Source organism: Protomyctophum bolini (genome assembly GCF_963924005.1).
Source record: "Protomyctophum bolini genome assembly, chromosome: 7".
Taxonomy (NCBI): Eukaryota; Metazoa; Chordata; class Actinopteri; order Myctophiformes; family Myctophidae; genus Protomyctophum; species Protomyctophum bolini.
In genome coordinates this window covers 19,863,705-19,935,793 of record NC_137868.1, presented here as the reverse complement: position 1 = coordinate 19,935,793, position 72,089 = coordinate 19,863,705, and the positions used below count along the sequence as shown (strand labels likewise).

Below are 72,089 nucleotides of genomic sequence, written 5' to 3'. Positions count from 1 at the left end.
TTTCTCATCATTTTGGACCATGGGCTATAGCCCATATCGTACGGCATACTATAGCGCGCCGTTTTTCATCATTTTTGACGATTTGAAAAAAATGACGAAATGACAAAAACGATGGGTTATAGCCCATGTTTTTTTAAATTTTGAAAAAAAAAGTTAGCCTCGTTTCTCATCATTTTGGACCGTGGGCTATAGCCCATATCGTACGGCATACTATGGCACGCCGTTTTTCATAATTTTTAAGGATTTGAAAAAAATGAAAAAATGAAAAAAACGATGGGTTATAGCCCATGTTTTTTGAAATTTTGAAAAAAAAAAGTTAGCCTCGTTTCTCATCATTTTGGACCGTGGGCTATAGCCCATATCGTACAGCATACTATAGCGCGCCGTTTTTCATCATTTTTGAGGATTTGAAAAAAATGACGAAATGACAAAAACGATGGGTTATAGCCCATGTTTTTTGAAATTTTGAAAAAAAAAGTTAGCCTCGTTTCTCATCATTTTGGACCATTGGCTATAGCCCATATCGTACGGCATACTATAGCGCGCCGTTTTTCATCATTTTTGACGATTTGAAAAAAAATGACGAAATGACAAAAACGATGGGTTATAGCCCATGTTTTTTGAAATTTTGAAAAAAAAAGTTAGCCTCGTTTCTCATCATTTTGGACCATGGGCTATAGCCCATATCGTACGGCATACTATAGCGCGCCGTTTTTCATCATTTTTGACGATTTGAAAATAATGACGAAATGACAAAAACGATGGGTTATAGCCCATGTTTTTTGAAATTTTGGAAAAAAAAGTTAGCCTCGTTTCTCATCATTTTGGACCATGGGCTATAGCCCATATCGTACGGCATACTATAGCGCGCCGTTTTTCATCATTTTTGAGGATTTGAAAAAAATGAAAAAATGAAAAAAACGATGGGTTATAGCCCATGTTTTTTGAAATTTTGAAAAAAAAAAGTTAGCCTCGTTTCTCATCATTTTGGACCATGGGCTATAGCCCATATCGTACGGCATACTATAGCGCGCCGTTTTTCATCATTTTTGACGATTTGAAAAAAATGACGAAATGACAAAAACTATGGGTTATAGCCCATGTTTTTTTAAATTTTGAAAAAAAAAGTTAGCCTCGTTTCTCATCATTTTGGACCGTGGGCTATAGCCCATATCGTACGGCATACTATAGCGCGCCGTTTTTCATCATTTTTGAGGATTTGAAAAAAATGAAAAAATGAAAAAAACGATGGGTTATAGCCCATGTTTTTTGAAATTTTGGAAAAAAAAGTTAGCCTCGTTTCTCATCATTTTGGACCGTGGGCTATAGCCCATATCGTACGGCATACTATAGAGCGCCGTTTTTCATCATTTTTGACGATTTGAAAAAAATGACGAAATGACAAAAACGATGGGTTATAGCCCATGTTTTTTGAAATTTTGAAAAAAAAAGTTAGCCTCGTTTCTCATCATTTTGGACCGTGGGCTATAGCCCATATCGTACGGCATACTATGGCACGCCGTTTTTCATCATTTTTAAGGATTTGAAAAAAATGAAAAAATGAAAAAAACGATGGGTTATAGCCCATGTTTTTTGAAATTTTGAAAAAAAAGTTAGCCTCGTTTCTCATCATTTTGGACCGTGGGCTATAGCCCATATCGTACGGCATACTATAGCGCGCCGTTTTTCATCATTTTTGAGGATTTGAAAAAAATGACGAAATGACAAAAACGATGGGTTATAGCCCATGTTTTTTGAAATTTAGAAAAAAAAAGTTAGCCTCGTTTCTCATCATTTTGGACCATGGGCTATAGCCCATATCGTAGGGCATACTATAGCGCGCCGTTTTTCATCATTTTTGACGATTTGAAAAAGAATGACGAAATGACAAAAACGATGGGTTATATCCCATGTTTTTTGAAATTTTGGAAAAAAAAGTTAGCCTCGTTTCTCATCATTTTGGACCGTGGGCTATAGCCCATATCGTACGGCATACTATAGCGCGCCGTTTTTCATCATTTTTGAGGATTTAAAAAAAATGACGAAATGACAAAAACGATGGGTTATAGCCCATGTTTTTTGAAATTTTGAAAAAAAAAGTTAGCCTCGTTTCTCATCATTTTGGACCGTGGGCTATAGCCCATATCGTACGGCATACTATGGCACGCCGTTTTTCATCATTTTTAAGGATTTGAAAAAAATGAAAAAATGAAAAAAACGATGGGTTATAGCCCATGTTTTTTGAAATTTTGAAAAAAAAGTTAGCCTCGTTTCTCATCATTTTGGACCGTGGGCTATAGCCCATATCGTACGGCATACTATAGCGCGCCGTTTTTCATCATTTTTGAGGATTTGAAAAAAATGACGAAATGACAAAAACGATGGGTTATAGCCCATGTTTTTTGAAATTTAGAAAAAAAAAGTTAGCCTCGTTTCTCATCATTTTGGACCATGGGCTATAGCCCATATCGTAGGGCATACTATAGCGCGCCGTTTTTCATCATTTTTGACGATTTGAAAAAGAATGACGAAATGACAAAAACGATGGGTTATATCCCATGTTTTTTGAAATTTTGGAAAAAAAAGTTAGCCTCGTTTCTCATCATTTTGGACCGTGGGCTATAGCCCATATCGTACGGCATACTATAGCGCGCCGTTTTTCATCATTTTTGAGGATTTTAAAAAAATGACGAAATGACAAAAACGATGGGTTATAGCCCATGTTTTTTGAAATTTTGAAAAAAAAAGTTAGCCTCGTTTCTTATCATTTTGGACCATGGGCTATAGCCCATATCGTACGGCATACTATAGCGCGCCGTTTTTCATCATTTTTGACGATTTGAAAAAATGACGAAATGACAAAAACGATGGGTTATAGCCCATGTTTTTTGAAATTTTGAAAAAAAAAGTTAGCCTCGTTTCTCATCATTTTGGACCGTGGGCTATAGCCCATATCGTACGGCATACTATAGCGCGCCGTTTTTCATCATTTTTGAGGATTTGAAAAAAATGACGAAATGACAAAAACGATGGGTTATAGCCCATGTTTTTTGAAATTTTGAAAAAAAAAGTTAGCCTCGTTTCTCATCATTTTGGACCATGGGCTATAGCCCATATCGTACGGCATACTATAGCGCGCCGTTTTTCATCATTTTTGACGATTTGAAAAAAATGACGAAATGACAAAAACGATGGGTTATAGCCCATGTTTTTTGAAATTTTGGAAAAAAAAATTAGCCTCGTTTCTCATCATTTTGGACCGTGGGCTATAGCCCATATCGTACGGCATACTATAGAGCGCCGTTTTTCATCATTTTTGAGGATTTGAAAAAAATGGCGAAATGACAAAAACGATGGGTTATAGCCCATGTTTTTTGAAATTTTGAAAAAAAAAGTTAGCCTCGTTTCTCATCATTTTGGACCATGGGCTATAGCCCATATCGTACGGCATACTATAGCGCGCCGTTTTTCATCATTTTTGAGGATTTGAAAAAAATGACGAAATGACAAAAACGATGGGTTATAGCCCATGTTTTTTGAAATTTTGAAAAAAAAAGTTAGCCTCGTTTCTCATCATTTTGGACCATGGGCTATAGCCCATATCGTACGGCATACTATAGCGCGCCGTTTTTCATCATTTTTGACGATTTGAAAAAAATGACAAAATGACAAAAACGATGGGTTATAGCCCATGTTTTTTGAAATTTTGGAAAAAAAAGTTAGCCTCGTTTCTCATCATTTTGGACCGTGGGCTATAGCCCATATCGTACGGCATACTATAGCGCGCCGTTTTTCATCATTTTTGACGATTTGAAAAAAATGACGAAATGACAAAAACGATGGGTTATAGCCCATGTTTTTTGAAATTTTGAAAAAAAAAATTAGCCTCGTTTCTCATCATTTTGGACCGTGGGCTATAGCCCATATCGTACGGCATACTATAGAGCGCCGTTTTTCATCATTTTTGAGGATTTGAAAAAAATGAAAAAATGAAAAAAACGATGGGTTATAGCCCATGTTTTTTGAAATTTTGGAAAAAAAAGTTAGCCTCGTTTCTCATCATTTTGGACCGTGGGCTATAGCCCATATCGTACGGCATACTATAGAGCGCCGTTTTTCATCATTTTTGACGATTTGAAAAAAATGACAAAATGACAAAAACGATGGGTTATAGCCCATGTTTTTTGAAATTTTGGAAAAAAAAGTTAGCCTCGTTTCTCATCATTTTGGACCGTGGGCTATAGCCCATATCGTACGGCATACTATAGCGCGCCGTTTTTCATCATTTTTGACGATTTGAAAAAAATGACGAAATGACAAAAACTATGGGTTATAGCCCATGTTTTTTTAAATTTTGAAAAAAAAAGTTAGCCTCGTTTCTCATCATTTTGGACCGTGGGCTATAGCCCATATCGTACGGCATACTATAGCGCGCCGTTTTTCATCATTTTTGAGGATTTGAAAAAAATGAAAAAATGAAAAAAACGATGGGTTATAGCCCATGTTTTTTGAAATTTTGGAAAAAGAAGTTAGCCTCGTTTCTCATCATTTTGGACCGTGGGCTATAGCCCATATCGTACGGCATACTATAGAGCGCCGTTTTTCATCATTTTTGACGATTTGAAAAAAATGACGAAATGACAAAAACGATGGGTTATAGCCCATGTTTTTTGAAATTTTGAAAAAAAAAGTTAGCCTCGTTTCTCATCATTTTGGACCGTGGGCTATAGCCCATATCGTACGGCATACTATGGCACGCCGTTTTTCATCATTTTTAAGGATTTGAAAAAAATGAAAAAATGAAAAAAACGATGGGTTATAGCCCATGTTTTTTGAAATTTTGAAAAAAAAGTTAGCCTCGTTTCTCATCATTTTGGACCGTGGGCTATAGCCCATATCGTACGGCATACTATAGCGCGCCGTTTTTCATCATTTTTGAGGATTTGAAAAAAATGACGAAATGACAAAAACGATGGGTTATAGCCCATGTTTTTTGAAATTTAGGAAAAAAAAGTTAGCCTCGTTTCTCATCATTTTGGACCATGGGCTATAGCCCATATCGTAGGGCATACTATAGCGCGCCGTTTTTCATCATTTTTGACGATTTGAAAAAGAATGACGAAATGACAAAAACGATGGGTTATATCCCATGTTTTTTGAAATTTTGAAAAAAAAAGTTAGCCTCGTTTCTCATCATTTTGGACCGTGGGCTATAGCCCATATCGTACGGCATACTATAGCGCGCCGTTTTTCATCATTTTTGAGGATTTAAAAAAAATGACGAAATGACAAAAACGATGGGTTATAGCCCATGTTTTTTGAAATTTTGAAAAAAAAAGTTAGCCTCGTTTCTTATCATTTTGGACCATGGGCTATAGCCCATATCGTACGGCATACTATAGCGCGCCGTTTTTCATCATTTTTGACGATTTGAAAAAATGACGAAATGACAAAAACGATGGGTTATAGCCCATGTTTTTTGAAATTTTGAAAAAAAAAGTTAGCCTCGTTTCTCATCATTTTGGACCGTGGGCTATAGCCCATATCGTACGGCATACTATAGCGCGCCGTTTTTCATCATTTTTGAGGATTTGAAAAAAATGACGAAATGACAAAAACGATGGGTTATAGCCCATGTTTTTTGAAATTTTGAAAAAAAAAGTTAGCCTCGTTTCTCATCATTTTGGACCATGGGCTATAGCCCATATCGTACGGCATACTATAGCGCGCCGTTTTTCATCATTTTTGACGATTTGAAAAAATGACGAAATGACAAAAACGATGGGTTATAGCCCATGTTTTTTGAAATTTTGGAAAAAAAAATTAGCCTCGTTTCTCATCATTTTGGACCGTGGGCTATAGCCCATATCGTACGGCATACTATAGAGCGCCGTTTTTCATCATTTTTGAGGATTTGAAAAAAATTGCGAAATGACGAAAACGATGGGTTATAGCCCATGTTTTTTGAAATTTTGAAAAAAAAAGTTAGCCTCGTTTCTCATCATTTTGGACCATGGGCTATAGCCCATATCGTACGGCATACTATAGCGCGCCGTTTTTCATCATTTTTGAGGATTTGAAAAAAATGACGAAATGACAAAAACGATGGGTTATAGCCCATGTTTTTTGAAATTTTGAAAAAAAAAGTTAGCCTCGTTTCTCATCATTTTGGACCATGGGCTATAGCCCATATCGTACGGCATACTATAGCGCGCCGTTTTTCATCATTTTTGACGATTTGAAAAAAATGACAAAATGACAAAAACGATGGGTTATAGCCCATGTTTTTTGAAATTTTGGAAAAAAAAGTTAGCCTCGTTTCTCATCATTTTGGACCGTGGGCTATAGCCCATATCGTACGGCATACTATAGCGCGCCGTTTTTCATCATTTTTGACGATTTGAAAAAAATGACGAAATGACAAAAACGATGGGTTATAGCCCATGTTTTTTGAAATTTTGAAAAAAAAAATTAGCCTCGTTTCTCATCATTTTGGACCGTGGGCTATAGCCCATATCGTACGGCATACTATAGAGCGCCGTTTTTCATCATTTTTGAGGATTTGAAAAAAATGGCGAAATGACAAAAACGATGGGTTATAGCCCATGTTTTTTGAAATGTTGAAAAAAGAAATTAGCCTCGTTTCTCATCATTTTGGACCATGGGCTATAGCCCATATCGTACGGCATACTATAGCGCGCCGTTTTTCATCATTTTTGAGGATTTGAAAAAAATGACGAAATGACAAAAACGATGGGTTATAGCCCATGTTTTTTGAAATTTTGAAAAAAAAAGTTAGCCTCGTTTCTCATCATTTTGGACCATGGGCTATAGCCCATATCGTACGGCATACTATAGCGCGCCGTTTTTCATCATTTTTGACGATTTGAAAAAAATGACAAAATGACAAAAACGATGGGTTATAGCCCATGTTTTTTGAAATTTTGGAAAAAAAAGTTAGCCTCGTTTCTCATCATTTTGGACCGTGGGCTATAGCCCATATCGTACGGCATACTATAGAGCGCCGTTTTTCATCATTTTTGAGGATTTGAAAAAAATGGCGAAATGACGAAAACGATGGGTTATAGCCCATGTTTTTTGAAATTTTGAAAAAAAAAGTTAGCCTCGTTTCTCATCATTTTGGACCATGGGCTATAGCCCATATCGTACGGCATACTATAGCGCGCCGTTTTTCATCATTTTTGACGATTTGAAAAAAATTACGAAATGACAAAAACGATGGGTTATAGCCCATGTTTTTTGAAATTTTGAAAAAAAAAGTTAGCCTCGTTTCTCATCATTTTGGACCGTGGGCTATAGCCCATATCGTACGGCATACTATAGCGCGCCGTTTTTCATCATTTTTGAGGATTTTGAAAAAAATGACGAAATGACAAAAACGATGGGTTATAGCCCATGTTTTTAGAAATTTTGGAAAAAAAAGTTAGCCTCGTTTCTCATCATTTTGGACCGTGGGCTATAGCCCATATCGTACGGCATACTATAGCGCGCCGTTTTTCATCATTTTTGAGGATTTGAAAAAAATGACGAAATGACAAAAACGATGGGTTATAGCCCATGTTTTTTGAAATTTTGAAAAAAAAAGTTAGCCTCGTTTCTCATCATTTTGGACCGTGGGCTATAGCCCATATCGTACGGCATACTATAGCGCGCCGTTTTTCATCATTTTTGAGGATTTGAAAAAAATGGCGAAATGACAAAAACGATGGGTTATAGCCCATGTTTTTAGAAATTTTGAAAAAAAAAGTTAGCCTTGTTTCTCATCATTTTGGACCATGGGCTATAGCCCATATCGTACGGCATACTATAGCGCGCCGTTTTTCATCATTTTTGAGGATTTGAAAAAAATGACGAAATGACAAAAACGATGGGTTATAGCCCATGTTTTTTGAAATTTTGAAAAAAAAAGTTAGCCTCGTTTCTCATCATTTTGGACCGTGGGCTATAGCCCATATCGTACGGCATACTATAGCGCGCCGTTTTTCATCATTTTTGAGGATTTGAAAAAAATGGCGAAATGACAAAAACGATGGGTTATAGCCCATGTTTTTTGAAATTTTGAAAAAAAAAGTTAGCCTTGTTTCTCATCATTTTGGACCATGGGCTATAGCCCATATCGTACGGCATACTATAGCGCGCCGTTTTTCATCATTTTTGACGATTTGAAAAAAATGACGAAATGACAAAAACGATGGGTTATAGCCCATGTTTTTTGAAATTTTGAAAAAAAAAGTTAGCCTCGTTTCTCATCATTTTGGACCGTGGGCTATAGCCCATATCGTACGGCATACTATAGAGCGCCGTTTTTCATCATTTTTGAGGATTTGAAAAAAATGACGAAATGACGAAAACGATGGGTTATAGCCCATGTTTTTTTAAATTTTGAAAAAAAAAAGTTAGCCTCGTTTCTCATCATTTTGGACCGTGGGCTATAGCCCATATCGTACGGCATACTATGGCACGCCATTTTTCATCATTTTTAAGGATTTGAAAAAAATGAAAAAATGAAAAAAACGATGGGTTATAGCCCATGTTTTTTGAAATTTTGAAAAAAAAGTTAGCCTCGTTTCTCATCATTTTGGACCGTGGGCTATAGCCCATATCGTACGGCATACTATAGCGCGCCGTTTTTCATCATTTTTGAGGATTTGAAAAAAATGACGAAATGACAAAAACGATGGGTTATAGCCCATGTTTTTTGAAATTTTGAAAAAAAAAGTTAGCCTCGTTTCTCATCATTTTGGACCGTGGGCTATAGCCCATATCGTACGGCATACTATAGCGCGCCGTTTTTCATCATTTTTGAGGATTTGAAAAAAATGGCGAAATGACAAAAACGATGGGTTATAGCCCATGTTTTTTGAAATTTTGAAAAAAAAAGTTAGCCTTGTTTCTCATCATTTTGGACCATGGGCTATAGCCCATATCGTACGGCATACTATAGCGCGCCGTTTTTCATCATTTTTGACGATTTGAAAAAAATGACGAAATGACAAAAACGATGGGTTATAGCCCATGTTTTTTGAAATTTTGAAAAAAAAAGTTAGCCTCGTTTCTCATCATTTTGGACCGTGGGCTATAGCCCATATCGTACGGCATACTATAGAGCGCCGTTTTTCATCATTTTTGAGGATTTGAAAAAAATGACGAAATGACGAAAACGATGGGTTATAGCCCATGTTTTTTTAAATTTTGAAAAAAGAAAGTTAGCCTCGTTTCTCATCATTTTGGACCGTGGGCTATAGCCCATATCGTACGGCATACTATGGCACGCCATTTTTCATCATTTTTAAGGATTTGAAAAAAATGAAAAAATGAAAAAAACGATGGGTTATAGCCCATGTTTTTTGAAATTTTGAAAAAAAAGTTAGCCTCGTTTCTCATCATTTTGGACCGTGGGCTATAGCCCATATCGTACGGCATACTATAGCGCGCCGTTTTTCATCATTTTTGAGGATTTGAAAAAAATGACGAAATGACAAAAACGATGGGTTATAGCCCATGTTTTTTGAAATTTTGGAAAAAAAAGTTAGCCTCGTTTCTCATCATTTTGGACCGTGGGCTATAGCCCATATCGTACGGCATACTGTAGCGCGCTGTTTTTCATCATTTTTGACGATTTGAAAAAAATGACGAAATGACAAAAACTATGGGTTATAGCCCATGTTTTTTTAAATTTTGAAAAAAAAAGTTAGCCTCGTTTCTCATCATTTTGGACCGTGGGCTATAGCCCATATCGTACGGCATACTATAGCGCGCCGTTTTTCATCATTTTTGAGGATTTGAAAAAAATGAAAAAATGAAAAAAACGATGGGTTATAGCCCATGTTTTTTGAAATTTTGGAAAAAAAAGTTAGCCTCGTTTCTCATCATTTTGGACCGTGGGCTATAGCCCATATCGTACGGCATACTATAGAGCGCCGTTTTTCATCATTTTTGACGATTTGAAAAAAATGACGAAATGACAAAAACGATGGGTTATAGCCCATGTTTTTTGAAATTTTGAAAAAAAAAGTTAGCCTCGTTTCTCATCATTTTGGACCGTGGGCTATAGCCCATATCGTACGGCATACTATGGCACGCCGTTTTTCATCATTTTTAAGGATTTGAAAAAAATGAAAAAATGAAAAAAACGATGGGTTATAGCCCATGTTTTTTGAAATTTTGAAAAAAAAGTTAGCCTCGTTTCTCATCATTTTGGACCGTGGGCTATAGCCCATATCGTACGGCATACTATAGCGCGCCGTTTTTCATCATTTTTGAGGATTTGAAAAAAATGACGAAATGACAAAAACGATGGGTTATAGCCCATGTTTTTTGAAATTTAGGAAAAAAAAGTTAGCCTCGTTTCTCATCATTTTGGACCATGGGCTATAGCCCATATCGTAGGGCATACTATAGCGCGCCGTTTTTCATCATTTTTGACGATTTGAAAAAGAATGACGAAATGACAAAAACGATGGGTTATATCCCATGTTTTTTGAAATTTTGAAAAAAAAAGTTAGCCTCGTTTCTCATCATTTTGGACCGTGGGCTATAGCCCATATCGTACGGCATACTATAGCGCGCCGTTTTTCATCATTTTTGAGGATTTAAAAAAAATGACGAAATGACAAAAACGATGGGTTATAGCCCATGTTTTTTGAAATTTTGAAAAAAAAAGTTAGCCTCGTTTCTTATCATTTTGGACCATGGGCTATAGCCCATATCGTACGGCATACTATAGCGCGCCGTTTTTCATCATTTTTGACGATTTGAAAAAATGACGAAATGACAAAAACGATGGGTTATAGCCCATGTTTTTTGAAATTTTGAAAAAAAAAGTTAGCCTCGTTTCTCATCATTTTGGACCGTGGGCTATAGCCCATATCGTACGGCATACTATAGCGCGCCGTTTTTCATCATTTTTGAGGATTTGAAAAAAATGACGAAATGACAAAAACGATGGGTTATAGCCCATGTTTTTTGAAATTTTGAAAAAAAAAGTTAGCCTCGTTTCTCATCATTTTGGACCATGGGCTGTAGCCCATATCGTACGGCATACTATAGCGCGCCGTTTTTCATCATTTTTGACGATTTGAAAAAAATGACGAAATGACAAAAACGATGGGTTATAGCCCATGTTTTTTGAAATTTTGGAAAAAAAAATTAGCCTCGTTTCTCATCATTTTGGACCGTGGGCTATAGCCCATATCGTACGGCATACTATAGAGCGCCGTTTTTCATCATTTTTGAGGATTTGAAAAAAATGGCGAAATGACGAAAACGATGGGTTATAGCCCATGTTTTTTGAAATTTTGAAAAAAAAAGTTAGCCTCGTTTCTCATCATTTTGGACCATGGGCTATAGCCCATATCGTACGGCATACTATAGCGCGCCGTTTTTCATCATTTTTGAGGATTTGAAAAAAATGACGAAATGACAAAAACGATGGGTTATAGCCCATGTTTTTTGAAATTTTGAAAAAAAAAGTTAGCCTCGTTTCTCATCATTTTGGACCATGGGCTATAGCCCATATCGTACGGCATACTATAGCGCGCCGTTTTTCATCATTTTTGACGATTTGAAAAAAATGACAAAATGACAAAAACGATGGGTTATAGCCCATGTTTTTTGAAATTTTGGAAAAAAAAGTTAGCCTCGTTTCTCATCATTTTGGACCGTGGGCTATAGCCCATATCGTACGGCATACTATAGCGCGCCGTTTTTCATCATTTTTGACGATTTGAAAAAAATGACGAAATGACAAAAACGATGGGTTATAGCCCATGTTTTTTGAAATTTTGAAAAAAAAAATTAGCCTCGTTTCTCATCATTTTGGACCGTGGGCTATAGCCCATATCGTACGGCATACTATAGAGCGCCGTTTTTCATCATTTTTGAGGATTTGAAAAAAATGGCGAAATGACAAAAACGATGGGTTATAGCCCATGTTTTTTGAAATGTTGAAAAAAGAAATTAGCCTCGTTTCTCATCATTTTGGACCATGGGCTATAGCCCATATCGTACGGCATACTATAGCGCGCCGTTTTTCATCATTTTTGAGGATTTGAAAAAAATGACGAAATGACAAAAACGATGGGTTATAGCCCATGTTTTTTGAAATTTTGAAAAAAAAAGTTAGCCTCGTTTCTCATCATTTTGGACCATGGGCTATAGCCCATATCGTACGGCATACTATAGCGCGCCGTTTTTCATCATTTTTGACGATTTGAAAAAAATGACAAAATGACAAAAACGATGGGTTATAGCCCATGTTTTTTGAAATTTTGGAAAAAAAAGTTAGCCTCGTTTCTCATCATTTTGGACCGTGGGCTATAGCCCATATCGTACGGCATACTATAGAGCGCCGTTTTTCATCATTTTTGAGGATTTGAAAAAAATGGCGAAATGACGAAAACGATGGGTTATAGCCCATGTTTTTTGAAATTTTGAAAAAAAAAGTTAGTCTCGTTTCTCATCATTTTGGACCATGGGCTATAGCCCATATCGTACGGCATACTATAGCGCGCCGTTTTTCATCATTTTTGACGATTTGAAAAAAATTACGAAATGACAAAAACGATGGGTTATAGCCCATGTTTTTTGAAATTTTGAAAAAAAAAGTTAGCCTCGTTTCTCATCATTTTGGACCGTGGGCTATAGCCCATATCGTACGGCATACTATAGCGCGCCGTTTTTCATCATTTTTGAGGATTTGAAAAAAATGACGAAATGACAAAAACGATGGGTTATAGCCCATGTTTTTAGAAATTTTGGAAAAAAAAGTTAGCCTCGTTTCTCATCATTTTGGACCGTGGGCTATAGCCCATATCGTACGGCATACTATAGCGCGCCGTTTTTCATCATTTTTGAGGATTTGAAAAAAATGACGAAATGACAAAAACGATGGGTTATAGCCCATGTTTTTTGAAATTTTGAAAAAAAAAGTTAGCCTCGTTTCTCATCATTTTGGACCGTGGGCTATAGCCCATATCGTACGGCATACTATAGCGCGCCGTTTTTCATCATTTTTGAGGATTTGAAAAAAATGGCGAAATGACAAAAACGATGGGTTATAGCCCATGTTTTTTGAAATTTTGAAAAAAAAAGTTAGCCTTGTTTCTCATCATTTTGGACCATGGGCTATAGCCCATATCGTACGGCATACTATAGCGCGCCGTTTTTCATCATTTTTGAGGATTTGAAAAAAATGACGAAATGACAAAAACGATGGGTTATAGCCCATGTTTTTTGAAATTTTGAAAAAAAAAGTTAGCCTCGTTTCTCATCATTTTGGACCGTGGGCTATAGCCCATATCGTACGGCATACTATAGCGCGCCGTTTTTCATCATTTTTGAGGATTTGAAAAAAATGGCGAAATGACAAAAACGATGGGTTATAGCCCATGTTTTTTGAAATTTTGAAAAAAAAAGTTAGCCTTGTTTCTCATCATTTTGGACCATGGGCTATAGCCCATATCGTACGGCATACTATAGCGCGCCGTTTTTCATCATTTTTGACGATTTGAAAAAAATGACGAAATGACAAAAACGATGGGTTATAGCCCATGTTTTTTGAAATTTTGAAAAAAAAAGTTAGCCTCGTTTCTCATCATTTTGGACCGTGGGCTATAGCCCATATCGTACGGCATACTATAGAGCGCCGTTTTTCATCATTTTTGAGGATTTGAAAAAAATGACGAAATGACGAAAACGATGGGTTATAGCCCATGTTTTTTTAAATTTTGAAAAAAAAAAGTTAGCCTCGTTTCTCATCATTTTGGACCGTGGGCTATAGCCCATATCGTACGGCATACTATGGCACGCCATTTTTCATCATTTTTAAGGATTTGAAAAAAATGAAAAAATGAAAAAAACGATGGGTTATAGCCCATGTTTTTTGAAATTTTGAAAAAAAAGTTAGCCTCGTTTCTCATCATTTTGGACCGTGGGCTATAGCCCATATCGTACGGCATACTATAGCGCGCCGTTTTTCATCATTTTTGAGGATTTGAAAAAATGACGAAATGACAAAAACGATGGGTTATAGCCCATGTTTTTTGAAATTTAGAAAAAAAAAGTTAGCCTCGTTTCTCATCATTTTGGACCATGGGCTATAGCCCATATCGTACGGCATACTATAGCGCGCCGTTTTTCATCATTTTTGACGATTTGAAAAAAATGACGAAATGACAAAAACGATGGGTTATAGCCCATGTTTTTTGAAATTTTGGAAAAAAAAGTTAGCCTCGTTTCTCATCATTTTGGACCGTGGGCTATAGCCCATATCGTACGGCATACTATAGAGCGCCGTTTTTCATCATTTTTGAGGATTTGAAAAAAATGACGAAATGACGAAAACGATGGGTTATAGCCATAGACTGTAAAAAATATGGACAAAGCGTCCCGCGGGTCTAACGTGAACGTAAAATGAAGCCTGTCAGTCCTTGCAATGGAAGTCGCCATCTTTCTAGATCCGTTTTGGCCCAGTTCAGGCCAGCTGGCCCATTGGCTGGCCCAGACAACGAGGCGGGACTTCCCCCTTCTTCTTCGTTGGTTTTTATTTTGACTCGAGTGGGTGGGGGATCCCGTTCATAGACTGTAACGGTAGCCACGCCCCTCAGAACATGCGCGACTTTATGGTAATTTTTCTAATAAATGGGACCATAATTTTCCAAAAAGAATATTATGACATTAGAAATGAGACTTTAAACTAGTGACTGGAAGCAAAAAGTATTCATGACCATGTTTATTAAGGTAATACAGTCTAGGTGAAGTTGGGCCCAAATACATGGACTTCTATGGGGCTATGGGTTTTTTTGAGCCCAATGAGAGCGCCACAACAGGCCATTATATGAACTTTCATTTCCTTAGTGGCTTCACAAAATATCCGTCTGACTGCCCCCCTGGTTATAGCCCATGTTTTTTGACATTTTGAAAAAAAAAGTTAGCCTCGTTTCTCATCATTTTGGACCGTGGGCTATAGCCCATATCGTACGGCATACTATGGCACGCCGTTTTTCATCATTTTTAAGGATTTGAAAAAAATGAAAAAATGAAAAAAACGATGGGTTATAGCCCATGTTTTTTTGAAATTTTGAAAAAAAAAGTTAGCCTCGTTTCTCATCATTTTGGACCGTGGGCTATAGCCCATATCGTACGGCATACTATAGCTGGCCGTTTTTCATCATTTTTGAGGATTTGAAAAAAATGACGAAATGACAAAAACGATGGGTTATAGCCCATGTTTTTTGAAATTTTGAAAAAAAAAGTTAGCCTCGTTTCTCATCATTTTGGACCATGGGCTATAGCCCATATCGTACGGCATACTATAGCGCGCCGTTTTTCATCATTTTTGACGATTTGAAAAAAATGACGAAATGACAAAAACGATGGGTTATAGCCCATGTTTTTTGAAATTTTGGAAAAAAAAAGTTAGCCTCGTTTCTCATCATTTTGGACCGTGGGCTATAGCCCATATCGTACGGCATACTATAGCGCGCCGTTTTTCATCATTTTTGAGGATTTGAAAAAAATGACGAAATGACAAAAACGATGGGTTATAGCCCATGTTTTTTGAAATTTTGAAAAAAAAAGTTAGCCTCGTTTCTCATCATTTTGGACCATGGGCTATAGCCCATATCGTACGGCATTTTTCATCATTTTTGAGGATTTGATAAAAATGACGAAATGACAAAAACGATGGGTTATAGCCCATGTTTTTTGAAATTTTGAAAAAAAAAGTTAGCCTCGTTTCTCATCATTTTGGACCATGGGCTATAGCCCATATCGTACGGCATACTATAGCGCGCCGTTTTTCATCATTTTTGACGATTTGAAAAAAATGACAAAATGACAAAAACGATGGGTTATAGCCCATGTTTTTTGAAATTTTGGAAAAAAAAGTTAGCCTCGTTTCTCATCATTTTGGACCGTGGGCTATAGCCCATATCGTACGGCATACTATAGAGCGCCGTTTTTCATCATTTTTGAGGATTTGAAAAAAATGACGAAATGACGAAAACGATGGGTTATAGCCCATGTTTTTTGAAATTTTGGAAAAAAAAGTTAGCCTCGTTTCTCATCATTTTGGACCATGGGCTATAGCCCATATCGTACGGCATACTATAGCGCGCCGTTTTTCATCATTTTTGAGGATTTGAAAAAAATGACGAAATGACAAAAACGATGGGTTATAGCCCATGTTTTTTGAAATTTTGGAAAAAAAAGTTAGCCTCGTTTCTCATCATTTTGGACCATGGGCTATAGCCCATAACGTACGGCATACTATAGCGCGCCGTTTTTCATCATTTTTGAGGATTTAAAAAAAATGACGAAATGACAAAAACGATGGGTTATAGCCCATGTTTTTTGAAATTTTGAAAAAAAAGGTTAGCCTCGTTTCTCATCATTTTGGACCGTGGGCTATAGCCCATATCGTACGGCATACTATAGCGCGCCGTTTTTCATCATTTTTGAGGATTTAAAAAAAATGACGAAATGACAAAAACGATGGGTTATAGCCCATGTTTTTTTAAATTTTGAAAAAAAGAAGTTAGCCTCGTTTCTCATCATTTTGGACCGTGGGCTATAGCCCATATCGTACGGCATACTATAGCGCGCCGTTTTTCATCATTTTTGAGGATTTAAAAAAAATGACGAAATGACAAAAACGATGGGTTATAGCCCATGTTTTTTGAAATTTTGAAAAAAAAAGTTAGCCTCGTTTCTCATCATTTTGGACCGTGGGCTATAGCCCATATCGTACGGCATACTATAGAGCGCCGTTTTTCATCATTTTTGAGGATTTGAAAAAAATGACGAAATGACGAAAACGATGGGTTATAGCCCATGTTTTTTTAAATTTTGAAAAAAAAAAGTTAGCCTCGTTTCTCATCATTTTGGACCGTGGGCTATAGCCCATATCGTACGGCATACTATGGCACGCCGTTTTTCATCATTTTTAAGGATTTGAAAAAAATGAAAAAATGAAAAAAACGATGGGTTATAGCCTATGTTTTTTGAAATTTTGAAAAAAAAGTTAGCCTCGTTTCTCATCATTTTGGACCGTGGGCTATAGCCCATATCGTACGGCATACTATAGCGCGCCGTTTTTCATCATTTTTGAGGATTTGAAAAAAATGACGAAATGACAAAAACGATGGGTTATAGCCCATGTTTTTTGAAATTTAGAAAAAAAAAGTTAGCCTCGTTTCTCATCATTTTGGACCATGGGCTATAGCCCATATCGTACGGCATACTATAGCGCGCCGTTTTTCATCATTTTTGACGATTTGAAAAAAATGACGAAATGACAAAAACGATGGGTTATAGCCCATGTTTTTTGAAATTTTGGAAAAAAAAGTTAGCCTCGTTTCTCATCATTTTGGACCGTGGGCTATAGCCCATATCGTACGGCATACTATAGAGCGCCGTTTTTCATCATTTTTGAGGATTTGAAAAAAATGACGAAATGACGAAAACGATGGGTTATAGCCATAGACTGTAAAAAATATGGACAAAGCGTCCCGCGGGTCTAACGTGAACGTAAAATGAAGCCTGTCAGTCCTTGCAATGGAAGTCGCCATCTTTCTAGATCCGTTTTGGCCCAGTTCAGGCCAGCTGGCCCATTGGCTGGCCCAGACAACGAGGCGGGACTTCCCCCTTCTTCTTCGTTGGTTTTTATTTTGACTCGAGTGGGTGGGGGATCCCGTTCATAGACTGTAACGGTAGCCACGCCCCTCAGAACATGCGCGACTTTATGGTAATTTTTCTAATAAATGGGACCATAATTTTCCAAAAAGAATATTATGACATTAGAAATGAGACTTTAAACTAGTGACTGGAAGCAAAAAGTATTCATGACCATGTTTATTAAGGTAATACAGTCTAGGTGAAGTTGGGCCCAAATACATGGACTTCTATGGGGCTATGGGTTTTTTTGAGCCCAATGAGAGCGCCACAACAGGCCATTATATGAACTTTCATTTCCTTAGTGGCTTCACAAAATATCCGTCTGACTGCCCCCCTGGTTATAGCCCATGTTTTTTGACATTTTGAAAAAAAAAGTTAGCCTCGTTTCTCATCATTTTGGACCGTGGGCTATAGCCCATATCGTACGGCATACTATGGCACGCCGTTTTTCATCATTTTTAAGGATTTGAAAAAAATGAAAAAATGAAAAAAACGATGGGTTATAGCCCATGTTTTTTTGAAATTTTGAAAAAAAAAGTTAGCCTCGTTTCTCATCATTTTGGACCGTGGGCTATAGCCCATATCGTACGGCATACTATAGCTGGCCGTTTTTCATCATTTTTGAGGATTTGAAAAAAATGACGAAATGACAAAAACGATGGGTTATAGCCCATGTTTTTTGAAATTTTGAAAAAAAAAGTTAGCCTCGTTTCTCATCATTTTGGACCATGGGCTATAGCCCATATCGTACGGCATACTATAGCGCGCCGTTTTTCATCATTTTTGACGATTTGAAAAAAATGACGAAATGACAAAAACGATGGGTTATAGCCCATGTTTTTTGAAATTTTGGGAAAAAAAAGTTAGCCTCGTTTCTCATCATTTTGGACCGTGGGCTATAGCCCATATCGTACGGCATACTATAGCGCGCCGTTTTTCATCATTTTTGAGGATTTGAAAAAAATGACGAAATGACAAAAACGATGGGTTATAGCCCATGTTTTTTGAAATTTTGAAAAAAAAAGTTAGCCTCGTTTCTCATCATTTTGGACCATGGGCTATAGCCCATATCGTACGGCATTTTTCATCATTTTTGAGGATTTGATAAAAATGACGAAATGACAAAAACGATGGGTTATAGCCCATGTTTTTTGAAATTTTGAAAAAAAAAGTTAGCCTCGTTTCTCATCATTTTGGACCATGGGCTATAGCCCATATCGTACGGCATACTATAGCGCGCCGTTTTTCATCATTTTTGACGATTTGAAAAAAATGACAAAATGACAAAAACGATGGGTTATAGCCCATGTTTTTTGAAATTTTGGAAAAAAAAGTTAGCCTCGTTTCTCATCATTTTGGACCGTGGGCTATAGCCCATATCGTACGGCATACTATAGAGCGCCGTTTTTCATCATTTTTGAGGATTTGAAAAAAATGACGAAATGACGAAAACGATGGGTTATAGCCCATGTTTTTTGAAATTTTGGAAAAAAAAGTTAGCCTCGTTTCTCATCATTTTGGACCATGGGCTATAGCCCATATCGTACGGCATACTATAGCGCGCCGTTTTTCATCATTTTTGAGGATTTGAAAAAAATGACGAAATGACAAAAACGATGGGTTATAGCCCATGTTTTTTGAAATTTTGGAAAAAAAAGTTAGCCTCGTTTCTCATCATTTTGGACCATGGGCTATAGCCCATATCGTACGGCATACTATAGCGCGCCGTTTTTCATCATTTTTGAGGATTTAAAAAAAATGACGAAATGACAAAAACGATGGGTTATAGCCCATGTTTTTTGAAATTTTGAAAAAAAAGGTTAGCCTCGTTTCTCATCATTTTGGACCGTGGGCTATAGCCCATATCGTACGGCATACTATAGCGCGCCGTTTTTCATCATTTTTGAGGATTTAAAAAAAATGACGAAATGACAAAAACGATGGGTTATAGCCCATGTTTTTTTAAATTTTGAAAAAAAGAAGTTAGCCTCGTTTCTCATCATTTTGGACCGTGGGCTATAGCCCATATCGTACGGCATACTATAGCGCGCCGTTTTTCATCATTTTTGAGGATTTAAAAAAAATGACGAAATGACAAAAACGATGGGTTATAGCCCATGTTTTTTGAAATTTTGAAAAAAAAAGTTAGCCTCGTTTCTCATCATTTTGGACCGTGGGCTATAGCCCATATCGTACGGCATACTATAGAGCGCCGTTTTTCATCATTTTTGAGGATTTGAAAAAAATGACGAAATGACGAAAACGATGGGTTATAGCCCATGTTTTTTTAAATTTTGAAAAAAAAAAGTTAGCCTCGTTTCTCATCATTTTGGACCGTGGGCTATAGCCCATATCGTACGGCATACTATGGCACGCCGTTTTTCATCATTTTTAAGGATTTGAAAAAAATGAAAAAATGAAAAAAACGATGGGTTATAGCCTATGTTTTTTGAAATTTTGAAAAAAAAGTTAGCCTCGTTTCTCATCATTTTGGACCGTGGGCTATAGCCCATATCGTACGGCATACTATAGCGCGCCGTTTTTCATCATTTTTGAGGATTTGAAAAAAATGACGAAATGACAAAAACGATGGGTTATAGCCCATGTTTTTTGAAATTTAGAAAAAAAAAGTTAGCCTCGTTTCTCATCATTTTGGACCATGGGCTATAGCCCATATCGTACGGCATACTATAGCGCGCCGTTTTTCATCATTTTTGACGATTTGAAAAAAATGACGAAATGACAAAAACGATGGGTTATAGCCCATGTTTTTTGAAATTTTGAAAAAAAAAGTTAGCCTCGTTTCTCATCATTTTGGACCATGGGCTATAGCCCATATCGTACGGCATACTATAGAGCGCCGTTTTTCATCATTTTTGAGGATTTGAAAAAAATGACGAAATGACAAAAACGATGGGTTATAGCCCATGTTTTTTTAAATTTTGAAAAAAAAAAGTTAGCCTCGTTTCTCATCATTTTGGACCGTGGGCTATAGCCCATATCGTACGGCATACTATGGCACGCCGTTTTTCATCATTTTTAAGGATTTGAAAAAAATGAAAAAATGAAAAAAACGATGGGTTATAGCCCATGTTTTTTGAAATTTTGAAAAAAAAGTTAGCCTCGTTTCTCATCATTTTGGACCGTGGGCTATAGCCCATATCGTACGGCATACTATAGCGCGCCGTTTTTCATCATTTTTGAGGATTTGAAAAAAATGACGAAATGACAAAAACGATGGGTTATAGACCATGTTTTTTAAATTTAGAAAAAAAAAGTTAGCCTCGTTTCTCATCATTTTGGACCATGGGCTATAGCCCATATCGTACGGCATACTATAGCGCGCCGTTTTTCATCATTTTTGACGATTTGAAAAAAATGACGAAATGACAAAAACGATGGGTTATAGCCCATGTTTTTTGAAATTTTGAAAAAAAAAGTTAGCCTCGTTTCTCATCATTTTGGACCATGGGCTATAGCCCATATCGTACGGCATACTATAGCGCGCCGTTTTTCATCATTTTTGACGATTTGAAAAAAATGACGAAATGACGAAAACGATGGGTTATAGCCCATGTTTTTTGAAATTTTGGAAAAAAAAGTTAGCCTCGTTTCTCATCATTTTGGACCATGGGCTATAGCCCATATCGTACGGCATACTATAGCGCGCCGTTTTTCATCATTTTTGAGGATTTGAAAAAAATGACGAAATGACAAAAACGATGGGTTATAGCCCATGTTTTTTGAAATTTTGAAAAAAAAAGTTAGCCTCGTTTCTCATCATTTTGGACCATGGGCTATAGCCCATATCGTACGGCATACTATAGCGCGCCATTTTTCATCATTTTTGACGATTTGAAAAAAATGACAAAATGACAAAAACGATGGGTTATAGCCCATGTTTTTTGAAATTTTGGAAAAAAAAGTTAGCCTCGTTTCTCATCATTTTGGACCGTGGGCTATAGCCCATATCGTACGGCATACTATAGAGCGCCGTTTTTCATCATTTTTGAGGATTTGAAAAAAATGGCGAAATGACGAAAACGATGGGTTATAGCCCATGTTTTTTGAAATTTTGAAAAAAAAAGTTAGCCTCGTTTCTCATCATTTTGGACCATGGGCTATAGCCCATATCGTACGGCATACTATAGCGCGCCGTTTTTCATCATTTTTGACGATTTGAAAAAATTTACGAAATGACAAAAACGATGGGTTATAGCCCATGTTTTTTGAAATTTTGAAAAAAAAAGTTAGCCTCGTTTCTCATCATTTTGGACCGTGGGCTATAGCCCATATCGTACGGCATACTATAGCGCGCCGTTTTTCATCATTTTTGAGGATTTAAAAAAAATGACGAAATGACAAAAACGATGGGTTATAGCCCATGTTTTTTGAAATTTTGAAAAAAAAAGTTAGCCTCGTTTCTCATCATTTTGGACCATGGGCTATAGCCCATATCGTACGGCATACTATAGCGCGCCGTTTTTCATCATTTTTGACGATTTGAAAAAAATGACGAAATGACGAAAACGATGGGTTATAGCCCATGTTTTTTGAAATTTTGGAAAAAAAAGTTAGCCTCGTTTCTCATCATTTTGGACCATGGGCTATAGCCCATATCGTACGGCATACTATAGCGCGCCGTTTTTCATCATTTTTGAGGATTTGAAAAAAATGACGAAATGACAAAAACGATGGGTTATAGCCCATGTTTTTTGAAATTTTGAAAAAAAAAGTTAGCCTCGTTTCTCATCATTTTGGACCATGGGCTATAGCCCATATCGTACGGCATACTATAGCGCGCCATTTTTCATCATTTTTGACGATTTGAAAAAAATGACAAAATGACAAAAACGATGGGTTATAGCCCATGTTTTTTGAAATTTTGGAAAAAAAAGTTAGCCTCGTTTCTCATCATTTTGGACCGTGGGCTATAGCCCATATCGTACGGCATACTATAGAGCGCCGTTTTTCATCATTTTTGAGGATTTGAAAAAAATGGCGAAATGACGAAAACGATGGGTTATAGCCCATGTTTTTTGAAATTTTGAAAAAAAAAGTTAGCCTCGTTTCTCATCATTTTGGACCATGGGCTATAGCCCATATCGTACGGCATACTATAGCGCGCCGTTTTTCATCATTTTTGACGATTTGAAAAAAATTACGAAATGACAAAAACGATGGGTTATAGCCCATGTTTTTTGAAATTTTGAAAAAAAAAGTTAGCCTCGTTTCTCATCATTTTGGACCGTGGGCTATAGCCCATATCGTACGGCATACTATAGCGCGCCGTTTTTCATCATTTTTGAGGATTTAAAAAAAATGACGAAATGACAAAAACGATGGGTTATAGCCCATGTTTTTTGAAATTTTGAAAAAAAAGTTAGCCTCGTTTCTCATCATTTTGGACCGTGGGCTATAGCCCATATCGTACGGCATACTATAGCGCGCCGTTTTTCATCATTTTTGAGGATTTGAAAAAAATGACGAAATGACAAAAACGATGGGTTATAGCCCATGTTTTTTGAAATTTTGAAAAAAAAAGTTAGCCTCGTTTCTCATCATTTTGGACCGTGGGCTATAGCCCATATCGTACGGCATACTATAGCGCGCCGTTTTTCATCATTTTTGAGGATTTAAAAAAAATGACGAAATGACAAAAACGATGGGTTATAGCCCATGTTTTTTGAAATTTTGAAAAAAAAAGTTAGCCTCGTTTCTCATCATTTTGGACCGTGGGCTATAGCCCATATCGTACGGCATACTATAGCGCGCCGTTTTTCATCATTTTTGAGGATTTGAAAAAAATGACGAAATGACGAAAACGATGGGTTATAGCCCATGTTTTTTTTAATTTTGAAAAAAAAAAGTTAGCCTCGTTTCTCATCATTTTGGACCGTGGGCTATAGCCCATATCGTACGGCATACTATGGCACGCCGTTTTTCATCATTTTTAAGGATTTGAAAAAAATGAAAAAATGAAAAAAACGATGGGTTATAGCCCATGTTTTTTGAAATTTTGAAAAAAAAGTTAGCCTCGTTTCTCATCATTTTGGACCATGGGCTATAGCCCATATCGTACGGCATACTATAGCGCGCCGTTTTTCATCATTTTTGACGATTTGAAAAAAATGACGAAATGACAAAAACGATGGGTTATAGCCCATGTTTTTTGAAATTTTGAAAAAAAAAGTTAGCCTCGTTTCTCATCATTTTGGACCATGGGCTATAGCCCATATCGTACGGCATACTATAGAGCGCCGTTTTTCATCATTTTTGAGGATTTGAAAAAAATGACGAAATGACAAAAACGATAGGTTATAGCCCATGTTTTTTTAAATTTTGAAAAAAAAAAAGTTAGCCTCGTTTCTCATCATTTTGGACCGTGGGCTATAGCCCATATCGTACGGCATACTATGGCACGCCGTTTTTCATCATTTTTAAGGATTTGAAAAAAATGAAAAAATGAAAAAAACGATGGGTTATAGCCCATGTTTTTTGAAATTTTGAAAAAAAAGTTAGCCTCGTTTCTCATCATTTTGGACCGTGGGCTATAGCCCATGTCGTACGGCATACTATAGCGCGCCGTTTTTCATCATTTTTGAGGATTTGAAAAAAATGACGAAATGACAAAAACGATGGGTTATAGCCCATGTTTTTTGAAATTTAGAAAAAAAAAGTTAGCCTCGTTTCTCATCATTTTGGACCATGGGCTATAGCCCATATCGTACGGCATACTATAGCGCGCCGTTTTTCATCATTTTTGAGGATTTGAAAAAAATGACGAAATGACAAAAACGATGGGTTATAGCCCATGTTTTTTGAAATTTAGAAAAAAAAAGTTAGCCTCGTTTCTCATCATTTTGGACCATGGGCTATAGCCCATATCGTACGGCATACTATAGCGCGCCGTTTTTCATCATTTTTGACGATTTGAAAAAAATGACGAAATGACAAAAACGATGGGTTATAGCCCATGTTTTTTGAAATTTTGAAAAAAAAAGTTAGCCTCGTTTCTCATCATTTTGGACCGTGGGCTATAGCCCATATCGTACGGCATACTATAGCGCGCCGTTTTTCATCATTTTTGAGGATTTAAAAAAAATGACGAAATGACAAAAACGATGGGTTATAGCCCATGTTTTTTGAAATTTTGAAAAAAAAAGTTAGCCTCGTTTCTCATCATTTTGGACCATGGGCTATAGCCCATATCGTACGGCATACTATAGCGCGCCGTTTTTCATCATTTTTGAGGATTTGAAAAAAATGACGAAATGACAAAAACGATGGGTTATAGCCCATGTTTTTTGAAATTTTGAAAAAAAAAGTTAGCCTCGTTTCTCATCATTTTGGACCATGGGCTATAGCCCATATCGTACGGCATACTATAGCGCGCCGTTTTTTATCATTTTTGAGGATTTGAAAAAAATGACGAAATGACAAAAACGATGGGTTATAGCCCATGTTTTTAGAAATTTTGAAAAAAAAAGTTAGCCTCGTTTCTCATCATTTTGGACCATGGGCTATAGCCCATATCGTACGGCATACTATAGCGCGCCGTTTTTCATCATTTTTGAGGATTTGAAAAAAATGACGAAATGACAAAAACGATGGGTTATAGCCCATGTTTTTTTGAAATTTAGAAAAAAAAAGTTAGCCTCGTTTCTCATCATTTTGGACCATGGGCTATAGCCCATATCGTACGGCATACTATAGCGCGCCGTTTTTCATCATTTTTGAGGATTTGAAAAAAATGACGAAATGACAAAAACGATGGGTTATAGCCCATGTTTTTTGAAATTTAGAAAAAAAAAGTTAGCCTCGTTTCTCATCATTTTGGACCATGGGCTATAGCCCATATCGTACGGCATACTATAGCGCGCCGTTTTTCATCATTTTTGACGATTTGAAAAAAATGACGAAATGACAAAAACGATGGGTTATAGCCCATGTTTTTTGAAATTTTGAAAAAAAAAGTTAGCCTCGTTTCTCATCATTTTGGACCGTGGGCTATAGCCCATATCGTACGGCATACTATAGCGCGCCGTTTTTCATCATTTTTGAGGATTTAAAAAAAATGACGAAATGACAAAAACGATGGGTTATAGCCCATGTTTTTTGAAATTTTGAAAAAAAAAGTTAGCCTCGTTTCTCATCATTTTGGACCATGGGCTATAGCCCATATCGTACGGCATACTATAGCGCGCCGTTTTTCATCATTTTTGAGGATTTGAAAAAAATGACGAAATGACAAAAACGATGGGTTATAGCCCATGTTTTTTGAAATTTTGAAAAAAGAAGTTAGCCTCGTTTCTCATCATTTTGGACCATGGGCTATAGCCCATATCGTACGGCATACTATAGCGCGCCGTTTTTTATCATTTTTGAGGATTTGAAAAAAATGACGAAATGACAAAAACGATGGGTTATAGCCCATGTTTTTAGAAATTTTGAAAAAAAAAGTTAGCCTCGTTTCTCATCATTTTGGACCATGGGCTATAGCCCATATCGTACGGCATACTATAGCGCGCCGTTTTTCATCATTTTTGAGGATTTGAAAAAAATGACGAAATGACAAAAACGATGGGTTATAGCCCATGTTTTTAGAAATTTTGAAAAAAAAAGTTAGCCTCGTTTCTCATCATTTTGGACCATGGGCTATAGCCCATATCGTACGGCATACTATAGAGCGCCGTTTTTCATCATTTTTGAGGATTTGAAAAAAATGACGAAATGACGAAAACGATGGGTTATAGCCCATGTTTTTTTAAATTTTGGAAAAAAAAAGTTAGCCTCGTTTCTCATCATTTTGGACCGTGGGCTATAGCCCATATCGTACGGCATACTATGGCACGCCGTTTTTCATCATTTTTAAGGATTTGAAAAAAATGAAAAAATGAAAAAAACGATGGGTTATAGCCCATGTTTTTTGAAATTTTGAAAAAAAAGTTAGCCTCGTTTCTCATCATTTTGGACCGTGGGCTATAGCCCATATCGTACGGCATACTATAGCGCGCCGTTTTTCATCATTTTTGACGATTTGAAAAAAATGACGAAATGACAAAAACGATGGGTTATAGCCCATGTTTTTTGAAATTTTGAAAAAAAAGTTAGCCTCGTTTCTCATCATTTTGGACCGTGGGCTATAGCCCATATCGTACGGCATACTATAGCGCGCCGTTTTTCATCATTTTTGAGGATTTAAAAAAAATGACGAAATGACAAAAACGATGGGTTATAGCCCATGTTTTTTGAAATTTTGAAAAAAAAAGTTAGCCTCGTTTCTCATCATTTTGGACCGTGGGCTATAGCCCATATCGTACGGCATACTATAGCGCGCCGTTTTTCATCATTTTTGAGGATTTAAAAAAAATGACGAAATGACAAAAACGATGGGTTATAGCCCATGTTTTTTGAAATTTTGAAAAAAAAAGTTAGCCTCGTTTCTCATCATTTTGGACCATGGGCTATAGCCCATATCGTACGGCATACTATAGCGCGCCGTTTTTCATCATTTTTGAGGATTTGAAAAAAATGACGAAATGACAAAAACGATGGGTTATAGCCCATGTTTTTAGAAATTTTGAAAAAAAAAGTTAGCCTCGTTTCTCATCATTTTGGACCATGGGCTATAGCCCATATCGTACGGCATACTATAGCGCGCCGTTTTTCATCATTTTTGACGATTTGAAAAAAATGACGAAATGAAAAAAACGATGGGTTATAGCCCATGTTTTTTGAAATTTTGAAAAAAAAGGTTAGCCTCGTTTCTCATCATTTTGGACCGTGGGCTATAGCCCATATCGTACGGCATACTATAGAGCGCCGTTTTTCATCATTTTTGAGGATTTGAAAAAAATGGCGAAATGACGAAAACGATGGGTTATAGCCCATGTTTTTTGAAATTTTGAAAAAAAAAGTTATCCTCGTTTCTCATCATTTTGGACCATGGGCTATAGCCCATATCGTACGGCATACTATAGCGCGCCGTTTTTCATCATTTTTGACGATTTGAAAAAAATGACGAAATGACAAAAACGATGGGTTATAGCCCATGTTTTTTGAATTTTTTTTAATCCTCGTTTCTCATCATTTTGGACCATGGCCCATATCGTACGGCATACTATAGCACGCCGTTTTTCATCATTTTTGAGGATTTAAAAAAAATGCATTCTCTATGGCAATAGCACAAACTTTGGCATGCTACTAGTCCTACGTACTTAAACCTACCAACCCCATTCTAGCCTACTTAGGTTCATCTTACGGTGGACATGTTTGCCTGAAAAGGAATCTTTGAAAGGTGTCATAGTTTTAGAAATATAGTGCTTTCAAATTTGAGACTTTTAACATGGGGCTCAATGGCAGATTTTGGCACGTCAAAAAATCACTTTCACCTAGAAACTCCATTCACATTTTTTATTATTCAGCTTACTGTGGAGACACATGCTGGAACGTTTTACTTTGATATGTTTTGAAGTTTCTGAGTTATTTAACTTAAACTCCCAATGCATTATCTATGGCAATAGCACAAACTTTGGCATGCTACTAGTCCTACATACTTAAACCTACCAACCCCATTCTAGCCTACTTAGGTTCATCTTACGGTGGACATGTTTTCCTGAAAAGGAATCTTTGAAACGTGCCATAGTTTACTGGTCCGACCTGCACCCACCGTCCAACACAATAGGCAGTTCTGTTTCCCCAAGGAGCAGGTCATCTTCTCCCAGCGAGTTCACAAAGTTAGGGATGTTGAAGTGACCAATGGTCTCCGTGTCTGTCCTGTTCCCTGACATGGTGGTCACATGCAGGAGGGCCATGCCCTCCGCCTCCTCTGCGTAGCTGCTGCAGGGCCTGTTGGAGCCACCATGACCCAGTCCACTCTTAGGCCCTGCCCTGGCACCAGCTGTGGTGGCCAACCGGGTTCTCGAATCCCCCTGTTGCTCTTCTCTGACGTAACACTGAAAAGGGGAATTGTCCAGCAGCGGGTGGGAGGGACAAGCCGGGTTGTCGGCAGGAGGGCTGAGGTCCTCTATGCTGCCGGTCAGACGTGCACGCTTGTCACAGGCCTCGGTCGCTCTGCATGGAGAGAGGACAATGCTTTGTTGTGGCTTAAATTGCAATAATGACTTAATGTTTGACAGTCGGTCATTAAGGCCAACACAAAAAAGTCCTGGGGACTTTGAGAGAGAGTGAGAAAATTGCCAGCAAACAAAGGTCTTTTTTCGCATGTATTTGCCTCTCCACAGACAATGTCCTTTTCTGTGAAAAGGACATTGTGTTCTGACTATTTTCACACTCCCCTTGGATTGTTGAGCCATGCACCTCAAAAGTGTGCAGGTGTTCTGTCCTGGGAAATTGCAAGTGTAGTTGTGCCAGTACTGTTCCTAAAGAAACGTTGTGGGCTCGAGTAGCAGTGTTTTATATGACTTTTTTGTTTTTGGGGTTGCTCTATAGTTCAGGTCAGGCCATTACTATAGTCTGGTTGCAGTGTTAAGCCCAAACCACACCAATGGGTCGCCATCAACCAAACGGTTGCGTGCATGTGACGCAAGCAACCATTGAATTGAACCAATTGAATCACTTGAGTTGACTTGCGTCTACATGCGCCACCATGCGCCAACGTGCAACAGGACATATCACACCACTGGGACGAACTCTAAAACCGTTTTGTTGCGTCTCTGCCCATTGGTGTGGTTTGGGCTTTAGGCAACCAATAGCTTTAGGCAAATAATAGCTCAATAATATACAGTCTGACGCTACATCTTTAGTGACATTGAGATGTTGGAGAACCAAGAGGTGCAAGCATAGTAAACATTACATCTGTGTGAAGTGAGGGGCGCTCTTATCATCATACATCTCATTCTGGCCAATTACAATTTGCGTCCTCACTTTTGTCTTCAATGTTTGTATTTACACACTTTTGTCTTCAATGTTTGTGTTTACACACTTTTGTCTTCAATGTTTGTGTTTACACAGACCCTCAAAGCTGGACAAAATGGCATTGAAGGACTTAGGAAATGAATTAGAAAAGACTGAGTGAGAAAATCTTTCTTCATTTTCATACACATAACTGTGCCTCGTGTCATGCGAGTGTTATTGCATTCGATGATCACAGCCTTTCTTCCTGCTGTGTCTGTCTAGTCAGCTTTCTCTGTCATTTCTAGGATCTAGTATCTCAAACTCTCTTCTATAATCAAGTAGATGAGCATATCTCAACTTCAAATTCACCATGAAGAGCAAGTTGAATAAGAGCTGGACCTAACTATAGCCCTCAATCAATTGAGTTGGGTTCCAGATAGTACCCATGTTCTTTGCTTAGTTGCAATTTACGTTTCTGCCTACTACGCAGCAACGTAAAAAGGCTTTGACCAGTTCCATTTACAGTAGGAATAATTTGTGAAAAGTGAAAATGGCAATTCCGATAAATCATTAAAGATTTGGGCAATGCTGTCTCGAGAGACTATACAGGTGGATGGATAATGCCAGCTAAGTACATTTGTAAATAATGAGTCATTGTTTTTGCAGTGTTCTGCCCACCAGAGCTTTAATCCTGCCCTCAGACAATAGCCAATACTGCTACTAACCCTGTAATAATGATGTCCTTGAACGCTTTACTGTGAAAACAGAATAGAACACGACGAGGTGGTGGTTGAATCCCAGATGACAAATTATTTTGTTAAAGTAATTTGCCCTGAGAATTTGTTATGACAGACCTAGAAAGAAGTGGGTGTTCCAATGAAAAGGAGTCATGCTGTGTTCACACACTGGCAGATGCATGTATTTTCAATGGAGGACGGCAACAAAAACATCTGACGTTTGTTACAAAGCTACAAATCACACCACAAATAACTTGTATTACGATAACTGTGTAGCTTTGTAACTTTGTACAGATATGCGTAGCCATCTAAGAGAGGCTTTGTCTCGTATATGAGGAGACTGAGGGGCTGTGCATTCTCCAGCTTATTTTCACCAGAGGAGAAAAACTGTCCCCCCCCCCTTTTTTTAATCCAAAATTAGTTAATAGCACAGGCAAACAGAGCTGAAATACTAAATATGAAATAAATGCTTAAAGATGTACAGTAGCTAGTTGTTCGAGAATATTAAGAGTCCACAGAAATTGACCTTTCAAGCCTGTTTTCTCAACTCCCTGTTTTCTGTAAGACATTACTCTATGAGCCATATTTCCAATATGCCAATTTGAAGCTATGATTCCCTGCTTGCATATGACGTGAAAAAACGAAAATGGAAAAACAATCCAATGAATCAGCCCCGGTCACAATTGGTCACATATTCTACAGTATAATAGAGTAGCTCATCTTCTTCCATCTTGTCATTCTCTGTTGAACATGGTGCACTCAAAGCTCGTAATTAAATCATCAACAATCATTTACAGTGAACGAAAAGACGGAGGCAAATTGAGAGAGAGAGTAAAGGGAGAGGTTGAGACCGAAAGAGAGAGCGTAGAATATTGCTTTCCAGAGTTTGGAGGTACTCTCAGACTTCAAACAATCAATCCGAGTGAAATACTGCAGTTACTAGTGCGCTCTCTCTCTCTCTCTCTCTCTCTCGGTGTGTGAGTGCGTGCGTGCGTGCGTGCGTGAGCCTCAAGTGCCATTTACAGCACTGCTTTCTGATGACTCTGTCCATGGTGCTGAAATCTAGTATTGAATTAAAGAATCGCTTACCAAGAACTGTATTATTGGTCTTACAGCAAATAGTGTTGCTTAACAGCATGTCGTGAGCCTGTAGGGAATATATAATGGATGCACACAATTGGCCCATACTTTGTCCTACATGAGTCTATTAGCGTTTCCATATAGTAAGCATTGCTATACAGCAGGGGTTTTCAACCCTTTTCATATCAAGACCCATTATGTATTCGGCATTTGAGCCATTTGATGAGATTTAGCCTCTCAGACCCGTTATCATTGGATAGGATTTTGTCCACAATTCCATGCTGCACCTATATGGTACCTGCAGGTATCCATGTAGGTGCCCCGGTCCATTGGTTGAAAACCACTGCTATAGAGTGCTTGTTCAGTAACTGGGGTCTTGCCATCTCTCAAACCAACAACCAACCAACCCTTTACTAAACAGAATGGTCTGGACTCGGGATGTCAATTTCATCCAATCAGGAGAACTCATAACGGATGAACACGTAAAATGGGAAGGGACTACTAAACAAATAAACAAGCAGGCAAAAGTGGAAATGGAACACAAGCTGATAAATGATATTAGGGGTTCTCTCTCCTGACTGCATGAACATGTGTAACTCACCTGAAAATGAATTGTCTGTTTGCTAAAGAGCTGGATAAATGGGAAGGCCCCTGTTACTGAACACAATATAGAAAATATATACCGGGTCCGGTATATTTTTAAACACAATATTGTTTTTGTTTTAATCATAAAATATCACTTAGGGCATCCTTATAGTGAAGAAGGAGTGAAGTTATGATGTGTTCATATATATGGCAGCCACGGGCAGACTTACTCGGGGTGTGGTGCACCTGTCTTGGTCAGAAGGGTGAGGACAAAGAACATAAAGATGACAAAGACAGCCAGGCCAACCCAGAAACCAATCACGATGGAGTCTAAACAAAAGAGGAGAGATTACACAGCAACTGCTCAGTGATGTAAGAACTTAAGTACTCAGATGTTTAAGTAAACATTACCACTTTTCTCTCAGTATCATGCAGTGTCAGAAATGACATAATATCATCATTTTATACCAGCTTGTGGCAAGTGAAAACCTTTGAAAAGTTTACTTAACTGTCAAAGCTGTTCTACATCTTTATACTAACATTACCAAACCAAGAACAAAGTAGGCCTACATGGAAATGTCATTGACTGAGATACCATTTCTGAACACCAACATTGTTCATGTAGAGCAGTTTATTTAGCAGTCTGCTGAAAATGTGTAGTTTTTGTAGAAACAAGCTGCGGAAGTCTGTCCTGTCCGCCTTGGTCGGGATACAAGAAGAGTGCAGGGCGTCTCGATGTAAAAATGTGCCATTTTGTAGAAAAAAAGGGGAAAAAAGAAAAACATTATAGAAAAATGGTCTTAAAAGGATCCCTGGCTAATAAGACAAATATGTCTTAAAACATTATACTTGCCCTCTATAACTAAAATGACAAATTAATAACATAAATATTTTATTTCTTTCATAAATAGAGAATCTTTCACTCAATAGGGACTGCTCCCGTCGCAGGTTGATGATGTCATATGCCCATGTGTAGTCTAGCCCGATGGAATTATGGAATGCATATGCTAATACAAATAACGTAATACTTCCTAAAGTTAATATCATCAAATCAATATTTAAAACATTTGTATTGGCACGTGCATTCCATAATTCCATAGAGCTGGACCACACATGACATCATCAACTTGCGACAGAAGCAGTCCCTATTGAGTGAACGATTCTCTATTTATGAAAGAAATAAAATATTTAAGGTGTTTTTATTTATTTTTAGTATTAGAGGGCAATTATAATGTTTTAAGACATATTTGTCGTATTAGCCAGGGATCCTTTTAAGTAAATGTAAAGTGTACATGATTTGAACATGCACGGTATACATCATTATCAGACTTAAATGTATAGCCTACCCAATTCTTACTCAAGCAAAGTATAATAAAGATACGTGTGTGTGTGTGTGGGGGGTAGCCTTATTCTTTCCACCACTGCTGGTGCTAACAAGTGTTAATAACAAGATCACCCAACTTGTATTGACTGTATTGACAATTTGACACAATGTGCTGCATTCATTGAATGAACAGATGCTGTGATACAGTCTCACATGCGCGCGCACACACACACACACACACACACACACACACACACACAGTCACACACACACACACACACACTGAGGGCTCAGGCACATCTTCGCGCAGTCGCGTCAGATGAACCTGACGCCCGACGTCAATCCCGGCTTTTTAGACAGCTGGTGGATGGAAAAGAAGCTCCACCTCAGCGGCTGACTGACGCGGAGGAGAGCGTTTCCGGGAATCTGTCCGTCGCGTCAGTCAGCCGCGGAGGTGGAGCTTCTTTTCCATCCACCAGCTGTCTAAAAAGCCGGGGTTGACGTCGGGTGTCAGGTTCTTCTGACGCGGCTGTGCGCGAAGGTGTGCCTGCGGGGACACACACACACACACACACACACACACACACAAGCTATACAGTTCATGACTCAATACAACAATAAAATCAACGGTTGAAATTCACTCACCAAGACTATCAGATGACTTTTGATTCGATTCTAAACAAAATTCGTTAAAATAGGAAAGGAGAGGTCGCACAGCAGCTCTATAGACACGATGCCAAACATACTTTTTATTGGGTTACCAACGTTTCGACAAACAATAAGTTGCCTTCTTCAGGGTATCATGCCTCTCCTTTCTATTTTAAAGTTGTCTCCCGTGGTCAGCACCTCCCTACTTTTGGTGTGCGCTCCTACCTTTTTGTTTTGCTTAAACAAAACTCTCTCTCTCTATATATATATATAATAAATCTAATCAGTCTTAATTGATCCAAGGCTAACTTTTTCTGGTGTTGGGCATGCAGCTTTTTTTTTGTGGCGGCGTATGTGATACTTACATCGATTCGCCTTGAGTCCTTCAAAAGATATGGGTTCCCCGTAGTCATAGTATTCATATCTCCATTCATACTCAGAATTGGGAGGCGCGGTGGTTTCATTCGGCTGTTTCAAATCAGGCATCTCAGTAGAAAGATGATCGAACACTTAAACTATATACTAGAGCATCTTGCACCTAAAGTTTGTGGACACAATGCAATGGTCATGCATAAATCCTTTCCCCGTGTCTGTCGTTATAGGAACCTTCTGCCCATGCTGTCTGTCACCTCTGCTTGTCCATGCGCGCAATTTTGCCTCTCTGTCTCATGACACAAATAACGGGAAAATGCGGCCGGGCATCTCTCTCCCCCCCCTCGCCCCTCTATCTCCGCTCCCTCTCGCCTCTCTTATGAGCGTTAATGTTGTAGGTATTTATGTATTTGTAATATGTGCGGTTATTTGCTATAGGCAAGACCACTTTTTGAGGTTTTAGTCAATGAGTTGTATAGTTACCTTGCCATGTTGGAACTCCAAAGGTGGACAATAAATCAAAAATAATTGCTATTGCTCCATTGATTAGAAATTGATAATTCAAGATATGCTACTCATTGATTTACATGATTGAAAGCTCTCATTTAGTCACTCTTTTAGCACGTAAATGAACACAAACCAAGTTGATTCAGACAATAGAACATCACCAAACCCAGTAGGCCTACTGTTTATTTTGTTTTTTTAAATAAAAATGTTAACTTCAAGTTGTATTGATTCTATTTTAAAAGATCTGGATCCGGATCCACAGATGCAGTCTGTGGGTCCAGTCCAGTCCTAATAAAAATGGCAAAATCAACTGTCAACATAGGAAGTTAAAAAACCACTTCACATTAGTGACATAATATGTCAACCATAGACTGTCAACACATATATACACACATACACGAAAACTCACGGCTGGTAGTTTCAAATTGTATTGTTTGATCAGACCATGATTTCAGTGTGTTTTGAGCTCAGAGTTTATCATTGAGTGCAAGAAGGCAAATAAATGCAGGCAAAAGTGGGGGCGTTTCATAGAGCAGTTTGTTAGCCAGCTAACATTACAGCAAATGTCCCATTAGTTTCATAGCAACGTCATCTTAAAATCCAAGAGAACAGTAATAGAAGATTTTTCAACAGAAATAGTGAACTTACAGTCCTGATAAATCTCCCCCAGATCTAGTATGGTCATAAACTAAAAAAAAAATCCCAATATGGATCTCTTTGGGCAAAAAACACACAGCTTGCAAGACGTTAAACCACTGTTTAAAGTCTTCCAGTGCAATGTTCTGCCCATCCCATGATGGCAGACAGAGAGGACAGCCCTCTTCTCAGCATAAAACAGAAATCTTTTCCACATAGTTTTCCTTGAAAAAATATAAAGAAAACTAAACAAAAGAATCTGGCAGTAAATCATGCATTTCTTCACACATTACAGAAGCCTTCTTCAAACATCTTAAATTATGCCTGAAAACGATATCCCATTAACTAGGGTTGTCCCGATCGGATGATCGGAAATCGGTGCCAATCACCTCATTTTCACATGATCGGAATCGGATCGGGAGCCAAAAAACATGATCGGGACATCCAGTATCAATATTATATCCTTATGATATTAGACTGGAAATTGTCTGTGATTTGGGATATTGTACTATTGTGATATGGCATAAACGTGTTCTATAAAATATAAATATCGGATCTGGAAAGATCAGTATCGGCAGATGCTCAAAATCAAATGATCGGAATCGGATCGGGAGCAAAAAAACGGGATCGGGACATCCCTACCAATACTATTAACAGCCTCTCTGAAAGCATCCTCAGTATGTATTTGGGACAATCAAAAAGATGTGTGCGTCTCCGAGGGAGACAAAAACATCCACTCTCTGATTTTTTCTAATATTATAATGATAGTATGAGCATCCACACTGATGAATGATGTTTTGTAAACATTCTGTAAACATGTCTTGTTTCTTGTTGAACATGACGCCCTGTATATTCAGATGGATTTTGATGGGATCATTCATCAAATCCCTCTGAAAGGGATCCCAATGATATGGTTTCACCACTGTCGATTATAAAACAAAATTATATAATTTATCGTTAATAATGAATAATAATTTCTTCCTTAAGAAATGCACCTGAAGAGCCTTTTACCAAAACCCTGACTATTCCAGTAATTTACACACTGCAACGTGTAGATCAGCTGTCAGCGGAACTAAGTATAAATCTCCCGTTAAGTGTGACATGGCAGATGGAATTACTGCTTGATTGCATGAATGCATTAAATACGAATAAATGTTGGGAGGTATGCTGAAATATTGACGGAGGAAAAAAGAAAGAAACTAACCAGCACCATTTCTAATATCTGTGTGCTCAGAGGCTACCATAATGACCTGTATCACTCACTCTAACCTGAGTACACGCAGCCGTTAGACTGCGGTGTGCATGATTCAGCTGTGATATTCATGCAGTTGGTCTTTCAGCATCTGAAAAGGAAATTGTAGGTCCTCTGAGGTAATCAGTCTGCCACGAAAACCCACTTTCGTGTCACTCTGGGACAGCTCAAACTAGCTGAAAAACAATAATCCCTTTTGGGAAGCAGGAAATTAGAGAGGGAGCCTGTCTAAACATCCAGGTCATCGAGGACCGAGTTTGAAACAGCTCCTGTGTCGAAGGCTAAGTGTGGCGTCAGGAGGCTTGTCTGCACCAAATGATCTTCTAAAAGCAAATCTTTGATCCCTGGAAAAGTCACTGCCGGCAATGCCGAGTGTCCACAAAACCAGAGGCTGACAGGCCTTATTGATTCCTCAGAGAGGTTGCATCTCATGATAACATGGATGAGTATGACCTTCAAGTTTAGTAACTCCTTAATGTCTGGTGGATCCTTGCTCTGTAACACTAGAGTTTTTGTAGTTGGGATTTTTCACTCCACTGTGCATAGAAAAGTTCCTTTGAGTTATCTTTTAGTGCAGAACTTGACAACCTGGCTCTCTCTCCATCACTCTCTCTTTATGAGTCAACCCAAGGTGACTATAGTTCATCAGCCCTGGAAAGCGTGGATTTCCTCCACACTGAAACCTTGCTGTTTTACAAACCTGTACAGAGGAGAAAAATACAGTGGATGAGGAAAATATCAATCAAATGTATCGTAGTTTAATTGTCAGGAAAAAAATTATAAACGGGCGTGCTCGTTTTTGCATCAGTAATTGCAATTCAGTACATTGCGATGTGAATTATTAAGTCACTATTGGAGAAATCTGAGAATCCCATCGTCAAATGTTGCGAGGCAACAGTCTGTCTTGAGAGAATACTATTGGAGTTATCCTTTAACAAAGTGAGCCCATTCAGAATACACTATGAAATGTTACATAGAGTAGGTTTACATGAGGACGTTTAACCCCCTTTAATTCGGAATAAAAGTTAAATCCTATCATTTTCAAGGCGCTCCAACTCCAAGGCGTTCATATCCAAGGTGCGCCGAGGAGTTTGCACATAGAGCACATTATTATTTCGTGCATTTTGCAGATTCGAAATCCACACAAAAAAAACGTGGAGCAGCAGCAGTGATGATGATCCCCCTGATCTGTGAGTGTTCAAAGATCCAACCGTCCCGAGTTGATCATGATCACTCTGATAATTTTCAAACATGTTTGATATAGGCTAGCCTTATGTATCTGGATTCACAGAAAGACAGTGGAGGAGAGGACGCAATGCTGTCAGCCCGCTGTTCAGTGACCGTGATCTCACACACACACACACACACACACACACACACACACACACACACACACACACACACACACGCTATATACTTATATATATTTTATATACTTTTAGTAACTTTTATAGGCTATAACTTGCCTACTCCAAGTTGCAACCAAAACGTTGCAACAAACAATTTATTATCTGGTAGCCTACAGTGTTGCGCCCAGAATATTATGTCATGCCATGATGATGATGATGCGGTTCAATATATGTCTCTGTCTCTATGGGTTCAAGCCTGGATTATCTTTCGTCATATGATGGTGTATCGTGCAGATAAGTTACATTATGCGATGTACAAGATCACAGATGGGACACGTTGTCAGCCTGTAGAACAGCTCTTACACAATGTATGTGCATTGTGCAAAGACGAAGCAAAAATAAAATAGCCTTGTGAGGCGCGCAGCTCAGAAAAGATAAATGTGATGCCCCCCCTCTCTGTTTACTGCTGTGTGTTCAACAGTCTCTCTCTCTCTCTCTCTCTCTCTCTCTCTCTCTCAAAAATAACGATCTCTCTCTCTCTCTCGATAACGAGCAACCCTTATAATAATTGTGTTGCGTGCCCTGGCCGTGCTGCCTATTTTCACACCCAGACTTTTAATAAAGTACAATACGAGATAATCACCTTCCCAGCGGAGAAGGGGACCCGCAGCCCGCTTGCTTTGATGTGTAGTGCTTCACCTCATTGCAGATTTTCAATGGGAACCATGGGAACCATCTTCATCTAACTATAATAATAAATGCAAGTCTGTGTGTGTGTGTGTGTGTGTGTGTGTGTGTGTGTGTGTACGTACGTACGTCTGTACATCTCGTAGATCTATTTTATCGATTCTGACATTTTCAATCTACGAGAGTCTAAAGGCCTATTCATAGTCTGGTTTTTCGGTGGTGAGGTGACCACCGCTCCGGTGGTGAGCTAAAAACAGAGAGAAGGGTTGGAGCGGTGGCGGTGGTTTGCTCTTCACCGCGGCTCGTGACGTCATGTTGTAGTTCGGTGGTCACCTAACCACCGAAAATCCAGACTATGTATGAGCCTTAAGGCTTCAATACCCATGGTAGTGAGATCGAAACCCCACTGCCTCCAGAGAGCTCTGAACATGCAAAATCTAAGGTGCTTATCCTGCCACCCCACCTGTCGGATTGTTCTCTGGCAAGCATTTGAAACCCGGAGGTCCGTAGTTTTCAATAAAAAAAGGTGTTTTAATCCACTCTGTCTCGGAATCTGTCATCCATCTTGGATCTGTTCTCGTCTCCCCAAATGAGTGCCACTGGCTGCGCAACCCTGACCGCCGAGACGGAGTGGTTTAAAACACCTTTTTTATTGAAAACTACGGACCTTCCGCCAGCTCCGTGAAGGCGGTGGGACGCACGCACGCACGCACACGCACACGCACACACACACACACACACACACACACACACACACACACACACACACACACACACACACACACAAGTTAACACAGTGATACACACCCTTCCGCCAGCTCCGTGAAGGCGGTGGGACCGCACACACACACGTAGCACTTAGAGTCGTGGGGCCTGTGGAGGAACCGGGCCAACATGTCCTGCTCCGGCCGGCCCTTCTGGCCCGTCCACGTCTCACACGGCTCCGACAGTACATACTCCACCTGGAACCTGCAGGAGACCGGTGGTGGAATGAGTAGTCCGTTTCAGTTTTTACTAGTTTAAAGTATCAATACTGCAATATAGAAATTACAATTAATATTTTGAAATGAGCAGATCTACAAGCTCTGTAAATAAACCAATACTGCAAGTGGGCCCCCAAATAATTGGCAAAATATGAAGATTGTATTAATAATATAAAAATATACAGAAAACAGGAGGTTAAGGATCTGTCACGTTATTCACATGAATAAAAAATGGGACTGGGATTGCAAAAATAAGGCAATTTCAGAAATACAATTTATACTGCTGGGTCATAGGCTCATTCGCTCATTTTTACAGAAGCTCCTTTGGGACAAAACACAGCATCGCATTTTGTCATTATGAAAGACAGAAAAAAAGAAAAAAAAAGATTTATCGATCAAAATAAGCGATTTTGACCCAGTACGCACGGTCGGAGCTGCAGTGCGCTCTGGATGGAGTTATATCATTTTTCACCTGTACTGGTTATTGGCTAAAACATCAGATTAATGTAAGAACATTGTTAATCCAGAATGTTTGAAGAATATATATTCTTTCAAAGAGAATGTTTTTAACTCAAATCTTTGTTTCTGCATCCCTGGAACAAAATCTTGGGGGTCGGAGGCCAAATACTGTATACATATAATTCTAGGGGTCCTTGGCATGAAATAGTTTGAGAGCCACTGCCATAGGAACATAGGGTTTTCAGAAAATTGTCATGATTTAGAAGACATTTTGTAGAATCGAGCTCAGGTCTAAATGGGTTCAGTGTTGGCCCGGGTCATTCATATATGCTTTTGTAAGTCTGGGTCCCAAGAGACCCTTCCTAGAAATGCAATGTAGTCAAAAGAACAATATTTCTTCTTGAGAGAGGAGTGAAAGTCATTTCTTTGCTTTCTTAGAAATGAAACGGTCCCAAATAGAAACTTTAAATCAAATTGATTTCAAGGTTTACATTTTTTACTCAATGAACAAAGAGAAAGCACAAAGAGCGAGAACACTCGCAAGTTGCAACACTCCAGATTGAGCAAAAGTCGCACGGCTCAACAATATCACCAGAGTGAGAAAATAGCCAGCACACAGCACATGGTCATTTGAGTGCAGAGGTGTATTCTATTCTCAGAATCCTTTTTCACACTCGAGTGTGAAAAACGATTTCACACTCGAGTCTGAGACAGCAGAGACACAATGGCACCAGCGGGGGAAATAAAAGTTTGTCCAGAGCAAACTTTTATTTTTGACACGAGGGCACCTAAAACAGTACCACCACTGGCAATCACAACAGCAGTAGCTCGCCACATATTATATTACTCAAAGACTTCCCGGCTATGTGACTGCAAACACGCATGCACACACACACACACACACACACACACACACACACACACACACACACACACACACATGGAACCACACAACAAATTACCTCTCATCATTAGCAGCCAGGTCGTCTAGTTCAGAGAGCCACAGAATGTCTCTCTCATGTCGGTTGAAAAACATCAGCTTGATCTTTCTGGAGAAAAAAAAAACGACATTATATAATTGCCAGTAAAGTAGAGATTACATATCTGGGCTGTATCCTGGACAACAAGCTGACAGGTGAAGGCATGGCAACAAGGGCGAATAAAAAAAGTAAATCAAAGAACAAGATTCTTGGGGAGAATCTCCTCCTTTGTAAACAAGAGGGCTCTCAGGACATTAGCTGGAGCTCTTATTCAGCTCATATTTGACTACGCCTGTACCTCCTGGTTCTCGAACATCCCAAGGTCACAAAAAATTAAGCTTCAAACCTCAGCACAAACTAATCCGACTCCTCCTAGGCCTAGAGCCCACGACCCACCTTTATGCAACACATTTTGATGGCATAGGATGGCTCCAGGTAGAAGACAGAGTCAAGCAGTTGAAAATGGGGCTGACTGCCCTCTGTGCCCTCAGTACCCATTTACTTAGCCGATTACCTCACAAAGGTGAGCAACTCTCACAGCCACAACACTAGAGGGAGTATAAATAATGATCTGGTGCCACCCGCATATAGAACAAATATGGGTAAATCCACTTTCCACAGCACTGCCACTGCCCCCTTCCCTCAAAACAAACAAATCACTGACTTCCTTTAATTATTACTTGCGCAAGCAGAGCGCGCAAGTAATAATTTCGCCCGGTCTCTTCAATGTGACAGCCGTCAACCATTTGATGTGTATGCAAAAAAAACAGCAAATCTGTGCCTGGTTTGCTGGGACCAGACTACACAAATGACCATATGTCTTACGTCATCATTTAGAGCTAGTCATACGTATACTATACACATAATCAGTCAAAATAAAATAGAAAATTGTGCCTGATCTGCTGGGACCAGAGTACGTGGTGTGTATATGTATGACTAGCTCTCAATGATGACGTAAGAAAAATGGTCATTTGTGTAATCTGGTCCCAGCAAACCAGGCACAGATTTGCTGTTTTTCTTGCATACGCATCAAATGGTTGACGGCTGTCACGTTTTGGCACAAAGTAACCACAGTATACCGCTAATCAAATTACAACTACATACTCTATATAGTATATGTATACGTATGTCTTACGACATCATTTAGAGCTAGTCATACGTATACTATACACATAATCAGTCAAAATAAAATAGCAAATTGTGCCTGATCTGCTGGGACCAGAGTACGTGGTGTGTATATGTATGACTAGCTCTCAATGATGACGTAAGAAATATGGGCATTTGTGTAATCTGGTCCCAGCAAACCAGGCACAGATTTGCTGTTTTTCTTGCATACGCATCAAATGGCGGGACGGCTGTCACATTTACAGAATAATTATACTGTATAACATATTTTAATTCAGTTTATATACCTTTTTTTCATCACATATCAATGATTTATTTTTCTTTAAAAAACTAAAAAGGGATCCAGAATATATCTACATCGATAAAACTGTATTTCTTATATAGATATAAACTTGAACCATACTTAATAATACTAGGTGTTTATATGCATAAAGTAGGTAGGTAGCAAATAGTTACACCTAATAATTATACATTTCAAACGTTCCTTCACAGAGATACTGAGATTTGACAGTTTACAGCGGTCGAAAGTACTTGCGCGCTCTGCTTGCGCACTAGTTGGCCATTTATGGCCTACTAGTGTGCAACAAGCAAGTATGCACTCGACAGAGTGCAGTTCTAGTTTTATCAATGTCAGCGGGTCAAAAGGAGAGAAGATGACTGCCCAACCTCCCCATATCCCCCTCTGAGTGATTTATTTGTATTTAGATTTTTTGGTACTTACACCTGTAAATAGTTTTCATGTTTTTTAGGTATCTCGATTACTGTCAACATTGTTTTGTGAATGAATGCATGGGATCCGAATGGAAACAAGACCGCAAGGTCTTTTTTTTTCGGTGCTATCCTTTTGGATAAATGTGCTTTGACTGTACCATGTACTGTTTTGCATTTGTTATTGTCTAATAAAATAATCAATCAATCAATCAAAAACTACTACTGTCTGTATTCTGAATGAGTTGCTGGCTGGCTACACACCTGTATGTTCTTTTGTTTTTGTTTTGTTATTGTTTTAAATTGCTGTGTCTGATAATCCCATGTGGGATGGGTCAAGAAATTGTCCGGACACGAAAATAAAATATTAATTAGTTCCACAGATAAATATTGTGATAATAGCTGAACTACAAGCTCACAACACCTCCCACTGCAAGGCACTGTGAGCTTGTAGATCGTCTATTTTCCACAATGTTTTGACCATTTGGCCAATTTGGTATTAAGGTCTTAAAAGTCCTTAAATGATCACTTTAGAGATGTGCAGATACCCTGCATATACCTATACTGTATTTTGGTTTGTTTACTGTTGAGTGAGAAAACAATGTTGCACATTAACATTAAGCTAATCATCCTGGAGGGTGAGTCTAAATGCAGAAGGTCATCACCCACATTACTGTGGCCAGGTCCTGTAGGGTGAGTCTAAATGCAGTAGATCATCACCCACCTTACTGTGGCCAGGTCCTGGAGGGTGAGTCGGATCAGTCGAGCCATGGGCGTGAACCCCGTGCCGGCGGCCAACAGGTAGAGGTGTGTGACCTCACGGAGAGGGCGGAGACTGAACGGACCCTCTGGACCGCTGACAGACACGTGGTCACCTAGGAAACCACGAAAAGAGAAGTCGTCAAATGGACGCCACGCAACATCACTCTGCAGCTTATAGATAACAATAATGCAGCTGGTAATTAATTGATTAACATTTAATACATTTTGGCTTGTTTATTTATGTATTTATTTTCAATACATCAGTGCTATTGAACACTCTTTTCGTATGTGTGTGGTTTTTACAAATACTGAACCAAGGAAAAGTATTAAAAAGAGCATCCGATCCCAGTTGTGCTGGAGAAACTGTGGAGAGGTAGATGTAAATCACTATCATGTTTTCTGGGGTTGCTCTGAAATTCTCACCTTTTGGAAAAATGTCACAGAGAAATTACAGGAGATTCTGGGCTTTCAAATATTAGATTATTGTTTGATGCTATATTTGGGAGATTTACCAGATGAAATTATGGGAAGTGACAGATATCTGATGAAAATCTTTCTGGCTGCAGGAAAGAAAGCCATTACTCGGAAATGGCTACAGGTAGATCCTCCTTCCATAGATGAATGGTTCCAGATAGTCTCAGAAATATTCAACATGGAGAGAATGACTGCTAATTTGAGATTGAAGAGAGTCTTTTGAAAACAAATGGGAAAAATGGTTTGATTATACTACTGAACAACAGGTGAGCTAGGAACCAGAATGTTTGGCTTTTGTTTTGCTTTGTTTTTTGTTCTTTTTCTCCGAATGTAAACAAAAGATATGATCCTTGAATCCTTGACACAAATACTCATGTTTATGATACATAGATGCTTATATTTCTAGAGGGTGACCCCATAGATGGGATGGTAACTGTTGTTATTTATTTTCTTTATATACGGTACTTTACTGTCCAATATTATTGTGTGTGGGTGTGTGTATGACTGTGAGAGTGTGTGGGGGTGTATGCGTGGGAGTGGGAGTGTGTGTGTGTGTGTGTGTGTGTGTGTGTGTGTGTGTGTGTACGCTCACATATTGTTTGCATTTTATTATTATCCTGTCTGTGTGTGATCTCCTACAATTATAGCATTTATCTACTGTTTCTACTTTTTATTTACTGAGTTGACAACAAATACTGTAATGTTCAATTGTTTGTCTTTATGCTTTCTGTATGTCCTTGTCTATTTCTGTTCATGAAAAATGAATAAAATTTAAGTTGAAAAGAGCATCCGACAACCTTCTTACTCCATTGGATCCTTAAGAAATAGTCCCCCCCCCCCCCTCTTTATTTCTATACTGTACACGATTTTCTTTTTTTCTAACAGTGTATATGATTATTTATTTTTAGCATAGAAGTGTATATTTCTATGTCTTTAAATGTTTTGATGAATTGTGAATAGAGGACGCTTATGTAAACAAGTCTTAGTGCTTTTTCTGGTTTTATGTATTGACCAGTACTTTCCTTGAACTGTATCATTCTGCAATGCACAGCTTTGTGTGTACGTCTGTCCGTTTGAGCACAACATGTATGTGACGTCATGATGTTGACAACATCAGATGTCATCATTGTGACGTCACGTGATGCAATGCACCGCTCATTTCACACAAGCGTGTGATTTTTAATCAATCGATCAAATTGTCAGTCAAACCACCTAACTTGTGGTTTGTCCCCCCCGTTGATTAGAATGACAGTCAGATGGAAAAAGACCTGAGGTAATGTAGGGACACATTCTAGTAAGTCTCCATAATACATTTGATGAGGCAGTTCTAAAAACCTTTTTTTTCTTTAATTTTACTGAAAAGTTAATATTTTGGACATCTCTGCCCGACAGCAGAGATGAAGACAGTTAAATACAAGAAGGACCCTGCTGCCTGATGGGTGAACAGATAGAACATCTAATTACACCATAATTCATGTGCCCTATAATTGATTGTGAATGAGAATGCTGTGCCATTGGGCTGATGGATGAGGAAGAAGAGGGAGGGAGGGAACAATGAGTGACTATTAGAGAGAAGACCGACGGAGAGGAGAATAGGCCGATACAGGTTGGAGGAGACTTAAGTAAATGCAATGCAAGTGCACTGACTGTGTGTATAATGAAAGCCCCTGTCCTATATCTCAGAGACAGAGGCACGTACAAATTAACCCACTAAAGGATGGGACTGAGAGAGGATGAGAAAGCAGGGAATTATGTCTAATCAGCTCTCATAACAACCGTTCGCCTCTAGTAACAAAATAAAAAAGTCCACAGGGAAGCACGCACATCCCATCAAAAATTGTAGGCTAAAGTCCAAAGGCTTTCAGCACTCTAGCGCCTACACTTTGGAACACACTGCCATTAGTGATCAAGCGCGCTGAATCAGTGTCCTCTTTTAAATCCCTTTTGAAAACACACTTTTATAGTTTAGCCTTCACCTCCAATCTCTATTAATATTTTTGTTTTTTCCCTGCTGCTTATTATATTTAGTTTGTTGTAATGTTTTCTGCTGCGTATTTTGCTGTTTGTCTGTCTGTTTGTATGTAAAGCACTTTGTAATGCAAATTTGAAAGGTGCTTTATAAATAAAGTTTTTATTATTCACAGATGGTGAACTAAAATACAGTATGTACTTAGCACGTTGGTTGCTAAAAATAAAAAAAATGATCTTGATAAAATCATTTTTTTGGAAACGGCCCGGTTGCTAGGCAACACCTTGCTCAGCCCCGCCCGACCTGTTATGTGCACACCAGACAGTTTTTTTAATATAATTTTTATCCCACGATTTTGTAACCCATTTTTCACCCCTGTGTCAATTATCTAATGTGATCCTGGGCTCTACACACCCTCCGCCAACCTGGGGAGAGCAACGGACTTGAACTCATACTTCCTTCATGCCTGAGTGTCCAAGTTGCTCCTTTACACCCGACAGGGGGGAGTTTCCCTGGTTGGACGTAGCGCGTGGAAGGAACACGTTATTCCAACCAGTTCCTTTCCCCTCCATCAGACACCCCGGCTGGCCAGGGGGAGGCAGTTTAGAGACCAGGATTACTGCATGTTTTTGTGAGGGTACCCTAGGGGACACGGGGAGAACATGCAAACTCCACACAGAAAGGCCCTTTCGCCAACCCCGCCTTCAGGTATGGGCACTGATGACGCGGAGGAGGAAACACGCCGCCAGCACCCACAGCGTCCCGAGCGGGAATCGAACCCAGGACCTTCTAGCTGTGAGGCGACAGCACTACCAACTGTGTCACCGTGCCCCTACACCAGACAGTTTTTTAAGTTGCTTGATTCAGTATTGAAATATTTGATATTAATTTCATCAGACACGCCCCCTTCTTATACAAACCCATTGTAACATCAAACTGATGTTATTTATTTATTTCAATTACTTTAATTACTTGCACAAGCAGAGCGCGCAAGTAATAGTTTGGCCCGGCTCGTATGCACTGTCCCAGCCAACCCGCCCCTTTTGATGCGTACTGTATGCACCGTCCCAGCAAATTGTGCCCGATTTGCTGGGACCAGATTACATGGTGTGTATATGTATAACTAGCTCTCAATGATGACGTAAGAAATATGTGGATTAAAGGACCCAATGCCAGAGTGTAATTGGTTTTCGATGGTGAGGTAATGACGATATGTTTTAGTGTTGGGAGGATTAAAGGTAATGCTCCTGTGTATACATGTATGTAATCTGGCACCACTGCCGTATCAGGCACAATTTGCTGGGACGGCATACGCATCAAAAGTGGCGGGTTGGCTGGGACGGAAAGTGGCGCAAAGTAACCACAGTATACCGCTAATCAAATTACAAATTACATATACATAGTATATGTATAACTAGCTCTCAATGATGACGTAAGAAATATGTGGATTAAAGGACCCAATGCCAGAGTGTAATTGGTTTTCGATGGTGACGTAATGACGTACATATACAGATCACAAATCCAACTACAGATTACGGAAGTATTTTAGATCATGTATATTTTAACAAATGTGAAAGTATTATTACAGAAATTGAAGTTAGAGACACCTATTACTCTGATCATGATTTAGTATTAATATCACTATAGTCCAAGATGATTTTTAACAAGCAAGTATGCACTCAACAGAGTGCAGTTCTAGTTTCTTTCTATAATTATTTGGGAAAATGGAATAAATAAATAAAAGTAATTGAAAAAACACAGCCCTTCACATATTAGAAGGCCAATATCAGTCACCACAACCAAGGACGGGTGTTTTCAATGAGATGTCTTGAATCTCAGAGTCAATACAAAATAAATGTTTGTGCCATCTGTGAAGCACTGAAGTCCCTATTATTCACCAAGGACATGATGATGAATGCAGCCATACAGTTATGGTCTTAGTATAGGACGTTAGGTAATAGGCACTACACACACAATACAGTCTTCAGACTTATTTTTATTGTGTCTCCTTGCTGCCGCCCACAGTTGCCACGGCAACGAATAAAGTATGAAAATGAATTATGAATGAACTTCACAGCTTCTTGACCGAAACAGATGAGCACAGGTATATAAGATTTACAGTAAAACAGCAAGCAGCAAACAATGAAACAAACATAGACACGAAGACAATAAAACTAATAAAAAACAACAAAAAAGTCTGTGCCTCTTACCAATGTTCAGTCTGTTGAGATGAGGGGTGAAGACACCGTCAGGGTAGACTTTGATCATGAGAAAGAGGTGGGAGTCCTGCGTGGAGTCTGGCGAAGCGGCCGGTACAAGCCTCTCCTCCACAGGAGTATACGGCTTCACCACGACACTGTCTGGACACGGAAGACAGAGGACAGAGCTGTTGTGACATGCCATGCCAGACTATGCGGAGAACACGTATGACAACTGTTTTGTCTTTTGTGGTGACCATGCATGTTACTAGAGGTTCATGTGACACGGTAAAAAGTACAAAATAGGCTCTATGCACAGCAGCCATATCTACTTTACTTCCTTCACATGTGTTACCAATTACGCTAATTAAGGTTGTGGTCCATTCTGGTCAAACAGAGTCAGGGTACTGAATGTTGATATTGTGCATGCACTGGAAACACTCTGCTAGACCAGTGGGCCTCAACATGGAGTCCAGGGACCCTATTGTTCCTTGAGCGGGTTCCAATTGGCCCCTTACAGGTGTGTAACTCTAAGGCCCTCATTTATCAATGTGGCGTACACCAAAATATGGGTGCACGCTGGAATTACCGCAATTTTCGGCATTTATCATTTCTGCAAAACCTTGAACTTGCGTCACTCCATAAACGTTGATTATTTATGACTGCCTTGCCAGCCAGGTTATCTCTCATGCGGTGCAGGGCTGCAGGCATCACAACACTCACTCACCCACACTCCCACAGCATGCACTCACAGCAGTGAGCAGCATGGGAGCGCCTTCATCATGTAGCCTAACTAGGACTAACTATGACTGCTTTAAGGCACTGCACACGAATGGGTAAAATTAATATAGTAGCCTACAAACGTATTCCATGCATGGCGATGCAACTGTGATGTGTCATGTAGCCTCGGTGCATGCGTGCGTGCATGGACATGACAGCCAGACAAGCAAGGCGAGAGGGAAACATGTGTAGGGTAGGCCTACAGCTATTATTTAATTCATGCAGGTGTTCGTTCTTTATTTATTTAGGATACAACACACCAGTTGGGCTTACAAGTTGCGTGGGGGGGGGGGGGGTGAGGCGGGCAGCAAGGCAAGCGGGGGAAACTTTCCCCATCTTGTAACTATGGTTTCCATACTTGTTTGGTCGTATTGCAGTTGTCCATGTCGCAAAAAACGAGGGCGAGGCTTGATTTTATCGGGCGTGCCAGATTGATTTTAGACATCACATTTATCACTGCTAGGAATGAAATTAAGGAAGGATCAGCTGTTTGGGATCACTTCATAAATGTCATGCCGACGTGAGTGTAATCCAAAACAGACGCTCAAATTTGGGGCAGATTCTATACACTTTTACACTAAATGAGGGCCTGAGAGTGTAAAAACTGAACCAGATGGACCCGTAAGGGTACACTCCATTTGTACACTCAGAGTTATTGGGGTCCACTGTGCTATCCACTGTATATTAATGTATGCCCTAAACTAAAGGGTTTTATCTTGATGCAAAACTGGATCTTATCTTATGCTCTGCTAAAGCCACACCGGAAAACTAAATGCAATATTATTGCAATAAATGGTAAATGGTTAACCTGAGCTGAAGTGTCTAACTGAATTCCCAGTTAATCACACAGCCTGTCAGAGGCAGTTAGTGCTAGATTGGATGAGCCGGCGGGAGTGGGAAGACCAGGTGTTCGTTTTGTATCACTCTCCACTGAATAAAGAATGGTTTTACATGCATGACCTCTTCACATCGCCTGAAAACAATGCAGCCATGCAGCAGGTCACGGTGGAACCAGTTTGCTGAGTTACTGGAACCCAGTGTTTAGGAAACAGTGTTCTAGACAATGCTACAAAAACGATCTATCACTAGATAGTAGATACTGCCCCAGCTGAGCTATAATTGTGAGCTCCATAAGAACTTGTTTCTATGAAAGGCTTAGCTCCCTCCTACGATACTGAATAGACAGAAAATAATGGCCAAATGAATCACCCATTTCTATGTCTGTACTCTTTGAAAGTCCAACCTTCATTCTATGCCTGTCGTTTTATGTAATGTAGAAAAGAAAAGTGTACAGAGAAAAAAAATAAAAATAAAAATAGCCCCATTATAGATTGTAAAGGTTGACCAAGGCTAAGGCTCCAAGAAACTGTCCAAGAATAAATTGTGTAAATTGTGTAAATAAATAGCTGCATGTGAAACTATATTCTCGTGCTGTATTTTGCTCTCCATTTCATGGACATGCGAGGAGAGAGAGAGAGAGAGAGAGAGGGTGCAGAGAGAGAGAGAGAGGTGTGAATGGAATCGCATCAAATAGCGTGGTTGGTGAGAAGAAAGTATACAGTGGGTCGCCGTGAGCATATGGCACATATTGTTTAGGTAATAAAGGGCGCACAAGTTCACAACTGACTGCATTCCGTTTTTTTCAGAGGACAAAAATATCCGTTTTGCAAAAGATCCATATACGTGTAGCCTGGGCCTCAGCCACCATTTTATACCAGGTGGGTCATACCAAGAACACTCACAGCAATTAACTTAAACAAGGCAAACTAAGGCCCATAAGTGGGCCCCATACACCATTACTTAAACCAGTGGTTCCCAAAGTGGGGTCCGGGGACCCCCAGGGGTACCTGAGGGAGTTCCAGGGGGGACCCATCTATTTTGTTCATGTTCATAAAGTGCTAAAGTGTTTAAAGCAGTGGTTCCCAAACTTTTTCATGTCAAGGACCCCCAAATTGACACTACTTAGTGTGGACCCCCATTTGAAAAGATATGCCAGGGACCCCCATAAGAGAAGACGTACACATTTAGACGTCTACATTTAGACGTCTACATTTAGACGTCTGTATACATTTAGACGTCCGTATACATGTAGACGTCTACATTTAGACGTCTACATTTAGACGTCTACATTTAGACGTATACATTTAGACAGTGTCCCCCCGAGTGCCTCCCCAATGCCTCCCCAGTGTGCCCCCCGAGTGCCTTCCCAGTGCCTCCCCAGTGTGCCCTGCCCTGAGTGCCTCCCCAGTGTCTCCCCAGTCCCCAGTGCCTCCTCAGTGCCTGCCCAGTGTCCCCCCAGTGTCTCCAATAGCAATACAAGAGCAATAATACAAATTAATCTTAATGTATTAATCTTATTAATTCATTAATCTAATTAATTAATTAATCAAAATTGCGGCCTGTGCCCAGCACCATGCCAAAGCTTTTTCCTGCAGGAAACACTGCTTGTGGTTGTAAATATATTGTTATCCGTGTTGCGAGGATGAGGGGGTACCTGGAAAAATATCTACCCCAAAAGGGGTACCTGGTCCAAAAAAGTTTGGGAACACCTGACTTAAACCATATACAATTTACATTTCATATTTCAAGCACCACTTTACAAACACATTAGGCCTATAATTAGAAAAGTTACAAAATAAAACAGGAACAAACACCCCTCTCCTCTACAGCGCTTGGCACCTCCCAATCAACAGGAGGATTGCCAGCACAGGAGAGGCCAGGTGACCAACAATCAAAATCATGTTTAGTTTAAAACAATTGCAATGTCCATGCTCAGGAATTCTCAATTCAGATATACTAGAGTCAAATATAAAACGCACCACTCCCCACAGTCACTTCCAAGCTGGCCAGCGATAATTAATTAGAAGAACCTGTGTATTCAGAATACAGTGAGTGAGTGTGCGCGCATTGTCCTCGTTTGTCTCTATAGGGCACGGGCTGCCCCCCCGTGACATAGATCATCACCCAGACTATAACCTGACTCTGCCAGATGGAAGACCCTTGCTTCGCATTTGTTAAACAAAGTACTCCCATCTGGGATCTCTTTAGCCCAATCGCTGGAAAAAAGAAAACGTCCATTTATTCAAGCTACTTGGCAGGTGATTGGATCTGGATCTGTCTATCACCATCTGACGTGCCAACTCCAACCAACCAATCATATTGATGTGGCTACATGACGTTTAGTAGCTGCGCCCCTCAGATTATACAAAACCCCTATTTGTGTCGGATGTGTAGGTCATGTCTTCGCTTGCTTTCAAGAATAGAAGACGATTTTCCAATTTTAAGGCGCTAGGACATACAATTATAACAACCACTTTACTTCAAAATAAAATGCCCATCATTTCCGTTTCACTACTCCTTTAAGCAGCCTCAGCTCTCTACTCATTCTTTGCATGCTGAGCTGTCAAGTTGAAGCAGCTCGTGCGGCGACTGCATGAACCTTTCCCCCACCTCCCCGGCCTCCTCCCTGTAATTCTTAGTCCAGGGGTCATGGGATATTATTGTATTGTTTGTGATTGTGTAGATTAATTGTGTTGAATCATGTGTTGATGTGTCATTACTGTGTATTGTTATTCATGGATTATTGTATTTGTATCTTTGGCTCTGCTCTGGGGGGACGTTGATATCAGAGCTGTGTCTTGGTGCACAGATCATCTGATATCACATGAGCAGAGCCACACCGCCATATTAACATGCAATAGCTTTGCAATAAATGGTTTATGGTCAATCTGAGCTGAAGTGTCTCAATGAACTAATGATTATTATGAGATTATCTGTAATGTTCTACCACTTGAACTATAACGTTCGTCACAACAGTGCCTTCTTTTAAAAACATACAATTTCTTTTCACAAGCTTTTAATTAGGGCTAAGACAACAAAAATCCTATCAATTCACAAACTCTGAGTGTGCTGTGTGTGTGTGTGTGTGTGTGTGTGTGTGTGTGTGTGTGTGTGTGTCTGCATACGTGCGTGCGTGGGTGTCACCAGCATATCTGGAGAACCCCCTGACTTGGAGCTGGTGCTGGAGTCCTTACCGTGTATGAGAGCCTTGAGGTAGACATGCTTCCCTACAGGCACGTGCATGACTGTCCCACGTGGGAGCTGAAGCTGGAACAGCTGCGTGTTGTGGTTGACCTCCGTCTTTGAGACCAACTTGCACCCTCGATAATGGAGCGCTGGATGAAAGAGCAAAAAGAATGTATTGATTATTTATTTTTTACCTTTATGTAACTAAAGATAATAAAAATGTGTCAAAACTAAATCAGGATTTAAGAGAGTGGGGGAGAGAGAAAAACAAAAAAGCCCAAAGTGTAATCTCCGCTCTTACCTCGATCTTTTTGACGAAGAATGGTATTGTGTAATTCCAGCGTTTGACCCAGATCCGTCCATTTCCCTTTGGCCCGTTTAGGTACGCTGACCTGGATCTTCCCCACGGCAGGCGCTGTGTGGACTGTTCAAGTGAAGGTAAACGGAGAGAAAGAGTGATAACACTGTGTGGAGGACCTAAGAAGGACCTAAGAATCTCAAGCTGGCTGAAAAAGGTATCCTTACCTGCCACGCTGCCTTCTACCTCTTCAGCTAGACCTGTAAAACATGCATCATACAGTATATAGACATTATGCTGCCTAGTAGTTACTGTATGAATAAAACATACCCAGAGTTAAATTAACACAGAGGTTTTTACAGTGTAGAACTGAGGTCCCAAGAGGTATGAATAAATTGTATTAAACAGAGGTCAGTAGCCTAATGCACCCATGTTTGGGCTAAACTCCAAACTGAGAATCTATCCTCCCCACCAAACTCATTATAAAAATCAAGAAGACAGCACTTAAATTTCATAACCACCCAAAGGAAAGCAACCCATTCACAATCCATAACATAGCCCTCAACCATATAGAAAACCTACTAGGAAGTAGGGATGCCCCCTCATAAGCTGGTCCAAGGACTACCAGATGGAAAACCCTTTGGACTTAAAGGTATATTCAGTAATTTCACTTAATTCAATTAAATCACTTATTTTTTTGTTTTGTTGTGATAATCCTCCCTACTATAGAGTGTGCTGACCATATGAGGAGTGAGACAGACAGGCTACTGGAGAAGCAAGAGGAATATTTCCCAAGTCTTGCCATATTTCCTTTTTTGAGTACGGTACTTTCCTGAATATTGGATATCTACCGACCTTTATTTCATTTTGTGAATTATCTCCTGGAGCGTTGGATTTCTGAGGACAGACTTTGCGGAACAGTGTAAAGGGTGGTAAGAGGAGAATTACCACTACACACAGCATTGACTGGTTTCCATTTGGATTTCTTTTTGGACATTTAAGTTTAGTTAAGGACAGTGCCAGGACACTTTCCAGTAAACCCTTTTGAGGCAGTTCCATCAGATCAGAGATTAGAAAATTGCAGACCTGTCTTTCCTGTCTGCTTTAAATCCATTAAGAGATGTGTAAGGGCGGAAAAAAGAAGAAAATCTGAATGTCTACTCACGAAAATGGAGCATGTAGGACATTTTCCCAAGCAGCACCTCCACTCGTAACACCCCGCCATCATCAAGGTCAACAATAGTACAGCCAGAGCTGGGGATCTAACGGCAGAAGACGGGGATGGGCGTCATTTTCGGGAACGTTCCAAATCCACAGTATATGGGGTAGTGATGCACCGAATATTTCGGCCCATTCGGTTTCGGCCAGAATAGGCCGAAAATATACCACGGAATAGTGTATGCAATTAATGCATTCAAAAGTGCTGAATAAATGTATTATGGACCCATAATAGTGATTATTATTTAAGTTAAGTTTTGCCATAATCATGTATTTTGCCATAAACAGGTAGCTTTAAGGTACAGCCATGACAGCAATGGTAGGAAAAAAGATATATAATATTAATCCTATTCGGATATTCGGTGTTCGGTTTTCGGCCAACTGTTTCCTGTATTCGGTTTCGGCCAAGAATTTCCCTTTCGGTGCATCCCTATTATGGGGTGATGGCCGTCACCATTTGAGTAGTTTGTTGAATTTGAACCACGTAAAAAGAGAGGTTACCTTCCGTTTGGTGTAGATGACGATATTAACAGCCACATCCGTTTGGAACCAGTCATACCTGGAAGAAAACGGAACATGAGTTAGACATAGGAAACCAGGTTTCATCTGTACACTCACAGAGCTGAACGAATCAAACAGGCATTCTTATAATTGCTCTTGGTGTATGTGAATAGAAAGGTCTTATACCAAGTGACAGCTAAACCTTGAAATATTGAATTGCCCAGCTTGCAAAGCTTTATACCAAGTTACTCCTGCTTACATATAACTGCTAGTTTGTCTAATCTGAAATGTGCCACAGCACTGTTTACACATCTCCTTATTCCATTTTAATTGTACATACATTTAAGTATTTTATTTGGTTTGTTTAATTTTTGCTTTGGCAAAACGTAAACGTGTGTTTTCTCAGGTTTACATTAATCTCCCAATAAAGCCCCTTTGAATTGAACTGTGCGTCCGTCTACCTCGGACGAGTGTCTTTGGCTGGTGCAGGGACTGCCGATGGTGGCTGTAGCATGGAGAAGGAGGAGGAGGGTGAGAGAGTAGAAGGCCCCGCAGGTGATGCAAGTGGAGCAAGACCTGTCCGAAGAACAGACAGACAAGAGACACGTGAAGTCGGGAACTTCTCCATGATCACATGAGAGCACCACAGGCACAGACCATCCATGTTTCTATACAAGGACCAACTTCTAGAAGAAGGCCGATGCACACCTCAAAAAGTTGGTGACAGGTGTGCAAGACAAAAGGTGCAAATGTTGCAAAAGGGGATCACACGGAAAGGTCTGGAAAACAAAGAGAAACGTTTTTGCAGGACCTTTTTTATTTATTTTATTAGCAGAGATCCCCTTATATTGTTATTTTAATGCTTCAATTCTGGATAATGACTGCTCTGCTCTATAAGGCCTCATTCACACGTATCAAATACCGATCAATCAAATGTTTGTATTGATTTTTTGTTTTAGGCCACCACAATGCTTTTCCAAAGGGAGGCACATGGTTTGACCAAGCATTTTTGTTTGATGGGGGAGGGGCAGAACACCACCAGCAATCAAAGTAAACACAAATGTTTGGTCAAACCATGTGACCCCTAAACAAACCCTCTGAGCACATGCTGTGCCCCGCTGATTTACTGCTGTTTCCAACATGACAGCCATGTGAACACACACACACACACACACACACACACACACACACACACACACACACACACACACACACAATGTTATTTACAGCTAAACATTGCTCTCAAAGATGTTTTTGAAAACAGTTGAGCGAGGAATAGACGATGCAGTACCCGATAATGGAAATGGAATATTTGATCAACTCATTTCCTGATGATGAATGATGAATTGCTGAAATGCTAACTTGCTGAAAATGAATACCGTTCATGTTAGTGCCGTCTCCTTTCTTCGGTGCTGGAGCTGTGAAAACAAAAGGTGACTGACTGGGGATTAATTGGCAAAGTCAAGTCACTTGAAAACACCAATGTAGCCGTTATGCCAATTCATCCCACACACACATTTCTGTGTATTGTCACTGCTGTTGTATTCTACAGGAATCCTCATCTGAAAATGAGGAGGAGCCCCCGCCGGGAGGACATGGTAGAGCCTCTGTCCTAGTCCTCCCGCACAACACTCCCTGCTGACAGGTGCTGCCCCCCGTAGGAGTTAAGTGCAGTGACAAATGTCACCCTCCACACCCGGCTTCCCTCCCCCCGAACACAGGCCAATTATGTTCGTAACTTCGTATATATATGCTTGACAAGGCCGGATGTCGAACGCCATGGATTTGAACCCCAAGAAGTGGGGTTTACCACCCAAGTAGCCACTCGAGTGCCAGGAAAGACAAGTTGTGTGACTGTGTGTGTGTGTGTGTGTGTGTGTGTGTGTGTGTGTGTGTGTGTGTGTGTGTGTGTGTGTGTGTGTGTGTGTGTGTGTGTGTGTGTGTCAGGGCTCCAGACTAACGTTTTTCACCAACGTCCCGGAACCGTCCCAAAATCCAATTTGAACAGTCCCAAAGTGAATGTACTGTATACAGTCCGGATTTTGTGTCATTCAAACATGCACTAATGTGAGGGCACTCAGGGCAGAACATATAATAGTTATATAAAGACTTCTAGCATTGCTTTTGAAAGTGGCAAGGAATCATAATAGGTATAAAGGTACTGTATCAATCAAATGCATTAGATCAGCACCAGAGGGGTAACCAAAGTTTTTGGAGGTGTCGCATTTCTGAATATGTGCAAAGTAAAAGAACAATAAGCACAATAAAGAATATTTAGGTAGTTAGTAGGTAAAAGCTTTTGGATGCCACACATCTACGTGTGTGGCACTGAAAACGTAGTTTTTCACTGACGTGCGTCAGAGAACCTCGGGCTCAGACATATAGGGCTGATCAATGCACAGCCTCACTGTGATCTTCTCACTTACGGGTCGAAGTTGTCACTGTGGGGTGTTGGGGTAACACCTCCGGTGTTCGGTGTGTGATATATTTTTATGGATCTTATATCTTACAAACAGCAGGATGCATCCACCACATTGATAAAATGGCCACCAACGTAATAAAAAAAGTCAACCAAAGAACAAGATTCCTATACAGGATCTCCTCACTGGTCAACAAAAACACCTCAACAGGAGCCCTCGTACAAGGTTTCTTCGACTATGCATGCACCTCCTGGTACCACAGCACCTCTAAGGCCCTTAAAACTAGGCTCCAGACTTCCCAAAACAAACTGGTCAGGCTACTACTTGGCCTCACTCCCCAAACCCACCTCACCCCTGCCCACTTTGACAGGCTGGAATGGCTTAGGGTTGACGACATAGTACAGCATCTTGCAATGGGTCTGGTCCACAAGACGCGATACACCACCAAGATGCCCATGTACCCGTCTAAATACTTCAACAAAGTCCACACCCACAACCAGGGCCGCTTTTTGGGTAGTGCAAATGGTGCCTCCGCACAGGTGTGTGTACCTTTTATTGCGGAGCTGGTCTTAACGGCCATCCTTCCAACCAAACACTCCTTCAGCATGGACTCATAGTTCACCCAGCGATGGACCTGAGGAGACATGGACAACCATCATCCACCTGAATGCAATTACTTCAAATAACATTACCATTAATCGATTACAGTTAATGAAAGATTATTTAAAAACAAAACAATTGTCAGGTGAAAGAAGTGTCCCCCCCCACCATTGTTTGCGTTTGTTTCCGATGTTCTGTGCGTGGTTCAATGACTGTGTTTTGTTGTGGCTTCCCTGCTGTCCAGCTCATAACATTAGCAGCTGACTGTTCTCGCTTAGAGGCTGCTCGTGGTAATCAGCCCTTTTGCGGTGCGTGTGGAGGCAGGTAATCATACTACACTCCCATTGGCCTAGGCAGAGGAGGCAGACGTAGCAGACGAGGCAGCCAATCAAATCAGTCGAACTAGGTCGCGCAAAGTCGCTTACATTTCATGAGCGTTGTTCGGTCAGGTTTTACCTGACAAAAAATATATACAGTAGTGAAAATAGCAAATATCAAGACCTGTACAGCTGGCATCCAAAAAACAAGTTTGGGCCATTTTATAGTTTTGGGGGCACCGCAGGGCGCAGGCCGTTTTTAAGTTGTTTGATTCACTATTTAGATATTTGATTCATTTTATCAGACATGCCTTGCTGCGTATTTCCCTTCCTATACAAACCCATTGTAACATAAAACTTAAATTTAAACTATGATAGAATCATCTAAATGTTTGATGAATCATCCATCATTAAAATACCTGTTATTATTTTATTAATTAGAAACAAATGGTTCAAAGGTTTGCTCGAAAATTCCAGGCGAAGTTCCGAGTCCTAAAAACAGGGCTAGTGTACAGCATTAACACACACACACACACACACACACACACACACACACACACACACACACACACACACACACACACACACACACACACACACACACACACACACACACACACACACACACACACACACACACACACACACACACACACACAGGTGTGAAATAAAAGGACACTAGATAAAGCATATTCGACTTTCACCTGTCAGCTAAAAGATCAACCAGCCAAAATATGACTGCATGGTCAGTTGGTCATTGTTGCACACAGTTCCAACATTAATAATTAAAAGGAAAAACTACTGAGAGAGTAAGCATGAATGTAACAGAATTACAAATTAATAAGAACATAACATGATGTATGTTGTATTTTCAGTTTTTGTCAGAAAGTACTGTCCCTGTTTCACTGTCCCATAAATAAACAAATAAAGGAAAGTCATATTTTCTCTCAATGCCGCAACATTGAATTGTCCATATGTTTCTCTGAAAATGCATGCCTCATGGCTGGACAGCCCTACCTGATCAAACAGGTCTGTGCCATCTATTCCAGCTGCCCTCATCAGCTCCTCTTCTCCCCCAGGATGGTAGTCCATGTAGGGGCTGACGTTGTACACCATGCCTGGTAACAGATGGGACGTGGTTGGTGTGATGCATTTTTGGCTAAAAGTCAAGTCAAACAAATCTGTTTTAGGGTCTTGGAGAGACTCCCGTCCAGGACAGACTTCATACTTGGCTCAGATCTGAACCCATTTGATTCGGCGGTAGGGACCCGTTGCGACCGCGTGCCCTTGCTGACGTCGACGGCAAGCAGGGTTCAAACTCACGACCTTCCCCATGAAAGACTTTGTGTTTTGAATCCCTGACGTTTCTTTCATGAACATGATGTAACTTGTTTTTACTGTATGACATCTAATTAAATGAAAAATATGCTATACTAGGGCAGGTAAAATAGTCAAATCCTGGGCGAAAAAAGCAGATATACAAGCTCACAAGTGTAGGTGAGCTTCTAGATCTGCTATTTTTGTATATTAATGATGACCAACAAAGTATACGGTTTCAACAAAACAAAGTATACGGTTCCGCAAAAAAGGTTTGGTGTAGAGGGAAAGAAGGAGGGGGAGGGGACCCCTTGGCTTGGGAGACCCCGGTCAAAAAGGTTTGGTGTAGAGGGAAAGAAGGAGGGGACCCCTTGGCTTGGGGGACCCCAGGTCAAAAAGGTTTGGTGTAGAGGGAAAGAAGTAGGGGACCCCTTGGCTTGGGGGACCCCGGTCAATTAAGTATACAGTAGTCGCTTACAGGCAGAAACCAGCTATCTTTTTCAACCTTTTTTTATGAATGAAAGTGCTATTGAACACTCTTTACATCTGCCTGTGGGTTTTACAAATATTGAACCAATGAAAAGTAATAAAAAGGCGCTTCTTGGTCTGACTAAACCTCAAAACTACTCAAACTGTCGTTCAAACCACCCAACTCCAACTTTGGAGCAATTTCTTTCCATCGTTGATTAGAATGACGAAGTCAGCCGTAAAAAAAACACTCTCCCCATTAATGGTCAAAAACCTCCTAACTCCACTTGAGCTGTATTTGGGTAAAGTGATGGAAGGACACATTCAAGTATCTAACAATGTATAGTTTCACCATACCAACTTTGATGAGGTAGTATTGTGTTGCTCTAAAAACAAAATTTTATATTTTGGACAGAGCTGGTTCCTGTCTGACAGCAGAGTAGCTATCATACTTTACTCATACTAAACAAAGGGGGGGGGGATGGAAGTCCGTACTTTAATAAATATGTAATTCCTGAGTCTTGACATTGAGAACAGCAGAAGCCGATGCATGTCAGACACCAAGCTATAAAATGAACTGAATCAACCAAAGATACAGATGGGTTCTTTTAAGCACCCTACGTCAATTTTTCAGCCAGCTACTGTACCAGCTACTGTACTAGCACCGTGACCTGACATTGCTTATTAGTTATTACTATGGATCATTCCATAACCAACGCATCATCTTAATGAACAGGCACGTCACAGAGACACTACTATAGTAGACTGATTACTTTCACTTCCCAGAAAAGCATTCAGGGGCACCTGACAACACGTATTAGTTATTTCTATGGATTCCATTCACCTGACAACACGTATTAGTTATTTCTATGGATTCCATTCACCTGACAACACGTATTAGTTATTTCTATGGATTCCATAACCAACTCATCATCATAATGAACAAGCACGTCACAGAGACACATCTTGGTGCATCTTGTTCTTGACACTACTATAGTAAACTTCCCCTCCCCGCGAAAGTTAACTTGCGATGAATAACAATTAATTCGTTTACATGACATGTATGGCAATTACCCTATGTCCAATGTTCTAGCTGTTGCATTAGCTGTACCTGTGTATTTTCAAGCAAAGTTCTCCTGTTACAAGAACTCAGAGAGATTCTAGGCCTTAGTGAAGAAGTTGAGCCTAGAATCTCTCAGAGGGGAAACTCGTTAAAATATATAGCTCAACTCATTATAAAGAGTATGGGTCTTCACCAAGATTATTTTATTTCTTTAATAATATTATTTTGAAGAGCCTAGGGACCTAAACAAGCCTAACAAAGCACTAAAAAGGTCAAAACTGCCATGGCTTTCACACTTAATCCAACAGCGCCCTCTGCCGATGGATATAAATGAGTACGTTTGTTTAGTTAAAGGACCACTTCACCACTTTTCAACCTATCTTCATATAATAGGTCCTCACTAATAATCATGATAAAATGGCACAATTTTTTTCTACTCAGTCTGTGTTTCATAGGGCTGTGGGCAGTTCAGAAACCTATCCACCAGTGAAATCATCGTTAGGCAGATCTTTTTTTAAACAAGATTTTATTTACCAAAATGATTAGATTTGTATTATCGTGAGAACGATGGCTTACATTTTCGCATTGCAACTTTTCAGGGCTAGAAAGCCTGCGGTTTCTATTAGCTTGGATTCCCCATAGATGATGTCACTGGTGGACGGATTTCTGAACTGCCCACAGCCCTCCTATGAGACACAGACCGAGTAGAAAGAAACAAATTGTGGTATTTTATCATGATTATTAGTGAGGACCTATTATAAGAAGATAGGTTGAAAAGTGGTGAAGTGGTCCTTTAATAATCCACAAATGTATTGATTGAAAATGTATTGATATAAGTGAATGACCATTCCTCACAAAAGGCTTATCACAACAAAGGCCCAATCCAAACTGCTCAGGGCCAAATTACTGGCGAAATGATCACTTCAAAGCACATACAGGCTCAGTTTATTTCTTCCAGTGAAGACCCATGTTCATCTCGCTGATATTCACTTCTCCCAAAACTATTTCCCAAGAAATATTACCAGTACATGTATACGGGTGACGGTGGCTCAGGGGTAGAGTGGCTGGATGGTAACCACAAGGTTGCCTGTTCGAACCCGGCTCCCCCAGAGTTAGTGTCGAAGTGTCCTTGAGCAAGACACTGAACCCCTAATTGCTCCTGACGTGCTGGTTGGTGCCTTGCTAGACCTAGAATGCCTGTGATCATTTAATTATAATTCGTAAATTTTCATGTATCACAGGCATAGATCGCTTGCACCAGGTCCTGGTAGAAATGAAAGATGCGCAGCATAAATGTGATAAATGCTCCGTTTGTACTCACCCATTAAATAATTCCAAAGACGTGGAGTGAAAAAAGGTCCTCTAGTTTTATATCCATGTGAAGGTTCTGGCACAAAACGTGTATTTAGACAATTATCTCCACTTTTTCAAGAGATGCACACGGACATCTTTCTCTCCGGGCGAGGGGGGCCGGAATAATCGATGAACTGATTTTACAAATACGTCCTGTTTACCGCAGACGTCATCACCAATTAACCAGGGAAACACAAAAGTTTGGGTCACACAATTGGCAGGTGGTGTGATTAATTACCCAGCACCTATCGCAAAGTGCACTCCACGTCTTTGGAATTATTTAATGGGGGAGTACAAACGGAGCATTTATCACATTTAGGCCGCACATGTTAAAGTCCCACCAGAAATCAAGGAGGGTGATCTATGGCTCTGTATGTGAAATACTGTATATACTGTATGAAACAACAAGAGCCATTCTAGGGCTGGTGCCTTGCATGGTTTCCGCCGCCATCGGTGTATGAGTGTGTGAATGGGTGAATTGATGCATAATCTATGTAAAGTGCCTTGGATAAAGGCGCTATATAAATGCACCATTTACAATTTTTTATAATACTATTTGTATGCATTAGAAACACTGCCATGGTTAGAGTTTTTAATCCCACCAGGGCATTCCACTAATAACTACATACACTATAGCATCCTTATTCTGGCCATGCCATAATATATGAAAATAGCCGTTGATCTGCAACGTTTTTGCAACACACATTGAGTGTTGAACCTGGTTATTTTCAGTGAAAAGATTGGGCCAAAACCTTGGGGGGGGCCCGGTCAACTGTGTGGTCAGCTGTCACCTCGTATGCACGTCCAGCAGTCGTTCCGCGTGTTGTGCTTCTTGAGCTCGTCCGCTGTCACGTCGATCAGACGCCCTCTCAGCCCGGTCAGGTCTCGTCCGCTCTTAGCAACACGGATCCAGTCCATGAGACTGTGGCCTGGCTTCAAGGCCACCTGATGGTGAAATACAATTGGGAGTGTTGTAATAACATAATATGAGGTTAGATCGTGGGTCTTCAATAGGGGTGCTGGACCCCTAGGGGCACGGGTCCTCAAGAGATACAACAGGGCAGCCGTAATTCTTTGTATGATAGGAACACCGTTTTCCTTTTTTTTTTTAGAGCATTTTGGTGGCATAGGAGCGGAATTTAGCAGAATCTGGGTTGTACATGGTTTGTTGAACTCCCTCTGGTGTTGTGGGTGTGGACTTCATTGACAACTGGAAGTATTTAGACAGGTACATGGGTATCTTGGGTGGTGTAGCGAATTTTGTGAACCAGACCATAGACTGTAAAAAATATGGACAAAGCGTTCCCCGGGTCTAACATGGACGTAAAATGAAGCCTGTAATTCCTTGCACTGTAAGTCGCCATATTTCCAGATCCGTTTGGGCCCAGCTGGCCATTGGCTGGCTCCATTTGGGCCCAGCTGGCCATTGGCTGGCCCAGACAACGAGGCGGGACTTCCCCCCCATACTCTTCGTTGGTTTTTATTTTGACTGAACGGGGGGTGGCTCCCGTTCATAGACTGTAACGGTAGCCACGCCCCTCAGAACATACGCTACTTTATGGTAATTATTTTAATAAATGGGACCATACTTTTCCAAAAAGAATATTATGACATGAGAAATGGGACTTTAAACTAGTGACTGGAAGCAGAAAGTATTCATGACCATGTTTATTAAGGTAATACAGTCTAGGTGAAGTTGGGCCCAAATACATGGGCCTCTATGGAGCTATGGGGTTTTTTGGGCCCAATGACAGCGCCACAACAGGCCATTATATGAACTTTCAGGAAGTCCCGATTTCCTTAGTGGCTTCACGAAATATCTGTCTGACTGCCCCCCTGGACCAGACCCATTGCAAGATGCTGTACTCTGTCGTTAACCCTAATCCATTCCAGCCTGTCAAAGTGGGCAGGAGTTAGGTGGGTTCGGGGAGTGAGGCCAAGTGCGTCAAAACAGACGCACGAATATACACAACTAGTTAAAACAGGAAATCTAGCCTAGGTTTAAAAAAAATAATAATGGGATGAATCTAGAGTCTAGATTCATCCCATTATTATTTTTTTAAACCTAGTTGCAAATTGCGGCTATACATAATAATGATCCATGTTTTACCTTGTTCCTCCCCGACTGTCCTGCCGGGGCTACCCGCTGTTGGGAGCCGGGCGCCGGGAAGGACTGCTGGCTCGGTACGTTCAACATGATCCCCTCCACTCTTCGGAAGCAGCTCCAACTTCGCACAAATCCTGTTAGTTCGACCAACGTATCTGTATGTATTTATGATTGATGTTGTCACAGATATGAATGGGTCGTGGTGGTATTTTTACACGCCTGAACACCGAGCCAAACTAAACAGCAGCAGAGGTGCGGCTACACACCGTTGTTTTGACATTTCACTAAAGGGTTGAGCAATAGAGGACTAACCCTGAGCTAACAGAAAGCTATAGTATGCTAACACCATGGCTAACACCCGGAACAACATTATTCTCCATTACACGCTCCTATGAAACACGACATCTTTATGTGGGTAAACAATTAGCAGATCGTAATGTTAGACGGTCCTAGTTTGTGTCGTATTAGCAGACATAGAGTTACATGAACATGTATAGAGTTATATTATGGACACAGCTCACACACAGACACTCATGATGATGTCGCAGTATTATTATCACATTAACAACAACTCACTACGTCACCAAGTTGCGACATTATACTTTAGCTTTAAATGGTGTCTATGTTACAGCCTATACGGTTACAGCACTGCCCTCTAGTGTTCATATCGTGCACTGCTTAGACCGGTGGTTCTCAAAGTGGGGTGCTGGCTGGGCTGGCAGTGGTACCCCCTCCCCCTCCCCTGGGGTCCTGGAGGGACATTCATTCCAGGGGGTCCGACCATCCGACTCCCTAACCTCGCGCCATCAGGCTTTCCACGGTTTCCACCTCGGAGGAAAGGGGTCCCCAGCTAAATTAGTTCGGCCGGCGAAATTCTAGTATCCTACAAGCACAATAGTTTGTAGATTGGCAATGATTAATTTTTTTGAAAAATCTTAAAAAATCTTGATATTTAAAAAGTCATTTTGAAAAGGTTTAATACAAGCACTTATCTTGGAGGCCCCTGGATGTGGTTGGTCCTCCTTCACATGAAAATGTTTGAGAACCACTGGTTTAGACAACAGTTTTGTCAAAACAAAGCAAAATGTCAATACACTAAATTAAACTAGCCCTGGACAGGATCCAGTTTATTTCATGTAATGTAATAAACTCCAACATTGGGCCCACCTGAAATTACACCGCTGAAAAAAGTGGTCACAGATGAAAGTTTGCCTCTTCTCTCATCCTCATCCTCAGAGTCAGTCTCCTCAGAGTCTGACATACCGCAGTATACAGACGGATGTCTTCTTCACACAATGGACAAGTGCTCGCAAATACACTGAAACAGAGGTCTATAATGGGCTAAGAAAAGGAAAAAAACTATAAAGCCGGTATATGTCTACATTACATTTTAATACGTTGTATATCAAAGTTCACTGTTTCACCATTTAAATGGATCCATTCCGGAGGAGTAGAAGACATATTGGTGGTAACAGCCAGGCAGCCTGCTCTGTCTCTGCAGGCACATTTAGCCTGCTTAATGGAATGACACTAAGAGGATTCTATGGATGGGTCAAGTCCATTAGGCCTACTTCAAAATAAAAGTCTCTGAACTTGTGGACTGTAGTAGTGTACAGTACATCATGTACACTACTGTAAGACAGAAAGAAAGAAAGAAAGAAAGAAAGAAAGAAAGACTCAATATTGTCATGATTTGAAAATGATTACCCACAAATGTATTAAATGTTTTTATGTATGTTCATCTGCTGGTACAACTCTCAAGGCAAGGCTTGAAGGGGTCGATTGGTCAGCAATGGAGGGGAACTTCTGCTGACGAGAGCAGCATATGGACACAGCAGGGATAGATAGATAGATAGATAGATAGATAGATAGATAGATAGATAGATAGATAGATAGATAGATAGATAGATAGATAGATAGACAGACACACTCCATCAGTCATTCAAAGGTGGCTGGGGCATTGCAGAGGCCTAACTGCCACTGATCACAATGCATTACGATTGAACTTGTACGTAGATCTGCTATCTTCAAAAGATTTGTAGGCCTATACATTTGAAAACTTGTGAAATGGGACAGTCTGCATAATAACCACTTTCTACTTATGTAATAACAATAATAATAATAATTACTATTGTTAAATAATAATAATTTTACTGTTTTAGGTATAGTAATAACTTACACTAGCTTACTGGGTAAAATTATATAACAGTAGCCTATATTAAAAGTAAATCGTTTACTGCCCAACAAAGTTGGCACCTGCTGAAGCCTGCATGGCGGCTGAGGGTGTCGAGTGGCCTTGCAGCCAGCAGTGGTGGCATACTGCTGTCCGCCGGCCATGTTTGGCAGTACGAAGTGATGGTTTCCTGTGATCCCCGGGGTTGTCCGTGCTACTACAGTATGTGAATCGATCCTGTTGGTGAGCTACTGAGCTTGCAGGAGAAGCCCATAGTTGGAAGTGTGTGTGAGCCAATATATTGTTGCCTTTGGCCACTCTTGCCAGCAACCTTGGGCGTACCGATAGGCTACCATCGGGCCAGAAACAATCCTTGATTATGTGGGCTAAGATCCTTGAATATGCAGTGGGCTAAAATCCTTGATTTTGCGATGAAATATGCAGGTTTTTATGTGATTTTATGCTGTGAAATTGCGGGAAGTTGTGCAATACTGGTATGCGGGAAGTTGTGAAATATGCAAAATATGTGGGGTTTTATGTGATTTTATGTGGCGAAAAATGTGTGCCATTTAAAAAAAAATACCCTGGGCCCTGCATAATGTGTCCATTTGGTTGTATAGGCCTACATTATGGATCGCATAAACGCAAATTTATACTGCGGTAACGCTATCAACCACTCGCGAACCCGTAGTAATGGGCAGTGTTGTGTGTAACGGTGATATCTAACGGGACTACTTTTATTGGTAACGGAATACCCTAACAAGTTAGTTTTGCAATTAATAGTTAGTTACTATACTAACCATAATCTAACAAGATACTTTTCTCAGAAGGTAATATGTAATTTAACAGGATTATTTTCATGGGCAGTAATTCAGTAACCTAACAATGTTACTTTGGTAACGGGAGGGTCTAAATGGTCCTACTTGATCATGCAGTGTAACACAAATCATCACAATGTTTTATTTGAATCCTGAAAAGTTACAGTTTTTGCACAAATGATGTTTCCACCCGACACTCCGACAGAGACGATGCTGGTACCATGACCGTCCATCACCTGTGAGTAACTCAATGGTGATCTAGTAATTCTTAATTCTGAGGCCTTGTACACACATGTCGGACAGACATGCTCTGTTCCGTCTGTAACACGGACAGAACAGAGCATGTTCGTCCGACATGTGTGTACGAGGCCTGGGGCCTCACAGCTCCTCATCAACTGACAACATATTAGCAAATCCATTTCCTAACTCAAATAACACAACAACATAATTAACAATAAGTGTTGGTGTGTGTGCACTGAGGCATGCTGGGAAGTCAGCCTCTGTCACTGTTACACCCTGGGAGCCGGGACGCTACAACATTATGTACAATATAACTTTATTAAACATATCTGTGGGCAGATTTGTGCATTTACGGACACTACCATGGCTTAAACAGTTACAATTATTGTTGGGACATACCAATTTACACATTGCAACATGCAGTTCTATGCAGCTCCCTTCAGATGGCAGCAAAGGCCTTAATCTATACTGAGTTTTATACACATCAGCACTTCATGTTCTTACAATGATATAGCTGCCACTATACCTAAGAGTAGAGGTCTTCAACAGGGGGTCCTGGACCCCTATGGCGTCCACAGTTACTACAGGGTGGGGCACCAAACCTTTGTGTGATATGATTTGTTTTTACATAAAATTTGTTTTTACACACCACTAGAACCCTAGCATCACTATTCTGAGGGGAATTAGCCAGAAATAGCACATCTACAAGTGCACAATGCCTCGCACTGCGGGACGTTGCATACAGTAGCCTATGTAGTGGGGGTCCCTGGACCGTACTCACCTCTCTCTCTGCTAAAGGGGTCCTTGGCCTGAAAAAATAAACGTTGAAGACCCATGCCCAAGCACTCTGCAGCCTCGACCCAGTTGGTCTTGATCTACACAGATAGCCAATGATGATGGCATGGCAGACAATACAGTAAGTGTCATCTGCAGTCACCAGTGGGACACATTTTTATAGGAACACATGATCCACACGTGACATCCTACCCTATAGTCTATCTGTCTCACTCTTCTAAGGTCTCACTGCATACATCTCTGTGTGTCAACAGTAAAACAGTAAAATTAGAGTGTTAATTTAACTCGGAGACTTAGACAAAATCACACTTAAATTAAATAGGGAGACAGAAAGAGAGAGACTCTCTCTCTCTGTCTCTGTCTGTCTCCCTCTCATTCTCTCGTTCACACCCTCGCTCCCTGTAGATCCGGGGCGTCACAGCACAGGGCAGATAATTACAATTTCAAAACCATTTGCCAGATCATTACCGGCTAATCCCCTGTTTGGTCTGATGAGTCACGCGTCTCATTTGCCACGGTGCTGGACAAGCTCAGGCTTCTATCACAAACACTGGCCATGCACTGCCTCTCTCTGGCCCTGCGGGGCTAAGGGGTCAAAGGGTACAGGGGTTCTCGGGGAGGAGGGCAAAGAGATGGTTTTTTTTGTAATGCTCAAGGTTCCTCCTGCTCAGAGCCATGGGCAAGGCAGCTTTCTCAGTCAGCGGCCCAACATCTTGGAATGAACTCCAAAACTCTTTCAAACTGAGCTCCCTGCCATCATTTGGTCGATCAGTTCAGAGGAATGCTCCTAAACACACTTTTAATCGTGATTGCACCTGTTTCAATCAAGATATTTTGTTTTGTTTGACTTGTTGTACTGTTCATTTAGTCTGATTGTAAAATGTAATGTAATGGATTTGGATATAGTGTTATAGGCTATTGTAACCTCGGCTACATTGAAAATGAGGGCCGGGCTTGCCCTCAACTGTTCTCCCGAGTATACATACTGTGTTATAGCTGTGGCATAGGTGGAAAAGTATTCAATTCAGTATTCAATATGCCTATACTTAATAAGTGAAAGTATATCAATACTGTAATGTAGAAACACTCAAATAAAAGGTAATTACAATTTACTTGAGTAAAAGTACAAAAGTATTGGCATCAAAATATACGTCAAGTAGGGTACCAAAAGTAAAATGACTCATTATGCTATGTCCTGTTTCACAAGGTATCATATTTATATTTGATTAGATATTTATATTTATATTAAAATAGCAGATCTAAAAGCTCACAACTAATAAATAGGGCTATAGTGGTTAATGTAGGCTTATCCATAAACGTGATTAGGTGGTAATTTATTTTGTGTGTTGTGCATATAGGGAAAAAAATAAGCGATACAGCAATAAAATAATACACTTGTTAGGAAGTATACTTTTGTCATTCTAAAGTGGCCGTGTCAGAATATTTGTGTGACTACATTTCTGTTCCCATAATCAAGATAAAACTCACCATATTTAATTTTAGTTAATTAAAAAAATACAGATTATCGTCTCAGTAAATTAAACACGCTTTCCCCTGCCTTCATGTCTGACTCCATTTCATTCCCATTCAAACAAAATTGCACGGCCGATGTGACGATAGACACAACATATCCTCTGAGGAGGATGCACCTATTCTTCATCAAACAATCACACAATCTTCATATCCATCTGCTTCTTCTCCATGTCTTCACCCCTCCCCCCTCCCCCCCCCCCTTCCCCCAACATCTCCTGGTACAGCAACGGAATGTTTGTAATTGTCCTTTCTTTCTTTTTTTCTTTTTTTTACAGTGAATTCCCATTGGCATACTGGTTGTCAGTGCACTGCCATAATGCTTTTCTGCATGGCACTATGGTAGCCCCTATCTTTTTTTCCTCAGCCGATCATGTGACCACCAGACAGCCTGCTCTTGGTACCAGAGGAGAGTAAGTTTCCATAGCAACGCATGAGACTGAGGAGGCAGATGGATGTGCATCTTGCTCCATGGTCACCGTCCAGAGATACTAGTCAAAATATTTTACTTCTCTATCGTCTTTGACAGCCAATTTATACCCCGCTGCCCAGATTGTGCTTATACTCAACCGTGACAATCTCACTGTAACACTGTGCACATGTGTGACTACACAGTGATCAGGTACCAAGACACAGGACTATGAGGTTGATGTGAAACCTCTTATCTTCCTGTTTTCACTTTTTGTGAGTTTATAAAAAATGTAATAAATGCCCTACTTGGCTACTTCATACAGCGTCACACAGATGTATAAAAATAGCAGATCGACAAGCCTGAAGCGAATCCTGAACAGTAGCAGTTTTGGACATAATGAGGTTCCCACCCAGCAGAGAAGATATCTATTTTTTATAACATCTCAATAATTAGGGGCGTATAGGAAGCAGGGAACGCCCACCCAATATTGGTCATTTTAAAAGGCATGGAGACCACAGTCAGCAAATCATCGGTTATTTAAGTTGTGACCATGAACCTCAAGGTGCTTCATATAGTATTTTTTTAAAGTGAGCATGAACAAACTTTTTTTTTTTAAATGTATCCCACAATTTTGCAACCCATTTTTTCACCCAGTGTCAATTATCTAATGTAATCCTGGGCGCTACACTTCCTCTGCCAACCTGGGATGGCAGCGGACTGACCTCATCCTTCCTTCTATGCATGAGGAGTCCAAGCTGCTTCTATCACCTGACAGGGAACACGTTATTCCAACAATAGTTATTTTCCCCGGCGCCCCGGCTGGCCAGGGGGAGGTAGTTTAGAGACCAGGATTACTGCATTTATTTTGTGAGGGTACCTACCCTATAGGCCTAGGGGACACAGGGAGAACATGCAAACTCCACACAGAAAGGCAAACTCATTCACTGCCATGGACGACTCACAGTTCCACAGTCCTGTTTGCAACAAGAAACAGGAGCGATAAAAAATGAAAAGGTATACGTTATAATAACTTATAACTAAAAAGGCTGGCAAGGGGAGAACAGGGGCGGGGGAGGGCTGTCAGTGAATGAATGAGTTAATGTCATTTGGGGAATTTCTCCTAAACAAAGACTCAAAGAAATGTAAACAATAGCTTAGCATAATTTTCACAGTGGAGGCTTATGCTGTTGTTTTAAAATGATGCTCAGCCTGCTCAGGGGACATTAGTTTAATCGTGCATCAATGTACAGTTTTCTTTTTAG

At 39.9% G+C, this 72,089-nt stretch overlaps 2 protein-coding genes across 2 annotated transcripts; both read right to left on the bottom strand.

Annotated features, from left to right (window-relative positions):
• Window positions 1-28,346: 28,346 nt before the first annotated feature.
• Window positions 28,347-34,416, bottom strand: mrap2a (melanocortin 2 receptor accessory protein 2a; the record flags this gene model as incomplete). The annotated part of the gene is made up of 3 exons (XM_080768227.1): window positions 28,347-28,773; window positions 32,189-32,288; window positions 34,296-34,416. The coding sequence occupies 3 exons, from the start codon at window positions 34,414-34,416 to the stop codon at window positions 28,347-28,349; spliced, it is 648 nt and encodes a 215-aa protein (XP_080624353.1).
• Window positions 34,417-34,974: 558 nt separating this feature from the next.
• cyb5r4 (cytochrome b5 reductase 4) lies at window positions 34,975-65,393 on the bottom strand. Its single transcript, XM_080767351.1, has 17 exons — window positions 64,863-65,393; window positions 63,544-63,697; window positions 59,569-59,669; window positions 58,184-58,268; window positions 56,594-56,632; window positions 55,676-55,790; window positions 55,215-55,272; window positions 54,661-54,757; window positions 53,723-53,755; window positions 53,499-53,621; window positions 53,206-53,346; window positions 48,404-48,553; window positions 43,713-43,863; window positions 41,138-41,224; window positions 39,541-39,702; window positions 37,335-37,397; window positions 34,975-37,279 (listed from the first exon to the last, which is right to left on the bottom strand). Exons 1-16 carry the CDS (start codon window positions 64,947-64,949, stop codon window positions 37,343-37,345), a joined length of 1,638 nt encoding a protein of 545 aa, XP_080623477.1. The 5' UTR covers window positions 64,950-65,393; the 3' UTR covers window positions 34,975-37,279; window positions 37,335-37,342.
• Window positions 65,394-72,089: the final 6,696 nt, after the last annotated feature.

Bases quoted from the DNA above. Each gene is read 5' to 3' on its own strand.
- cyb5r4 (XM_080767351.1), bottom strand. From the start codon at position 64,949: ATGTTGAACGTACCGAGCCAGCAGTCCTTCCCGGCGCCCGGCTCCCAA. The intron at 56,633-58,183 runs GTACACACACCT...TTGTTTTCACAG, and splicing joins GACCAGCTCCGCAATAAAAG to CTCCAGCACCGAAGAAAGGA. The intron at 39,703-41,137 runs GTAATTTGTTGT...GGTCTCCTGCAG, and splicing joins CTGGCTGCTAATGATGAGAG to GTTCCAGGTGGAGTATGTAC.